This window comes from Rosa chinensis, chromosome 4 (genome assembly GCF_002994745.2).
Source record: "Rosa chinensis cultivar Old Blush chromosome 4, RchiOBHm-V2, whole genome shotgun sequence".
NCBI classification, from domain to species: Eukaryota; Viridiplantae; Streptophyta; class Magnoliopsida; order Rosales; family Rosaceae; genus Rosa; species Rosa chinensis.
The window spans coordinates 19,078,211-19,149,861 of NC_037091.1; the positions used below are offsets into that span (position 1 = coordinate 19,078,211).

General features: G+C 37.4%; 4 protein-coding genes and 5 long non-coding RNA genes across 15 annotated transcripts; 1 reads left to right on the top strand and 8 right to left on the bottom strand.

Moving 5' to 3' along the window:
* Positions 1-1,513: 1,513 nt before the first annotated feature.
* On the bottom strand, positions 1,514-5,448 carry LOC112200342. Of its 2 annotated transcripts, none has more exons than XR_005809401.1 (3): positions 5,434-5,448; positions 2,753-3,660; positions 1,514-1,748 (listed from the first exon to the last, which is right to left on the bottom strand). It is a non-coding gene; the product is annotated as an uncharacterized LOC112200342 (long non-coding RNA). The 2 variants fall into 2 exon arrangements; XR_002936284.2 differs by lacking the exon at positions 5,434-5,448 and adding an exon at positions 3,793-4,010.
* LOC121052544 lies at positions 4,179-6,509 on the top strand. Its single transcript, XR_005809402.1, has 4 exons — positions 4,179-4,433; positions 5,664-5,744; positions 5,956-6,152; positions 6,239-6,509. It is a non-coding gene; the product is annotated as an uncharacterized LOC121052544 (long non-coding RNA).
* A 444-nt stretch (positions 6,510-6,953) lies between these two features.
* On the bottom strand, positions 6,954-10,711 carry LOC112200450. The gene is made up of 4 exons (XR_002936314.2): positions 9,779-10,711; positions 9,037-9,106; positions 7,687-8,005; positions 6,954-7,160 (listed from the first exon to the last, which is right to left on the bottom strand). It is a non-coding gene; the product is annotated as an uncharacterized LOC112200450 (long non-coding RNA).
* A 13,073-nt stretch (positions 10,712-23,784) lies between these two features.
* Positions 23,785-24,798, bottom strand: LOC121052542. Its single transcript, XR_005809399.1, has 2 exons — positions 24,345-24,798; positions 23,785-24,154 (listed from the first exon to the last, which is right to left on the bottom strand). It is a non-coding gene; the product is annotated as an uncharacterized LOC121052542 (long non-coding RNA).
* A 94-nt stretch (positions 24,799-24,892) lies between these two features.
* LOC112198456 lies at positions 24,893-29,187 on the bottom strand. 2 transcript variants are annotated; one of them, XR_005810162.1, is made up of 8 exons: positions 28,899-29,187; positions 28,595-28,725; positions 27,708-28,479; positions 27,230-27,535; positions 26,434-27,088; positions 25,420-25,653; positions 25,248-25,332; positions 24,893-24,923 (listed from the first exon to the last, which is right to left on the bottom strand). It is a non-coding gene; the product is annotated as an uncharacterized LOC112198456 (long non-coding RNA). The 2 variants fall into 2 exon arrangements; XR_005810161.1 differs by lacking the exon at positions 24,893-24,923 and having other exon boundaries at positions 25,125-25,332.
* A 3,460-nt stretch (positions 29,188-32,647) lies between these two features.
* LOC112196058 (probable pre-mRNA-splicing factor ATP-dependent RNA helicase DEAH5) lies at positions 32,648-35,541 on the bottom strand. Of its 4 annotated transcripts, none has more exons than XM_024336342.2 (3): positions 35,395-35,472; positions 35,344-35,363; positions 32,648-35,076 (listed from the first exon to the last, which is right to left on the bottom strand). In XM_024336342.2, exon 3 carries the CDS (start codon positions 35,004-35,006, stop codon positions 32,817-32,819), a length of 2,190 nt encoding a protein of 729 aa, XP_024192110.1. In that variant the 5' UTR covers positions 35,007-35,076; positions 35,344-35,363; positions 35,395-35,472; the 3' UTR covers positions 32,648-32,816. The 4 variants fall into 4 exon arrangements, with proteins under 4 accessions (XP_024192110.1, XP_024192109.1, XP_024192108.1 ...); XM_024336341.2 differs by having other exon boundaries at positions 32,648-35,139; positions 35,395-35,471; XM_024336340.2 differs by having other exon boundaries at positions 32,648-35,139; positions 35,344-35,541.
* Positions 35,542-35,819: 278 nt separating this feature from the next.
* On the bottom strand, positions 35,820-40,506 carry LOC112196060 (lysine--tRNA ligase, cytoplasmic). The gene is made up of 14 exons (XM_024336344.2): positions 40,346-40,506; positions 40,167-40,242; positions 39,708-39,773; positions 39,448-39,601; positions 39,260-39,359; positions 38,443-38,528; positions 38,190-38,308; positions 37,945-38,007; positions 37,661-37,786; positions 37,261-37,543; positions 36,899-37,155; positions 36,559-36,702; positions 36,392-36,460; positions 35,820-36,307 (listed from the first exon to the last, which is right to left on the bottom strand). Exons 1-14 carry the CDS (start codon positions 40,420-40,422, stop codon positions 36,089-36,091), a joined length of 1,839 nt encoding a protein of 612 aa, XP_024192112.1. The 5' UTR covers positions 40,423-40,506; the 3' UTR covers positions 35,820-36,088.
* Positions 40,507-48,658: 8,152 nt separating this feature from the next.
* LOC112198934 lies at positions 48,659-53,018 on the bottom strand. The gene is made up of 5 exons (XM_040518670.1): positions 52,992-53,018; positions 49,519-49,741; positions 49,192-49,309; positions 49,019-49,097; positions 48,659-48,762 (listed from the first exon to the last, which is right to left on the bottom strand). Exons 1-5 carry the CDS (start codon positions 53,016-53,018, stop codon positions 48,709-48,711), a joined length of 501 nt encoding a protein of 166 aa, XP_040374604.1. The 3' UTR covers positions 48,659-48,708.
* A 104-nt stretch (positions 53,019-53,122) lies between these two features.
* Positions 53,123-59,415, bottom strand: LOC112198516 (homogentisate phytyltransferase 1, chloroplastic). 2 transcript variants are annotated; one of them, XM_024339659.2, is made up of 13 exons: positions 59,261-59,415; positions 58,741-58,788; positions 57,667-57,953; positions 57,402-57,485; positions 57,234-57,308; positions 56,936-57,019; positions 56,147-56,236; positions 55,572-55,673; positions 55,000-55,095; positions 54,768-54,839; positions 54,579-54,674; positions 53,992-54,096; positions 53,123-53,419 (listed from the first exon to the last, which is right to left on the bottom strand). In XM_024339659.2, exons 1-13 carry the CDS (start codon positions 59,301-59,303, stop codon positions 53,378-53,380), a joined length of 1,224 nt encoding a protein of 407 aa, XP_024195427.1. In that variant the 5' UTR covers positions 59,304-59,415; the 3' UTR covers positions 53,123-53,377. The 2 variants fall into 2 exon arrangements, with proteins under 2 accessions (XP_024195427.1, XP_024195426.1); XM_024339658.2 differs by having other exon boundaries at positions 58,741-58,806; positions 59,261-59,411.
* Between the last annotated feature and the right edge of the window lie 12,236 nt (positions 59,416-71,651).

Consider the following 71,651-nt stretch of genomic DNA (forward strand, 5'->3'; position numbering starts at 1 on the left):
GTGTATCTTGGTTCAAATTTGATCTCTTGGTGCTCCAAGAAGCAGTCCACGATTGCTCGCTCGAGTGCCGAGTTAGAATACCGTTCTCTTGCTCATGCCTGCGCTGAAACTACTTGGTTGGGTTATCTGCTCTATGAACTTGGTGCTCGCATTCAGTTCCCCATCTTATTGCATTGTGATAATCTTAGTGCTACCTACATGGCGTCCAATCCTGTGTTTCATGCTCGAACTAAGCATATTGAGCTTGATTATCATTATGTTCACGAAAAAGTTGCTCTTGGTAATCATCGAGTCTGCTTCATTCCCTCTGTTGATCAGCCAGCAGCTGATTACTTACCAAACTGCTTCACAAGTCACGTCATCTTCTCCTTTCAGGCAAACTTGTTCGTCCGGAGCCGCCAAGTTTGAGGGGGTGTGTTAGAGAGACTAAATCTTCTCCTGAAATCAAGTCATCTAATTCTTCTCCATTGATCTGTTCATAGGCTGTTTTGATACTGAACTATAATTGCTTATCAGTTATATTCTAGCTGTAAATATAGTTTAATGCCTGTATTGTAACAGCAGTTTATTACTGCTATGTATGTGTACAATTGTAAACATCAACACAATGAAAATCACTTTCTACAGAAACATGAAAAGATAAATGTAGTTTCGTGCACGGACACTCCTTGATCTGCTTGAGGCTAATAGACTTTGTCTTCCCTACCTTTCAGCGGGTAAAGTAAACGTACTCTGCAGCAAATAACAAATTAAGACACTTACAAAGAAAGAGCTAACAAATGAACTACTTTTATATGACTTGTGTTTGCTGTTACAGATTTTTTATAATCCTCAACTTCAGATCACGTTTATCTCACTCTCTTCTAGACATTGTTATTACATAATTATGGAACTTGATTATTACAAATTCGATCATCTGAAACTATAAAAAATAAAAAAATGAAAAGGATGATGAGTGTCATGCACGTCACCGATTGCAAAACTGCAAACATATAAAACTCATATACATGCCTTTTGAAGGATCAGAATGCACGTGCCTGGGGATACATTCTTTTTTTTTTTTGGCAAGAAAGTCGAGATCAAAACTAAACTAACAAATATACAATACTCGTGGAGAAAAAACAAGTTGTTTCAGATCTTATCTGTAAAATATCTGTATAGAGAAAATTACATAGCACAATTTGTTAAATAGTTAAATCATAGCTACGGCATCCATACCTGAATACAAAGTTCTGACAACAAGATCTACATGCTTTAGAGTACCATTTACAACTTTAGATCTACACATATGAAGCACACTGTCTACTAAGTGGTTCAATTTCTAGAAACTGATGGCTCGAGTCTATGCCCTCTGAAGCGAAACTTTTTCATGCTGGGAGCAATGTTCTTATACACAGTAATAAATCCTGCCTGTAGGTAGGCAAAAACGGGAGCATTTCTCTTCACAAGAAAGAACAAAATCCCACAATACACGGATTTTGAAATTGGCAATGCCATCATTATTGCTGCTTACTTGGTTAACGAACGATGTTTACTAATCATAATCACTAATTATCATTAATATAACAATGTCAGGAAAAGAGAATCAAGCCTCATACTTTTGAGTTTATACAATAATAATAAATAAAAACATAGTTTTGAGTTTCGAGAACCAAAAGACATCCACGACACACACACCCAACACTCATGCTAACTAATCATAACTCTGCACATGAGACTTCTCGACTCCTTGTTATGGAGCATCATTCCTGTCAGCATGAAAGGTTATAAATGTTAAAATTATAATGCTCTATCATTGGATAACGGAAGAAGAAGAAGATGAATAGCATACCGCAGCTAGCTAATTAGAAATTCACTAGCTTCTTATCCATTCGAATCAGATTTCAAAATTGAACCAGGGAAGAAAAAAAAAACATGAATAGTAATAAACAAGCAGCAGAATTTCATTGTGATAATGTTAACATAGACAACAGTTTTGGTCTTGCTGTGTCCAAGGATAAAAGTGAAAGACATTGTGATAAATTCAAGACCAAGAATTTCGAAATAGAGATGAGAGCTTGAGTTGATGCAAACAACGGTAAAAAGAGTGAAAAAGAAAAGGAGGGAACCAAAACAAGGACTGCAACAGCTAACAAGCAGCCTACAAACAGATGAGCTAAGATGCAGCTAATACCTAATTTACAATTCTAAGGACAACCAAAACAGAACATAATAGCCATCCATTCAATCATACAACAGGTAAATTCAGAGAGTATTAAGTACAACATCGGTGAGATCGAATAGTTTGAAATAGGGAGTTTTTTTGTTTTTTTTGGAATTAATATATGAATACTTCAGGAATTTTTATCTAAAGATAACCAACAAACTTGTGTTTGTAGATCTAAAATTAAAAACATGTATCTGTAAATCTTTAACAAGGAAACGAAAAAGAGAGAATTCTTACATGGATTAAAATTCATATCAAGGAATCTAGCAAATATATGAATACTGAAGGATTATAACACCAAACTAAAAGATAAAGCAAACTAATTTGTAGAAATAAAATTAACAACATGTATCTGTAATTCTTTAACAACGATACGAAAAGAGAGAATTCTTACATGGATTAAAATTCATATCAAGGAATATGAATACTGAAGGATTATAACACCGAACTAAAAGAGAAAGCAAATAAATTTGTATTTGTACATCTAAAATTAACAACATGTATCTGTAAATCTTTAACAAGGATACGAAAAGAGAGAATTCTTACATGGCTTCACAGCAGACGGTGACTGTAGGTTGACAAAGGGGGATGGTGCTGTTGCCCTTCTTTTCTCTGCTCTTTTCTCTGCTCTCGTCTTCACGATACGACAGATTTCTTCACACGTCAAATACAGAGTCATTCCGGCGCCTGCAGCGCCGATCATCGCCATAACACCATTCACCGAAACCATTGCGTCTCTGCAGAAAAAGCTTAGGGATTTTAGGGTTCGCCGCTATCTCTATCTCTAGCTTCCATCGGTGGCTCTTCTTTTATACTTGCCCTACGGGGCCTCGCTTCTGAGCAGAAGCTGAAGCCCAGACCAATTACTTTTTCAATTAACACCTGATTTTTCTGATTGTTTTTTGGTTAAGAGATTTTTTTACATGGCCATTATAAGACAAGGATTGACTTGATATTGCCGTGCTTCCAGCAGATGGTTCTTGATTATCCATGATCTATGACATCATGTTGTCTAGAATAATCAATAAACTTCTAAAAAACTTCAGTAATTTGCCGGAAAAGATCTCCCAAAAAGCTTCTTGAAAAGCTGACCGTTTCTGCCTTCTTAGGAAACCTGTTTTGAGCTTGATTTCCTGCTGCCTCATTAACGCTTCTGACTAGTTCTTTCATTCATGTTGAAAACATCATATATTTAGGATTATGGCTCTATTTGCAAAGATGTAGTTGGAAGAATGCAAGAAACGCTCCCCAAAACTGTTCCCGAAAAGCTGATTTTGAAACTGCAGTTTTCTGCTTTGCAGCAACTGTCTTGCACAGCGATTTCCATGAACTTCTCTTGTAATTTCTTGCCAAAGGGTGATCAAAGTTAGTCCTTTGTATCAGTACGTCATGGTTCATGGCTTCTTTGCTCCCTTTAGGTTCCTATTAATCTTGAATCACTTCACGAACTATATCTAAAAAGAAAACAGAGTTAAAATAGACTTTTTAAAGGAAATAGCTAAGAAAAATGTATAGGATTTCACATTATAGTTGTCTCATTTTATGCTCCTATCAGGCACATCCAGGTGACCACCAGAGGTACTTACCGGTCGCTTAATGAGACAAACTCCCCACTTAAGAGAATTCTTGACCGGGGACTTGAGGGACGTGTTTACACCAGACATTAGACATGCCCAGCTACTGGTAAGTACTCACTATCGACCACCAGATGGCTTTCCGGAACCATTGTCAGAGGCAATAATTGCCGACCATGCCCAACGCTGCCATCAAGCAGTGGTCGGGCTAAGCAGTCACTCCTAATATGGGATGGTTTACAAACCGTTCCACATCGGACTCAAGGTGAACTGAACTACCACTTCTTACTATAAAAGGGTCAAATACTTTCAAATCAAGTAAGTCCAAATCTCTATTCTTTCCGTAAAAACTGTTTGTATATGTACCGGTATCTAACTTAGGCATCGGAGGGTTTGAAACCGGCACCCCCGATCACCCTCCTAACCTTTGGTTTCCTGTGGACAGGATTGTAGAGCGGGACATCAGTGATTCTATTAGTCTCCCACAATCATGCAATTTCCAATGCCATCATTATTGCTGCCTACTTGGGCAATGATCCCAGATTTCTTAGCTATTACAACGCTTTACCAATTGTAGAGAGGTTGCCATTCAAAATACAAAGTCACGACCAAGTTAAAGGCTACCAAACATTGGAAAGTCAATGCAAGACCATGTAAGTGAGCATACATGCCTTAGTTTTGATTTGTGTGTTTGGTGGATTCTGTTCTGATACGGGCTTGTAATGGATACAAAGGATGTATTAACTTAGAGCATCTCCAACAGTAAAAGCTATTTTTTTAGCTAAATCATCTAAAAGTTAAATTTAGGTAGTAAATTTCTAGCTTTTCCTCCAGCAGTGTTAGCTAAACTAAAAAAATTGAACGTGGAGTGTTTAGCTTTTCGTTATTTTCTCTCTCCTCCCTAGCTAAATTTAGCTAGAGATTTTAGCAAAAGCTAAATTTGACTTTCATATAGCTATTCTGCTGGAGTGCTAAACTATCTCAAATTAGCTAAATTTATAACTTTTTATTGAAATAACTAGTCTCTTGGAGATGCCCTTAGCTTAATCTTTTAATCTGTTTTATGTGTGTTTTACCAAATGTACATTGTCAAGCACAAGTGTTATGTTAGTAATCATACTATTGATCACGTAGTTTCAAGATTCATGCTTCCATCGTCAAAGGATAATCAAAGTGGGAAACTTCCTTAGTTACTTTAAGCTGTAATCAGAAATCAGTCTAAGATTATATCTTCATATTGGGCTTTCTGTTCTGAGAAATGCATGATTCTTTGTTAATGGTAATTCCTTAGTGGTCCAACTTGGTTTGGCTGCAACTTCACTGCTCGCAGTTATTAGCCATTTGTCCTTGTCATTGTATTCGATCTCAAGTTTGATACCATTTCTGTTATTTTCTGTTGGACAGACGAGTTCCTGGTTTTAATTTTGAAAGACTGACTTGCTTTGGTCTGTGTTTCAGTCATAAAGGTTTCTTACCGAAGTATGTAAATCTAAAGATTATGAAGTTCCTAAGGGAGGGTTTGGTTTTCGACTTTTTGTTACACATTGAGGAGAAAACATGGTTTATTCTAACCTCTTCTTTTGATAATTTTTGTACTTTACATCTGCCAGTGTATATGAGTGGTATCAGGAATTGAATTGACATTAGACTTACTGGTCAGTGCCTCGGTGGTGATAGTCTTAAGTAGCATTTGATTTGTGTCGAGTCAGAAGGCTGCAAAAGTAGATATATGAATGTATTTGTTTGAGCACCGACTCGTTCGACTTCTGCAAATGAATTATTTGATTATTCGTGTTCCGCATCTATTCATTGGTATTCTATTGTACATTTGTCATGACGTACATTCCTTTTGCATTACCTTCTTTACACGAACATGTGAACAGGGTACTGATTATGTATCGACGCCAGATTTCGGGCTTTATACATATCCTGGACGAGAGCTGCGACACCACATAGATTTTAAGGTTTTTCATATCTCTTACCATTTTCTTTTAATATCGCCAAATTTTAACATCTTTTATTATCAAAAATTTTCATTCCATACCAGAATTATTGTAGTCTTATAGGAACTTATATAGTTGTAAAATTGTACATCTTTTCTCAAATTGGTTTGATGGTCTGTGCTTTTATGCAATTTTTTAGTGTCTATATATGCTTTGTTTTCCTTTTTGGTAGGTCTACCCGCCGGAAATATATGCATTCGGACTAAAGTTGGACAGGGAATGATGTGCTGAATAGGAGGTTCATTTGGTGAGAAATTGACTATAAAACTTGCTAGGCTTCTGATATCCAAATTGCAGGTCGAGGTTACTGGCAGAATCTAAACGATTCTAGGTTGACAATACGGGGCTGTTTCCAGCCACGGTAAACGGGTAACAAACCTGATCGTTTTGGGGCATTTTCTTTAGACTTGTATATGTTTCGGAGTTGACTTAATGTTAGGATCTTTCGGTTGCAGGGGACAAAAGCTGGCGCAAGCTTGAAATTTGACACAGAAAAGGAGTTCTTTGACTTTTTCTCCATGGCTTGAACCACATGAGAGAAATCTGTGAGATTCCTGAATGATTTTATGAGCAAGCTGTAAATTTGTTAGCTAACGAACTTGGTCGGTTGACACTGAAGCTCTACCTAGAGATGGAGATAAGAGAGCAACCTGATGATACAGAAACCTTGGAACTGATGTAAACTATGTTTTCCAAATTAAGGTATTTGATAGAGAAATGGAGTATGCAATTATAATATGATAGAAATAAGTTATAGACAAATTGCTACATTTGGACAAAGTTCATGGTTACTCCTTTTAGAAAACAAGCATTGCTAATGGTTTGCCTCGGAGTCCTGAGCTCGTAAGTTCATGAACCAACATTACACTCTGTCCGATGGTTCCGAAACAATTTATACTTGATGAACCATTGATTTTTCAGATGAGCTGGTATGGAAGGGTGACCTGGTTCTAGAAACTGATGGCTCGAGTCTATGCCCTCTGAAGCGAAACTTTTTCATGCTGGGAGCAATGTTCTTATACACAGTAATAAATCCTGCCTGTAGGTAGGCAAAAAAGGGAGCATTTATCTTCACAAGAAAGAACAAAATCCCACAATACACGGATTTTGAAATTGCCAATGCCATCATTATTGCTGCTTACTTGGTTAACGAACGATGTTTACTAATAATAATCACTAATTATCATTAATATAACAATGTCAGGAAAAGAGAATCAAGCCTCATATTTTTGAGTTTATACAATAATAATAAATAAAAACATTGTTTTGAGTTTCGAGAACCAAAAGACATCCACGACACACACACCCAACACTCATGCTAACTAATCATAACTCTGCACATGAGACTTCTCGACTCCTTGTTATGGAGCATCATTCCTGTCAGCATGAAAGGTTACAAATGTTAAAATTATAATGCTATATCATTGGTTAACGAGGAAGAAGAAGAAGATGAATAGCATACCGCAGCTAGCTAATTAGAAATTCACTAGCTTCTTATCCACTAGAATCAGATTTCAAAAATGAACCAGGAAAAAAAAACATGAATAGTAATAAACAAGCAGCAGAATTTCGTTGTGATCATGTTAACATAGACAACAATTTGGTTTTTTTTTTTTTTGGAATTAATATATGAATACTTCAGGAATTGGTATCTAAAGATAACAAACAAATTTGTATTTGTAGATCTAAAATTAAAAACATGTATCTGTAAATCCTTAACAAGGAAACGAAAAAGAGAGAATTCTTACATGGATTAAAATTCATATCAAGGAATCTAGCAAATACGGAAGGATTATAACACCAAACTAAAAGATAAAGCAAACGAATTTGTATTTGTGGAAATAAAATTAACAACATGTATCTGTAAATCTTTAACAAGTATACGAAAATAGCGAATTCTTACACGGCTTCACAGCAGACGGTGACTGTTGGTTGACTGTCACGCCCCGAATTTTGAATAACCAATTCAAATCCGAAACGTGAATAATAGCTATTACAAATAAACTTTCTGACTTTTTTTCTCTGAGTAATCACACCACAAGCCACTCAAAATTCAAATCTCGAAAACCTCGAGTTAATTATTACAACTCACTCATACAAGTAAGATTGTAAAGCTCTAAATGAGCATAACAAACCTCTCAATAGAAATTCAGAGTATCACATGCAGCTACTCTACACAGCTCGATCGCCTTCCTGTTTCTTCAGTCCTGTAGGATTACCCGCTACACCGTTTGAATAGTGTACCGGGAATTGCAACAACACAAAACCCGGTAAGCTTTTTGCAAAGCTCGTGAGTAAACAAGAAGGAACTGTTGATTTATTAAATTACAATTCTTACAGTTCAAGTAAAAACTCAACAGTATTACGTCTGCAAAGAGACATCAAACCACTCATGAAAAAACCACAAGGAATACATTCTCACAGTCCCCTAACCTCAATATCACCTAAGTGGTCTTTCTCACAACCTACAATTATTCCCATTGCATGTGGTCATTCCCACATATCACCACACAGGTACTCCCATATATCACCACACGGTACTCCTACATATCACCACACGGGGAGCATTTCACCACACAGGTACTCCTACATATCACCACACGGGGAGCATTTCACCACACAGGTACTCCCACATGTCAGTCACTAAAATCACCAACTCTAAATCACCGATGATTAATACGGAATCTAAACTCACATCTTTCTTCTCAAAACCCGAAAGCGTATTTATACATACACGGTGACTGACAGACTAGAGCTCTAACCGTATCGTAGCCCATCATCCACTGATTAGAGCATCCTATACCCTCATACTGGTCACTACATCGACCCTAAATCTAAAATCGAGTACCCTATATTCTTTCACACAATATGATCAATAATTCCATGATACGTACTATTATTGTGTAAATATGTACTAAAAATATAATTCCAAAATCACCAATCCATTCTCAATCATATCACCACACCAATCACACGTCAACCAATATATGTATTCCACGTAAATATATATATATACGTAATCATCCGCTCAGGGATGACCGCTAATACCAACTATAAACCACACATAGTGAAAACCGAGAAATTCACTTTTATAGTTTAAATACATTTTACTTACCTATGGACCGTAGTTGATCAAGTCCATATGCTTTTAAAATAAATATTTATTCCATAAATATTTTCACACAATTACCACAGAAAATAAATTAATTAAAAGTACTCGGTTCGTAATATGAACCACGTGAGGTTTACTCACCTCTAATCCCGCTGCGTCTTCAATTTCACAATACACACCAAACCGCCCACCAAGGAAGACCGTCAATCACCTAATCAACATGATCTTTACTTAGTCAACAACTCATAAACAAAATTAAACGACGATCCAACGATCAGATCGAAAATATATGATGATCCAACGGTCGGATCCTCACGGATCGCCCTTAGGATCATCCTCCTAATTTATCACGAAGATCCAACGGTCGGATCTTCCTGAATCGTCCTTATAAACATCTCCACAAAATTTTATGAAAATCCGACGGTCAGATTCTCACGAATCGCACTCCGAATCACTAATTAGCAATTATACGAAGATCCAACGGTCGGATCTTCGACCATGACCACACATGGTCACTGGGACAGTCGTACGATCAACATATCAAAACTACAAGTCCATCGGATGGTCCGATCTTCACAGATCATTAATCGAACCATCGAAATTAATTAAAAACCGTAAAATTCATAACTAAATCATACGATATCCAAAAAATGCATATAATATATGCAAACAATTGTATTGAAACGTAGAATCTAAAACTGTAAAGAAATCACATTTTTGACCCCCGGAGGTGGCCGGAAAATGGCCGCCGGAGTTTGGACAGAGCCGCCGCCGACCACCGCCAATGGTGTCGGGGCTGGGCTGCTCCTCTTCATCTCATCAAGCTTAATAACTTTCATAACTAGCACAAAGTCTGAAAATGAACGGAAGTAGGAGAAATTACCTAAAACAGTCGTGATGGCCGGAAAAATTTTCAGAAACCGGCGAAATTTGCAGAAACCGTCCAACCGATTTTTCCACGTAAAAACTTCATCTTTTGGCCTCGATTCCTTCTGGAGAGTTTTTAAGAACATCAAGGCCAACTCACTGGTTCAAGAATCACTCAAAACGAAGCTCTACAGCTCGAGATATCTTGATCGAAAGCTTCGGTAGCCGGAAAATTTCCAGAATCCGGCGAGCTTGAATTCCGACGTAAAAACTTCAATTTTAGGCCTCGATCCCTTCTATAAACTTGTTCAGATCCTCATTATGAGTTCACCAGTCCAAGAAACACTCAAAACGACGTCCTGTAGCTCGAGATATCAGGACTCTTTGCTCCGTTGTTCGCTCCGATCGGGGTTGTGAGCCCCAGCCGCCTCCAGCGACAGCGCCGCCATTCAATGGTGCTTCTGGGAGTTTCAGATGGTTGATACGAACCTGTGGATGGAGTTTGAGAAGGTCTCGTGATCGGTAGCTCGAGCTACCATGTTTGGAATCCAAATCGGGGCTGGACGAACCCGGCCTCTTCGCCGCCGCTTCCGGCTGTGCCGTGACCCAAGACCGCCGCAGGTAGCTTCGCAAGGCTGAGACGAAGCCACAGAAGGTTGTTTGGCGTCGATTGATGACCGTTGGAGGAAGGAAAAGATCGGAGAGCTTTTGCTCTTGGTTTCGTGCTTTCGGACGAGAGAGAGAAAGCTGATTGTCAGAGAGAGAACCCCCACCATCACTACCTACACACGACAAAAGTACTACTCCCCCTAATTCAATGCTCAAAACCCGGAACCACTACAATTTGTTTCACATAAAAAAGAAGAATAAAATAAAAAGGGGGTATCACATTGACAGAGGGGGATGGTGCTTTTGCCCTTATTTTCTCTACTCTCCTCTTCACGATACGACAAAGTTCTTCACACGACAAATACATAGTTATTCCGAAACCTCCAGCGCCGATCATCACCATAACAGTATTCGCCGAAACCATTGCGTCTCTGCAGAAAAAGCTTTAGGAATTTTAGGGTTCGCCGCTATCTCTATCTCCCCATCGGTAGCTCTTATTTTATACTTGCCCAACGGGGCCTCGCTTCTGAGCAGAAGCTGCAGCCCAGCCGAATTACTTTTTTAATTAACAAAGAGATTTTTCTAATTTTTTTGGTTACTATAGGCGATTTTTTTACCTTGTGTTCTAATATTAGATATTGTTGAGAAATTTTAAATACACACCCCTAACTACTTAATATACATCCCTATTATTTTATATTTCAAATTAGATTTTATAAGTAAGTTAAATGACCAAAATAGACATCTATGTATTAGAACAAAAAAATTGAATCGCGCACTTTTATATCTCTTTTTCTAAATCCTATACATTGCAATACATCTTTCTTCTCCGCGCGCACTTCATCACTTGAATTTCGACAATGGACATGAATTTGAAGTCGACCTTGTTCAACAATCTTCAGTTGAGATATGTATTCTTCATCTTGTATTGAATACAATTCAACGTGATCTCGAGAGCTATCTCATTGAGATTCACCGTCATTTTGGAGGTGGTAGCCAGTAAGTTGTGAGAGTGAGTACAGTAAGAAAGCAAAGCATTTGGTTTTTTTTTTTTTAAAAGTGTAAATTTTGCAGACAATATTGAAAGTTTAAATTTTGAAGGACTTGCAAATGTTCGAAATTTTATATTTTCAAATTCCAATTTATTGATGTCGTAATGGAGTTGGGATAGGCCAAAATTTCCAGCAAAAAATATAAGAAAATATGTAAAAGAAAATTATGAAATCTCAATATACTAATATATAATACTCATATTAAATAATAATCTTAATATAGTCGAATAATAGGATATTTCATGGTTTTAGAGATTAAGGGTATTTTAGGTCATTTGGGTTGTGTATTTAGTCTAATATTAGAATGAAAAATTAAATAAGTGATGTATTGAGTATGGGGTGTGTATTAAGAAAATAGGGGTGTGTATTTAAAACTCCTCGATATTATTTCAGTCCTTGTAGGTTTATTTTTAAAATAAATTTCTGCCATTCTGTGGTAGATTTAGGTGGGCTTTATCCCGGCTTGCACGTTAGGTGCGCCTTGTCTGGCTTAGTGAGGCGACGTGTTGTTGTTGACTGGACGCAGAGTTCTTCACAATACGACAGAGTTCTTCACACGACAAATACATAGTCATTCCGACACCTCCAGCGCCGATCATCACCATAACAGTATTCACCGAAACCATTGCGTCTCTGCAGTAAAAGCTTAGGGATTTTAGGGTTGGGAGCAGGCCAAATTTATCTCACTTTACCCCAGCAACAGATTTTTATTCTCACTAACTCAATTTAGAAGAAAATGACAAATTTACCCTAAACCTAATTAAACAACTACATCTAAAGCCACACAATCTCATCTCTCTCTCCATCGTGCTGCAGCCTGCAGACTCTCTCTCCTCTCTCTCTTCACTCCAACATGATTCCGGCAGACCCAGGCCGTCTCCCTTTCTCCTCCAGCTCCAGCGATCGACTTAGGCTCTCTCTCTCTCTCTCTCTCTCTCTCTCTCTCTCCTCCAGCTCCCGTGATCCCGTGATCGACCCAGGTCGTTTCTCTCTCTCTCTCCCTTCTCCAGCTCCGGCGATCGACCCAGGCGATCTCTCTCTCTCCTCCAGCTCCAGAGCTCGACCCAAGCTGTCTCGCTCACTATTCTTCCCAGCCACGTCTCCTTGCTCATGCTCTGAAGCTTCGCCGCCACGCGAAGAAGATCTCTGATTCTAGGCTCTGTCACCACGTCGCCTTGTTTCGATGGGAACGGTCTCTCTGACAATGACAAAGACAGGGATCCCTCAGTTGCACCCAAGATCCGACTTTATTTTTGGTGGATTTGCTCCAATTTGGTGCCCAGAGCATTTCTGGGTGCCCAAATCAGATTTTTTTTTTGTGGGGCAATAGACGTCTATTGGGGGCAATAAACCTTTTCGGCGACCTATGACGTTTTGAATGTCTATTGGGGGGCAATAGACGTCTATTTGAGGGCAATTAACGTTTTGAATTGATATAATCTCTTCTTTTTTTTCTTTAATCAAAGTTTTATTTGTCTGATTTTAGGAAGATTAGTTCTCATTCCAACTACCGAAAGTTCTATATATTGGGGGGCAATAGAGGTTTATTGCCCCTCTATTGAGGGGCAATACACGTTTACTGGGGGCAATAAACCTTTCCGGCAACCTATGAAATCTCCGACAACCTCTTTGGGAACCTTCGGCGAGGTTTCCAGAAAAGTTCGGTGGGCAGCGGCTGGTGACCAGATTCAGGCCAAAGTTGGCTGCAACCGGTGACCAGAATCCGGCTGCTGGTGACGGGGCTCCGGCGAAGTCTCCTATGGTTTCTCTCTCTTCCATTCTCTCTCTCTCTCTCTAAGTAACAAAAGAGTGAGGGTAAAATAGCCTTAAAAAACAAAAAAACTTAATGGGGTATTAGGGATGACTTCCTTAGAGTGTTTTGGATAAGGAGAAATTAAAAAAAATTAATGGAGTAAGTGGGAAAAAAATCCCTAGAAATTGGGTAAATGGACAAAAACCCTTTAGTGTTCGCCACTATCTCTATCTCTATCTACCATCGGTGGCACTTCTTTTATACTTGCCCTACGGGGCCTCGCTTCTGAGCAAAAGTTGAAGCCCAGCCTAATTACTTTTTCAATTAACACCCAATTTTTCTGATTTTTTTTTGTTAAGAGATTTTTTTACATGGCCATTATACTAGTCTTTATTGACACATGAGATCTCTTGTGGAAAATTGTTTTATGTTTTAGAGGAAAAAAAGTATGAAGTTATACTAAACCTCCGATGGTGGTACTGTCCATTTCCCTAAAAGACAAATGAAATGAATAGTGACCTGACGGTTTTGCTCTGCATTTTTCCTGGTATTTTGCGCAGTTGCCCCCAAGACAGATGTTTGCAACCTGTTACGCCAGGTGGTTCTGGGTTCTTTTGTTTTGTGTTTCTGTTTTCAAAGTCCAGAGCTTTTTTGAATTATGCGATAGTTAGTACTATAAGGAATGTAGGTAAAGGTTGCTATGTTCTCACAATTTTGATTTGGACACTATGTGGGTGTGCTGTTTGATGTTTCGTATAGGGGATGTTGGTGATTGTTTTGTATATGCATGTCGAAGATGGAAAGCAAAGATTAGTGATTTGATTTAAAGCCTAGGAACTGAACTTGAAGCTGTCTTTGTGGTGTTAGGTTTTACGGTTCATGACTTAGTAGTGGCTAAGTGGGACGTGATAAGGGAAAATTCAAGTATATGTTAATGTATGACATACACTAACTTTTTAAAATATTTTAGGTCGTCGGATATAATTAAAATGTGGAATAAATCTAACGATCTGGAATATTCGACTTTGGTAACCTGCTTACCCGTTAGCAGGTATAATCTTTAATCTTTTGTCGTCTTTCTCTAGTCCTAGTAAACTTTTAGAAGAGGAGAAACGGAAGGGAAGAGGGAGGAGGAAATGCATTGAGAAAGGTTGCCTTCTCGATTGAAGCATCACAATATATATATATATATATATATATATATATAGAGAGAGAGAGAGAGAGAGAGGATACACTTAAGCCAACCTGCTCGATTATCGTATCGGCTCAGCTTCGACCTAGAAGCTACTGCTTGCGCCTCTCTAGGCTTGATCATCACATCAGGAATGATTTGTTTCGAGAACTAGTGCAATAAAAAAATAAATACAATTCGCTTGCCAAGGGTTGGTTTTAACAGAATCAATGGCCATATGAAGCTGTTGCCGTAGCATTTGAGGACATATCACGATGACAGCGCTGCAAGGACTGTGGGGTTAATGTCATTAGAACGATGATAGCACTGCAAGGAAAGGTTTGATTCTCTGGATTATGGTTTTGTTATGTTTTAGTATCATAATATCCTTCCGATCTGTCATGAAAAGGTTTGTTTTTCTTTAGAGAAAAAAGTAGCAAACTCAATGATACTCTTCTTTGAATTTGATGAATAGTAATTGGACTTAAACTTCACAGAAAGAAAATAGCTGGTAGTTTTCCCTTGTCTCTATTCATTCACTCAGCATTTGGTCTATTTCAGTAAAAGAATCATTGAAATTTTTATTACAGGTTTAGTTTCAGGGTTGGAGTTCGAATTGTCGAGATAGTGCTGATTGAAATTTCAACTAGCTCTATACCACTTCAAAAACATATTTTTGGTTAAGACAGAACAAGATAGGGAGGAATCAATGGATCCTGGTTCCTTGGCCTTTACTACAAATGAACCTAGAATACAGTTATATCTGTTGCTGGGGCTTGTATATTATGTTGTCACACCTTTACTTCTTCCATTTATTCTTTTCTTCTTTGCTTTTGCCTGCATGGTTTATAGTCACCAGGTGGGTTATACTACATCTCAGTCAGGCTCAAAATTTTGGTCTATCATCCTCTGCTTATCTCATTGTTTACAAGTAACTCATTGTTTTTGTCCCCTTGTTGCCAGATTATTAATGTCTATGATCAGAAATGAGAGTGGTGCAGCCTTCTGGCCACGTGTGCATATGCGTGTAATTATTGGCCTAATCGTATCCCAATTCCTTGTAATTGGACTATTTAGCACATTAGATGTGCTGTTTTCAACATATATTCTCATTCCACAACCTATTTTGACATTCTGGTTCCATAGAGTCTGCAAGGGTCATTTCGAACCAGCATTCGTGAAATTTCCTTTACAGGCCAGAATGAATTTTCTAGTACGAGTTACTTTGGTTATACATTTACTTCTGGTTTAAAGGTATACATTTACTTTTTGTGTAAACTCTGCTGTGATGTGAGTGATATATTTTTGCATGCTTTCCACTTTCCAGTGTGGTGACATCTATAGAACATTACAAAGTCAGTTCCTCTCCTAAGGTTTCTGGAATGATAATAAAGTTACTCAGAGTTTAGCTAATGTTCTTAAACAAATCTGCATACATACTAATTAAATTTATTGCATGCTTCTTTCTAATAGCAACAATTGTAAGACATTTTTGCTTTGCGTTGATCATTGTGTCATATTCTCAAAGTGTTTGACAATGCGCAGGATGCAATGGAGACGAGAGAAATCCTCTTGTTCCTACAAAGAGGACATGCATCTGAAATGGCATCTCAAACGCGTAGTAAAGAACTAAAGATGAGTCTGAAGGCTCTGAAGGACCTTTATTGAGATCTTAGGAAACCCCTTCTTTTAGTCTATACCTTTAAATGTTAGTGTTCAGTTTTCTACATGTTCCCCCTCTTGTCTATAATAGGAAATATAATGTACTTGAAAATCATTGATCACATACACTATCAAGTGAGAAAGTAATTTTGCATGTTTACTAACTTCTTAAGAGAGCAGTGGAGATCAGTAATTCTCTCCAGTTACCAAAGCCAACTTTTGTTGAGAAGAAGATAAGACCAATATTTGTTTTTACTTTATTAAATATAATATCATAATCAAGAGAATATCTTGGATGAAGCGGTCTTGTCACGTGATAGGTTCAAACAATCAAATAACTCAATCAAACTCCTCAATTCCAAAATCTCATATATTGTCCATGCTTTTGCTCCCGTGTAGTGCTGATATTATCTATAATACTTAACAACTTGCAAACACGGTGAGTTATGATGTGGCGATCATCAAAACTATGTACTGAAAATCTTCTCCATAATCATAGTCAAAAATCTAAAATTGCACATACACACTTTGCAATTAGACAACAACTAGTTAGTCATTTGTTTTGTTGAACTCAAAATCATTACCAATTAATGAGAAAGAGAGATTTATGTCACTAAATCAAATATTTGAGAATAATATTTTTTCTTATAATATCCATTTTTTCTAATAGCTCACTACTATACCCATCAAACCTGGCTCTTGATACCATGATAGGAATCAACAAATTTAAGAGAAAGAAAGTAAGATATCAGAGAATTGGGAGAAGAAGAAACAAAGTTGTTTTACCCAGAACCTGCAGACGACGATTGGAGAGGCGATTGGTGATTCCTCCTCAACAACCCAAGAAATAGCGAGAGGTTTTTTGGGTTCATGGTCGAACTGGAGCCCGAGGTCGGCAGCGCAGCAGAGTCGGTGGCACGGTCAGCAGAGCCCAGGCAGAGGATGACTTGGGAGCTTCGGCGTTCAATTCGATCCAATTGAAAGGTAGAGTTAGACTCACCAACTCAATTTTTTTTTTTTTTTTAGTCATGGCTTCTTTTTCTTCAGTTTTTGTTACGGATTTTTTTTAAAATTGTCCAAACAATTGAAAGGTATTCTAAAAATTGGGGGTGAGTTCTTAACTGTGTTATTAGGTTCTCTGCCAAACCCATCTGTTCAAAGTCAATCATCGACATCACCTGCCTCAGACTTGGTTGCGCCTCCTCCACCAATTCCTCCGTCATCTCCACCGATTATCACATACCATTGCCGACCGCAGCCTACCTCCAATGTTCCTGCTCCGTCGCTGCACTTTGCCTCTCCTCACGGCAGCGACGGTCTTCCCATCCACACCACCACAACATCGTCAGCCTCTGACGCTCCAGATCAAGATTAGCATCCCACCGACGACCCTTCTCTGCTGTCCAATTCTCCACCTCCTCCGGCGCCGGTTGACTCCAATCCTCCTCCAAAACACCCAATGGTCACGCGCCTCCAGGATGGTACTCAAAAACCCAAAAACCCAGAATCCCAAGTGATGGCACAGTCAGGTATCCCATTCCTCAAGCTCTCCTCACCATGGTGGACTTGGTTGAACCTACATGTTACTCTCAAGCTTCAAAGAAGGCTGAATGGCGTGCTGCTATGGTTGAAGAAATCAATGCTCTGATGAAGAACAACACTTGGTCTTTTGTTCCCTCTTCTCCCACACAGAACACTGTTGGCTGCAAATGGGTTTTTATAGTGAACTGGAATCCGGATGGCTCCGTCGAACGCTTTAAAGCACGACTTGTGGCCAAAGTTTTTCACCAACAACAAGGTATTGATTTCCATGAAACATTCGGTCCTGTTATCAAACCTGTTACAATACATACTGTTATTAGTCTTGTTGTGTCTCGTGGTTGATCTCTTCATCAATTAGATGTCAAGAATGCTTCTCTCCATGGTTTTCTTACGGAGGATGTCTACATGACTCAACCTCCTGGTTTCATTGATCAATCTCGGCCCACTCATGTCTGCAAACTCAACAAAGCACTTTATGGCCTTAAACAGGCTCCTCGAGCGTGGTTTCAGAGGATGATATCCTTTCTGTTGTCTGTTGGGTTTACCCAAAGTTTGGCCGACTCTTCCTTATTTATTTTTGCTCATGGTCAACACACTATTTATTTTTTGTTTTATGTTAATGACATTGTGGTCACGGGTAGCAATGATCGTCTTCTTCAAAGCTTCATTGATGCTCTTGCCCGTGGTTTTCACATCAAAGATTTAGGGCCACTGCACTACTTTCTTGGTCTGCAGGTTCACACCTTCTCTCATGGGCTTTACCTTAATCATGTCAAATATGCTCATGATCTCCTTTTTAAACATGATATGTTGCTTACCAAGCTGATGAGTACCCCTATGTCTGCCATAGATACGCTCACTGCCACTGATGGTGCGTTACTTGAAAATCCCACAGAATTCCGAACACTCGTCGGTGCTTTACAATACCTCACAATTACATGTCTAGATATAGCTTTTGCAGTCAACTTGGTTTCTCAGTTTATGAGTCAACCTCGTCTTCCTCATCTTATTGCTGTGAAGCGCATTCTTCGCTATGTCAAAGGAACAGTTGGTCATAGTTTATCCTTTGCTCATCAGCATCAGCCAGTATACCTTTCCGCCTACTCTGATGCAGATGGGGCAAACTATCCTCACTCCCGCCGGTGCACGTCAGGTTATCTTGTGTTATCTTTTGTAGCTATTGTGGTCATGAGTTCATTATTGATTTAACGACATTTTATCTTGATTTTACGATAATTTTGGTCAAAAGTAGTAACAAAGGTTTTATTTGTGGTAATGTTTCAATATTCCAAGTCTAAGAGCATCTTTAGTAATACTAGCCATTTTTTACTTAAATTTTAGCTAAAATAGCTAGAAAGTCATTTTGGCTAACCACTTTAGAAATACGTCTGTATCAATGCCCTCTATTTTAGCTAATTTTGAATTTATATTATTTTTTAAATGATGACTAAAGAGTTTAAATGTATTTATAAATTACATAAAATAACTTAAAATGAATGTTTTAAATTATAGAGAGCCTCACCTCACTCTCTATATTTAGGAGCGAGATAGCTAAAAGTTATAATGGAGAGCCACTTAGGAGTCTGGTGCAGCTGTTAAAATAGATAAAAAGCTAAACATGCTCTCCAAAATAGCTAAGGAGCTAAAATAGAGAGTCTGCTAAAGATGCTCTAAGCCAAAAGACCGCAAATTGTCGTAAAATATGGTAATCAAGTTGTTATTAGTGTTAACACTTCACTATTACATGTTTGAGAAACCATTTTACAAATGAAACAAGGAATTGTGCTAAAAGGTGGTAATTTAGTTGTTATAAGTGTTAATACTTCACTATTACAAGTTTTCAGAACCACTATACCAATAAAACAACGAATGTGTTGTAATATTGGTAAAACCTCATATATATTAGTAGATTGGCGATGAGTCTTTTATGATGTAATGAGGTTGTCTATGTTGTAACTACTATCCTTTAGGAGTTATTTACTTATTTGACGATGTTCTTCTCTGATTTTATGACAATTGAGGTCCAAAGCAGTAACCAAGATTGTATTTGTGGTCATTCTTCAATATTACAAGTTTGAGAACCATTTGACCGATGAGACAAAGAATTATTGTAAAAGTAGTATTCAAGCTTTTATTTGCGGTAATTTTTTATATTACAAGTCTAAGAACTATTTTACTGCTATGACAACGAATTGCTGTAAAAGTGGTAAAACTTTATGTATATACAGTAAATGAGGCTCGAGTCCTTAGTTGTGTAATAAAGTTCTCTATTTTGTAACTAATACTTTTCTTGTGTAAATCTCATCATCCATGAGATAATTACTCTTCTGGCTATGCATTTTACTATAAATTATAACAATTGAGGTGTAAAGTGGTAATTATGGTCGTATTTATGATACTTACTTGAAATATAATTTAATTTACCAAAAAAGCAATCACTTTACCTATGTGACAACAAATGTATTGTCGATCTGGTAAATATATAATCATATTAGACCTAAAATTTCTCAAGTCCTTATTCTTGTAATTAGGTTCTTCTTTGTGGAATTAGAGACCTTTCTTTTGCAAATTTCATCATTGATGAGATACTCTACAACAAACTGCCACATTTGACATATTTAGTGATAATTATAGTTGTAATCAAAGTAATTACTATATTTACGATCTTTATTATAGGTTTTTGAACAATTTACATATAAAACGATTAATGAGTACTTAATATGGTTAAAAAAAAAAAAGTTAAAGTACACATGTCAAATTATAAGTTAATAACCTGTTGACCTGTACAACAGGTTTCACCAACTAATTTAATTTAATTTATATTTAACATCAACACACCTTATACTTACCCGCTCAATATTATAGCCAACTAATTACAAATCCTATAAAGATATGAAAAAGAAGGACATGTTTGGGAGCACATTCACAAAGCGCTAAAAGCACTTTCAGAGAATGAAAACCTTATAGAAGAACTTCTAAACGCATACAGGCCCAAGATCACAACTGAACTTTCTTTATTTTGGGAAGGTGATTTTGTATTCAAATAGATCAAAGTTCGTTGACCTCTTTAGATTTATTTTTTATATGCGATTCCAAAGACGAGTCCTCTTCACCAGGACATATTACTATATAAGGGGTTAGCTACTAACTGCTTATATCCATCAAGTGCTTCTAAAAATTACAATGAACTAATATATTTAGCAAACTAAGTAGAATTCATATAGGGTAAACTAAGCAGAACCTGGTAAGTAGAGTTCTTGGCATAGCCATTGAGGCCATCTCCACCTTTCATTGGATATGCTTCTCTGATTTTCTCTGCTGCCATCTGATGTAGGATGAGATTTTAGCGAATTTCAACCAAAAATCTCGAAAAGAAAGAAGCGTCTTCACATTAACAAGAATAATCTGAATATTGAAAATTGGTATTCAAATAGGCTTCTTAATGATAGAATTAATCATAAATTACTCTTTTGGATATATCAGGATTCTCGAGCAAAATCTTGATTGGGATTCCAAGCGTAATATTCTTTAGTATCTAGGATTTTATTTCTAATTTTTATTTAATGAGGTTTAATTAGGTTTTCTAGTTTTAGTCTATAATAAATTATTCTTTTTGTTTTCTAGTTGTATTAGGTTTATGTTATGTGACCTATATAAGGCACCTCTTAGATTGTAATTTTCATTCAAGTTATCAATAAAAAACAAAATATTAGAGAAGTTTCTCTATGTTTCTTACGGCTATGCCATAATTGCTAGTGGATTCTAGCTCATCTTATATGGCTTTCAACTCTTGACGGAGCCTCTTACTATTGTGTTCACGCTTCCCGCATCATTTGGTATCAGAGCGGGTATCGCCCGCTCCTTAGCAGACGACGATCCAAGGGAGAATTTCACTACCACTAACCTCAACGACGCTGGTCGTAGAGCATCTATCAAAGAAAGTTTCGTTGAAGAGGAACATGCCAACGGATTTGCCCTAGGACAACCTCATCAATCCAAAAAAAAACATGGAACGTTGGATATTCACACCGCCGGATTACAACGACTTCCGAACTACATGTGTCATCAAAGACAAGGTATGCTCTGTAATAATTGACAATGGACTATGAGAGAACTTTATAGCAAACAAAGTTGTGGATTATTTTCAATTACCAACAGTGAAGCTGAGTGATCCATACTGGATTCCATTTGGAGAGGATGAATATGCACCAGTAACAGAGGTTTGTAAAGTTCTTGTCTCTATGGGAAAATTTTATAAACAAGAGATTACTTGTCATGTGATTGATATGGACGACACTAATGTGCTTTTTGGAAGACCATGGCATGATAGCGTCAATGGTGGTTATTGCAAAGACAACACATATTTATTTAGGTGGGAGTCGCGCAAAATTAAAATCAAGCCTGGAAGGAAGAACATCAAGAATGACCATCCTGAGGTGTGTGAAAAGGAACACGAAGAAGCCACTTTAAAGATTGAAGAGAAACTCATTAAGGACAAGGAAGCTGATTCATTCATCACATCGATATCCATGTCCTGCACACCAAATTGTGTTCAAGATCAACCCAAGGAGAAGTCAATGACCATTCCTTTTCAAGTGGAGGAGTTCAAGTTTCAAGATGCTTATTCTAAACTTGTCTACGGTATTGGATTCATGGTGATACCTTTTAATTTCGAGAATATTGAAGTTGATGGCTTATCATGTTTTATTCCTACTAATGATCGAGCTGCATACAAGAGGAACTCGAGGTCGAGTTCTTATCAAGTGGAGGAGACTAATGTAGGACGAGATTTTAGCGAATTTCAACCAAAAATCTCGAAAAGAAAGAAGCATCTTCACATTAAAAAGAATAATTTGAATATTGAAAATTGGTATTCAAATAGGCTTCTTAATGATAGAATTAATCATAAATTATTCTTTTGGATATATCAGGATTCTCGAGCAAACCTAATTAGACTAATGATGCGGGAAGCGTGAACACGATAGTAAAAGGCTTTGTCAAGCGTCGAAAGCCATATGAGATGAGCTAGAATCCACTAGCAATTACGGACACAGCCGTAAGAAAGATAGAGAAACTTCTCTAATATTTGGATTTTTATTGATAACTTGAATTAAAATTACAATATAAGATTTGCCTTATATGTAGGGCACATAGCATAAACCTAATACAACTAGAAAACAAAAAGAATAATTTATTATAGACTAAAACTAAAAAACCTAATTAAACCTCATTAAATAAAAATCAGAAATAAAATCCTAGATACTAAAGAATATTACGCTTGGAATCCCAATCAAGATTTTGCTCGAGAATCCCGATATATCCAAAAGAGTAATTTATGATTAATTCCATCATTAAGAAGCCTATTTGAATACCAATTTCCAATATTCAAATTATTCTTCTTAATGTGAAGACGCTTCTTTCTTTTCGAGATTTTTGGTTGAAATTGCACTACTACAATTTTGTTCATAGACATCGGTTCTGGACCGATGTTAAACTAATTTTCGACCGATGTCTTAGTGGGTGTAGTGAAAAGTATAGACATCAATATAAGCGCGTTTTCAACCGATGTCCCAGACAACAACCAACATCGATTCTAAAAAACAAATCGATGTATAATCGTTATAATCATCATATTTTTGTATGTTAGGTATGTCTAATTCTTCATATTTTCACATTTTATGCTTAATAAAGTATATGTCGAACAATACATACGTGAACATTTGCATCGATTTCTATTCCAGAAGCGATGTCCAGTACACTTGTAGACATCAGTTGTCATGAGTATTGTTTGTTCGTGGGCATTTTTACATGTAGCTTGACACATTATTTTCTTAAGAACGATGTCTGTATCTTTAGGCGTCATCGGTTTTTTTTTAAGGACTGATGTTTCATTTAACACAGCACATCGTTTTCATTTAAGCAAAACGATGTTCAATGGTTTTATGTACATCGCTTGCTTTTTCTAGAACCGATGTGTTGTTTCATTGTAGACATCGCTTTTGTTTTGTAAAATCGATGTGCACTAGTTTTGAGTACATCGATTCTGCGGACACAACTCGATATATTAATAATCATAAGACATCGATTTTCATTTTGATACTGATTTCTAATCTCTCAAGTGACTTCGTTTTCCTTGGCATTACTGTTTTATTATGCTTTTATATCCTTCACTTCATTTTGACAAGCGTGATGAGCTAAGTTTGCATCTAGCTGCTGCTAGGAAAAGAAATGCATTTCATAATCATCCAAAAATTGGGGCTTTCCATTAATTTTCTTTCCAAATTCATGATTGAACATATGTCACAAAAGAAAACCCCAAAACCTACAAAGGATAGCCTAGAAACATATGAGCAACAATCTTCAAAATTTCTACACCAAAGTTTGCTTCAAAGCAAAAAGTAGCCTTGCTCAAAATTCATCTTAGTAGTCAAGTGCAAGAGAAATATGTATTAAGCTAAAGGTTCACATGAAGTGAAGTTAACAGCGGTAACCAGACCAATGTGACTAGATCACCTTATCAGGCTTGCCCATCCATTTCACTTCACACCCTAGCTCTTCATATTTGGCAACCAAATATTTCATAACTTACTGTAATCCAAGGCCCTGCAAGAGAATGACAAAGTCAGTTTCACAGTGCAACATAAACCTAATGACAGTGATTTCTGGTATTTACTAAACTCAACAAAAAGAAAGACCGACATGACTAAGCTTAAAAGGTACTAAAAAGGCAGTGAATCTCAATACACATAATTCACATCGGAATACCAAGTGAGAATAAGCATGACCACTTTACCTTATCACTATCATCTCTCATCACATTAGTGGTCAAAGCCATCAACTTTTTCTTGCTACGCTTTGGCATTTCTACCAAGCTAATCTGTACAAAACCCAAGAGAACCAAATGCAAATGCAAATGCACATCAATATTCAAATCAGTATTATGCAAAGATAGTCTCGATAATACTAAAACAGTTCTAAATCTGCACAGAAAATACTAAAAATTTCCACTCCAATTAAGATGCATGATGCCTCACCCCTCGCTCATCACGATAAGTAATCTAATTGGGAAGATACGAGAGAAAACAAAGAAGGATTTTATACATAAGTTACAACCATGTAAACATTATAAACGAGAAACAATATGCACCAACACCCACCTCCTTGTCTATATAGTCATTGTTTTGCAATGCATAGAGCATAGAAGTTAGGCACCCCTTTCTCTGCCAAAATACGTAACAAGATAATAAATAGTGATGATATAAATAACAAACACTAGATAGTGAAACTTCACATAAAATTATACACAAAGAGCAAGATCAGATCGTGTATAAAACTTCACATAATAGAGATTTAGCATTCTTTCACATTCCCCCTAAACTTAGCAGAAAATTTAGCTAAGTGGACCTAGCCGTTATATAAAATTAAGTGAAGCAAACTCATTCAAGCACATAGCAACTACTCAGACCACTCGTTGTAGACAGAATACCACTAAAGTACTTAGCATGCATATATATATATATATATATATATATATATATATATATAACTCCAAAAGGAGGACTAAATAAATGTCAAATATACCTCTCCAGAAGCTAGAGTATTACGAACAATAGAAGTGATTGACGAATTGAGTCGAAGTTTCTTAATTAAGGATGTCAAATCCTAAACATAATGAACTGAGTGACAAGAAAGAGACCTCAATTTGGCCTACAGCAAAGAGGTCACATCCAATGAGATTCCAGGCTTCCACCTTTCCAATATTCCTTGAAAATCTGGAGCCGCTGAGATAAGAAAATCAGATATCAAATCTAACATAGAAAAAGATTTAGTTCAACTGCAAAATTACATGTTGAAACAAACTAATTTACCTTTTAAGGAGCTGCGGTATAAAAAAGAAGAGGAGTGATGATATCCTGGAGGGTGATATGACTGGGTGAGAATATGAAATTCCCAAACACATTAAACGGAGTTGCACAAAGTCTTCAATCTGCCATACTATACTGAGGTCAGCATGACACGAAAGTCTTGAACGAGAACTCAAATGAGACTTTTGGATCATTTCTGCAGTTCCACTGTTTCATTGCAATCAATTTCTTCTGTGCCTAATATAATAAGTTTAGCAAGAATATGTATTAGTCATTCATAATTGATTGAAGTGTAGTGAGAAGATTAGCCGTTTTGCAATTCAATCCATGTAACTAAATTTCATATACTAAGTGATGATAACTTACTCAGCTATCAATTTTAGTCCTGGCCTTGATATACAGTTTGTTTGATCATTGGCCTTACCCAATGCAAAATGAGTTCTAAGGCTAAATTTTGAAGGTGCCTTCCTAACTTAGTAATGAGTAGAAACTGAGACTAGGAGATATAGATTGGGTGAGAGCATCAATTTAAGATCTATCAATCCATTGAGTTTTGAATAGAGAAAACAGAACATAAAAACAAACACAAATAAATATTAATTAGCATTTGAAAGTAGAGGCTGAGACTACAAGAGCAGCAAAGATCAGAAATGTCAGGCTTTGTTAAAATAAAATACATTGTTTACTAAATTTAAATTAGAGCAGAGCAAGGGCAAATTTACATTATGGACTAAATTGGTGAATCTTTTTACTACTGCAAAACTAAAGCTGTAAGCTTCTTCAGGTTTTGTTATTTTCCTTTTCATTTAGGCCTTCCTAAAGCTAGAGACTCAACGCAGTTGCCTTGGTTGGCTTGGCCAAGGGACTGCTCTGGTTTGATCTCAAGCTAGAGTTAGATCATCATCATCTTTGGACAGTCAAAAGAGAGACTTAATAATCAAATTCTGCATGCAGTGGATCAATTTTGATAATTGGAAATTAACAGATAAAAGAAGAAAGAAAATGATTGGTACGTACCCAAGAAATCAGATGGGCGATCAAATCCAGACTCCATCTTTTTGTACAATTTTGCGATCAATTTTGATGTTTGGGATGTGAGAAATCTTGGACCAGTCTGGGCCTTGCCTGTCTTTGCAACTTTGAGACAGAATTGGTTTCACCTCCAACCAAACCCAAATGTACGAGAAATGAGAGCAACATCTGAAACCTCACATTTGAGAAATGTCAACCTTCTATATATGTCCCAGAGTGCCCGCCAAGCTTTCAGTGGCTACAGTTGGTGGAAATTGGGCATGTCAGCAAGATCAAGTGCTCGCATTGCTGATTCAGCACCTGGACTAGCAGCCCTGAGCTCTATATGCAAGCATCTTGCACCATGTAGATACATACTGTGCTGCAAGCATGCTTGGTAGCATTTGCAAGTCCATCACAAAAATGAAGGGATCACTCAAAGAGTGGATGCATAAATATGAGTATCAACTCCAAAAAAGTTCTCTCCACCTCAGGTCCAAGAGTTACATTTTCCTCCTTATTGGGCTCCCCAACCTTCCTCTTCGACAAGCTAGGCAACTAACAGATGATGATTCAGGTCTGTCTACGCACATCTCTTAGTGCACACCCCTTGAGAAACCTTACTTGATCTTCACAATATATCATTAATCCTTCTGGAGTACTGCAAGAATATGAACACATACCAAATACAATAAGATATTGTTACCTATGGCCTGAATTAAATAAGACAATCAATCTTGGACTCTCGAATTAAAGATTAAAATTCATGATAACTGTATCTTGAAACTCAACGCCTATATACCTCTTTGGTTTTCATGACAAAACATAACTGCAGTGATTCAACGGACACCATGTTCCCCAAAAGAGGCACAAATTCACATAAACTGCACTCATCATCCCTCAGCCTTCTGAAATTATTTGAAGATATCTGTCGTCTACTGCACAGTATGCATAGTGCAACTGTAGTTACTGATGTTTGGATTTGAATGCAAGGGGTTCAGTATTTGCTGATCTTCTCTTGTTGAGTACCACAAACTTGGTCCCAAATCAAGTTTCTTCTCATTTACCAATCTTGCTTGCTCGAAGACTTCCAGCTTATAATTATTTTCTGAAAATGTTTTAAACATATAAGTTGCATCAGACAAGGTTTTGTCTGGCTAACAAAGAAACAGAAGAATTTAATATGCTTTCAAATGTCCCCATATTTGTAACGTACACGTATATTATCAGACCAAACCATTCTATAGAACTAAGTGAATCAAACTCATTTAAGCATATACCTGTTCAGCTAGTTAGAGAACACTGTATGTTTAAAATGCAAGAAATCTGATTCCATGCCTCTATTCTTGCAACCTCAGTGAAGGTCTGTTCCTCCCAAGATGACCAAATTCTTCACCATTGTCTTCCATAAGAACCGTAGCAGTTCCAAAAGTAGTCAGAAATGATTGTAGTCCATCTCCTCCACATATTTTTGGACATAATAAAAAGGAGGATAGAACAAATGTCGAATATACCTCTTCAGGAGTTGGAGTATTATGAACAATAGAAGTTGAACTAAATTCACATTAGACATAGCATAGCAAGTTCAAATTTACATTGTACGTGAATCTTTTTTTATACACAAAGAGCAAGGTCAGATCGTGTATAAAACTTCACATAATTAGTACCAAGTACTCAATCAGCCTTCCAATTGTGCAACTTATAGTGTTCACAGACAAGACACAAGACCACCACAATCACTATTCCAAGATACAAGTAATCTCCACTTCTAGTTCGCAAACTGAGCTGATAAATTAAACAACAAAAAAGCTAACTCAAGCATACAAAAAATGCTGAACATGATTATGACAGTTTCAGCAGAACTTAAAGCATCAAAAACCATGTAGATATAACAATGAACTCCTAATATATCAAACCTCCCATAGTTAGCAGTAGTGAAGAAGCTTACAAATCATTTTCAGATCCCTCCTCATAAACAGAAGTGCTGAAAACCGGTCCCATTGATCTTTTTGAATCATTACCAATCGAGCTACCATCTCCACCTTTGCTCTTCTAGCAATACAAAACAAATAATCCGACAAGAAAACCAAACAGAAAGTAAGTAACTACACCACTGTACTAATACAGAGAAACATCGAAAACAACAAGGACTAGCGAGACCACTCACCACAATCAAACCATCAGTCCAAGTAGGATCGATATAGCTCACTAACAATATCAATGTACTTCTGCCATGCTTGCCAAATCCTCAATCACCAAATCGCCAAGAAAAACATTTCAACCTCCAGACCGTCCAATCTCAAAAGCATAACAAAATCAACAGTACGTTCAAACTCAAGGTAACCATTCAATTTCAATTTCAAATGGGTGATTTATGATTCAATCAGATTAAGAAGAAGAAGATAAGAAGAGAAGAAGAAGAGGAAGAGGAGTAGAAGAAGACGGAGAGGGAGACTGGGAGAGAGAGATACCTGGAGCTCGGAGACGGAGACTCGGAGATGGGAGACCGGAGAGGCGGAGACGGAGAGTCAGAAACGGCGGAGACGAAGACACGGAGTCATGGAGAGAGTCAGAAACGGTGCAGTTGAGTGCAGCTGGGTTGCTGTGTTCGGGTTTAGGGCTCCAACCCCGACTTCGGTGGGGCTTGAGAGGAAAGAACCATTCTTCTTTAATTTCTTCAACTCTGCCAATCTCAGATCGAGGCCGAGCTCAGGATTCAGAGCTGTTACTTCAATTTTAGATCGAGGTCGGGATCTCGACGCTTCAATTCCGCCTGAGAATGGAGGAGGGTCAATTGTGATGGGGAAGAGGAGCTCGATTTTAGGAGGAGCTCGAGTTTGGGTTGAGGACGGAGCTTAGGGTTTGTGTTTCAGTTTTGGGGTCGGGTGCAATTTTTTTTCTTAGTGTGAAAATTTTGAGTTTTAGTCCCCGCTTCCTCATTTCACTTAAAGACTTAGCGCTTTTTGCAAAAATAGGTTCCCGCAAATTTTCAAACAAAACTTTTAACACCGGTCATTTTAAGAACCGATGTTAATGATATACATTTAAATCGGTATTTTCGTAAAACGATGTTAGATTACTTTTTTACATCGTGGGCAAGTCTGACCGATTTAAAACATGCGATGTCTATGAACAGATTTCTAGTAGTGTTGGCTAAAATCTAGTCCTACATCAGTCTCCTCCACTTGATAAGAACTCGACCTCGAGTTCCTCTTGTATGCAACTCGATCATTAGTAGGAATAAAACATGATAAGCCATCAACTTCAATATTCTCAAAATTAAAAGGTATCACCATGAATTCAATACCGTAGACAAGTTTAGAATAAGCATCTTGAAACTTGAACTCCTCCACTTGAAAAGGAATGGGCATTGACTTCTCCTTGGGTTGATCTTGAACACAATTAGGCATGCATGACATGGATATCGATGTGATGAATGAATCAGCTTCCTTGTCCTTAATGAGTTTCTCTTCAATCTTCAAAGTGCCTTCTTCATGTTCCTTTTCACACACCTCATGATGGTCATTCTTGATGTTCTTCCTTCCAGGCTTGATTTTAATTTTGCGCGACTCCCATCTAAATAAATATGTGTTGTCATTGCAATAACCACCTTTGACGCTATCATCTCCCTTGGATCGTCGTCTGCTAAGAAGCGGGCGATACCTACTCTGATACCAAATGATGCTGGAAGCGTAAACACGATAGTAAGAGGCTCCATCAAGCATCGAAAGCCATATGAGATAAGCTAGAATCCACTAGCAATTACGGACACAGCCGTAAGAAAGATAGAGAAACTTCTCTAATATTTGGATTTTTATTGATAACTTGAATTAAAATTACAATATAAGATGTGCCTTATATGTAGGGCACATAGCATAAACCTAATACAACTAGAAAATGAAAAGAATAATTTATTATAGACTAAAACTAGAAAACCTAATTAAACCTCATTAAATAAAAATCAGAAATAAAATCCTAGATACTAAAGAATATTACGCTTGGAATCCCAATCAAGATTTTGCTCGAGAATCCCGATATATCCAAAAGAGTAATTTATGATTAATTCCATCATTAAGAAGCCTATTTGAATACCAATTTCCAATAGTCAAATTATTCTTCTTAATGTGAAGACGCTTCTTTCTTTTCGAGATTTTTGGTTGAAATTGGCTAAAATCTAGTCCTACATCAGTCTCCTCCACTTGATAAGAACTCGAACTCAAGTTCCTCTTGTATGCAACTCAATCATTAGTAGGAATAAAACATGATAAGCCATCAACTTCAATATTCTCAAAATTAAAAGGTATCACCATGAATCCAATACCGTAGACAAGTTTAGAATAAGCATCTTGAAACTTGAACTCCTCCACTTGAAAAGGAATGGGCATTGACTTCTCCTTGGGTTGATCTTGAACACAATTAGGCATGCATGACATGGATATCGATGTGATGAATGAATTAGCTTCCTTGTCCTTAATGAGTTTCTCTTCAATCTTCAAAGTGGCTTCTTCATGTTCCTTTTCACACACCTCATGATAGTCATTCTTGATGTTCTTCCTTCCAGGCTGGATTTTAATTTTGCGCGACTCCCATCTAAATAAATATGTGTTGTCATTGCAATAACCACCTTTGACGCTATCATGCCATGGTCTTCCAAAAAGCATATTAGTGTCGTCCATATCAATCACATGACAAGTAATCTCTTCTTTGTAAAATTTTCCCATAGAGACAAGAACTTTACAAACCTCTGTTACTTGTGCATATTCATCCTCTCCAAATGGAATCCAGTATGGATCACTCAGCTTCACTGTCGGTAATTGAAAATAATCCACAACTTTGTTTGCTACAAAGTTCTCTCGTAGACCATTATCAATTATTACCGAGCATACCTTGTCGTTGATGATACATGTAGTTCGAAAGTCGTCGTAATCCGGCGTTGTGAATATCCAACGTTCCATTTTTTTTTTTGGATTGATGAGGTTGTCCTAGGGCAAATCCCTTGGCATGTTCCTCTTCAACGAAACTTTCTTTGATAGATACTCTACGACCAGCATCGTTGAGGTTAGTGGTAGTGAACTGGTTGTCTTTTTAAAGGCAATGAAATATACTTCAGGCCAACAAGAAGACTGATTTGGTAAATCCCACAGTAGCCGAGTGGTATCAAAACTTGGATGAGTGTGAGAATTGTCAAAATTGAGAACCGTGTATATGAATCCTTTTAAGAAAATGATTTCTTATGCAGAACTAAGCTGAAAGTATACCGGAGTATGCATGCAAATTAAGAAGAAGGCACAAAAAAATAAAGGGTACTAATTATATAACATTCTCTTGTCAAACATGGATTACATTCTCTTGTCAAACATGGATTATGTTAAGTTGCTAGAATTTTGTAGAAACATGAAATCTTACAGTTCCGTGCACACTCCTTGATCTCCTTGATGCTAATAGCCTAGTCTTCCCTACCTTTCAGAGGGTAAAGTAAACGTACTCTGCAGCAAATTAAGACACTTACAAAGAAAGAGCTAACGATGAACTACTTTTATATGACTTGTGTTTGCTGTTATAGATTTTTTATAATCCTCAACTTCAGATCACGTTTATTTCACTCTCTTTCAGATATTGTTATTACATAATTATGGAACTTGATTATTACAAATTCGATCATCTGAAACTATAAAAAATAAAAAAATGAAAAGGATGATGAGTGTCATGCACGTCACCGAGTGCAAAACTGCAAACATATAAAACTCATATACATGCCTCTTGAAGGATCAGAATGCATGTGCCTGGGGATACATTCTATTTATTTTTTTGACAAGAAAGTCGAGATCAAAACTAAACTAACAAATATACAATACTCTTAGACCAAAAACAAGTTGTTTCAGATCTTATCTGTATAATATTCACTGGAGAAATTATTGCTGACTAACCAGCTGCCTTAAACTATCTGGAAGCTTTACTAAACAATGCTAGCCAGCTGAACAAGCAGTTGGTCTAAACTCTTAATAAGGCCATTATCTCAACAATGATGCATGAAGACTTCATTACGTATTGCTGACAGAAATTAACTATGGCTCTTTCTCTCCCCATGCATCAAAATGGTCATTGCAAACATTTTCATGCATAACATTGAACTCCTAAGCCACCTAAATTCATAGTCATTTGACAATTGGATAAAAAAAAAAAAAAAAAGAACAGCATCGCCAGTATAAGACAGTAAACATGATTAAACTGACAAATGATTCGCATTCGAAAATTAAACATGGAACAAATAGTGTCTGTACTTGGCGGAAATAGTTAAATCATAGCTACGGCATCCATACCTGAATACAAAGTTTTGACAACAATATCTACATGCTTTGCCAACAAGAGTACTATTTACAACTTCAGATCTACACATACGAAGCACACTGTCTACTAAATGGTTCAATTTCTTGACGTTTCCGCTTGCTCATCCTTGAAGGAATTGTTACCTTAAAAAATCCCGGCACCAGTTCCATGAGCCATTTAGATTCTATTACACTGATCTCGCGCATGTACTCCTTTGTGGTCATCACCAGCTCATTGTAGATGACCCAATCTGGTTGTCTCCGGAAAAGAACACTGCTCGGGTGGATAAAAACTAGCTGATTATCAACAAAGGTTCTATAACCCTCGTGTGGATCCCTTTTAGCTACTTGGAAGAAGAATCCAGCTACAATCGCCTTTCTGATCATTGTGCGATCTCTTCCTGCACTTACAACCTCTAATTCATGCTTGTCCATGACAGTAAGAAGCTGTCTCCTGATATCCCGAGCCTTGCTCAGTGACCGAAACTGGACAAAGTTCTCAGAACACCAGGGTACAGAGAAATTCTTAGCTTTCCATGCCTCATAAACAGCAAGTAAAGTCAGATGGTCTCCCTCAGGTTGTAAGAACCTGGCCCTTTTCTGATCAGCTTCAGCTTGTTTTCCTCTAGGCCTGTAGAAGATATTGCCAGCCTCAACCATTGCAATGATGGTCAAAATCTCCTCACTGCATCCAAGGTTCACACTGGCAAGCAGCATCTTCGACAAAGGTGGATCTAGAGGCAACACTGCCATTCTACTACCCAATTTTGTCACCGACCCCTCTGCATCCAATGCTCCTAGATTTTGCAGTTGTTTAGAAGCAGAAATAAGCGCTTGGGAAGGCGGTGGATCCATGAAGTCAAAAGATAGAACCTCGTTTATCCCCATTGCTTTCATCATAAGCGTGGTATATACAAGATTTGTTCTCTGGATTTCTGGAACTGTAGTAGGCGACATCTCATTCTTAAATGCAGCCTCAGTGTAAAGGCGGTAACAGTTGCCTGGTCCTGTCCGCCCAGCACGTCCAGCTCGTTGCTTGGCTGATGCTTGTGAAATTGGAGTTACAGTCAGCATATCAATCCCTTTCTTCGGATTATACACATTTTGCTTTGCATACCCTGAATCAATGACATAAAATATCCCATCAATGGTTAAAGAAGCTTCAGCAATGTTGGTAGCCACCACCACTTTTCTCTTCCCTGGAGGAGTAGGCTTAAATATCTTTGCCTGTTCTTCACTAGGTTGGGCACCATAAGCCGGTAGAATGATCAATTCTGGAACGCCTTTGCCATATTCTTTCATCTTCTCATTCAGAGACTGACAGGCAGATTCAATCTCCTCCTCACCAGTCAAGAAGAGAAGTATGTCACCCTCAGGTTCAGTCAAGTGAATCTGCACAACAGTTAATAGAGCTGAATCCAAGTAATCCCTTTCGGGCTGATTCAAGTAGAACAATTCTACAGGATAAGTTCTACCAGGAACAGTAAATATCTTACAGTCAAAGAAATAAGCCGAAAACTTCTCAGCATCCAATGTGGCAGAGGTGACAATCAAGCGAAGATCAGGACGTCGTTTAACTAGTTGCTTCAGCAATCCAAAGAGGACATCAGTGTAGATTGTTCTTTCATGAGCTTCATCAAGCATGATCACAGAGTACTGAGAAAGATCATTATCAACCAAAATTTCCCTAAAGAGCATCCCATCAGTTATGTACTTGATCACAGTTTCTGGTCCAGTACAATCTTCAAAACGAATAGCATACCCCACTTCCTCCCCTAATCCACAACCAAATTCTTCAGCAACCCTCTTGGCCACAGACGTCACCGCAACTCTACGGGGTTGAGTACATCCAATCTTGCCCTTTGTGGTGTAACCTGCTTCAGCAAGATACTGTGTTACCTGAGTTGTCTTGCCCGAACCAGTCTCACCGATGACAACAAGAACCTGATTTTCATGCACAGCTTGAATAAGCTCATTCTTCAACTTGTATATTGGCAAGTTCCTATTCTGCTGTGAATTTCTATGCCTCCTTCTACGCCTAAGCTCACTTTGACCTCTTTTATCATCTCGATGCCTTTGCATGCTATTGTTAATTGCCATGTCTGGGATTTTGTTCTTCTCAGAAACCTTTGTAGGAGGAAGAACAGAGTGAATAATTGCTAACAAAATAGACATGACATTTTCAGGCAGGTCAATACCGTTTTGCTTCAACTCTTTATGGAACTCGTCCACTGCCTCACAGTTTCGTCCCATGTCGGCTATCAACTTTGCCAAGACTTTGTCTCCAAGACCCCCATCATGATTTTCAAGCTCTATGCAAATCCTGGAGACCAGAGAAAGGTATGCAAGCTTGTCGAAAACACTGTCTTGCTCAGACACGGCCATTCTTAAAGGAAAAAAGAAAGCGTAATTCTTACAACTAATGAAAATTAATAAGGAACAAGTATATATGTAAGTATCTGAAGCTATTCCTTGCAGAAACAGGATTTCAGTTTTTATGTAAAGGGTGGAATTCCTACAACCAATTGAATTCTGATTGAACCTATATGTATAAAAATAAGAAACCTTTACATGAAGACAAGAGACAAACCTTTTCTATGAGACTGCTGGGCATTTCGGATCTTTTTATGATTCAGCATCGTCTTCCTGGACGAACTCGCCCTTCAAATCAAGTTGAAAATCAAGAGGGAAGAATGTTAAAAATCCACAGCACACAAGATCACCCAGTTTGCTGGGAAAGCCGAGTTTTGTTTCCTAATATTTTTTGGAATGAAGTAGAACTAGTTTGACATTATCATTCCAAGTCTAAAAAGGCTGCTGCGAGAAAACAGTATTATTAGGGTGACTCCAAATTCCCATTGACCAATATCTTGGGGAACACACATTGGATTATGGTCCCAAATTCAACCTGTCGCTCTCACTCTCCTCTTATTTTCTAGTTTAACCTGAGTCGGTTCCTAGTTATTTATTCGTGGTCTGTGTTTTTGTGACATTATCTCGGAGTCCAGAAAACAAAAACAAAAAACAGTTCAACATCGTTTCTTTTACTTCAATATGCAATCAGCATTTAACAGAATAGAATTGAAAGCAATTCCAAGATTCCAAACTTTAGGTAATTACTTTGTCATTCACAAATGATCGAGATTGTAGTATCTACTGCAATAATACATTTTTAGGTGTTCATCAAAAAATAAGTTAAATATCGGGCATTCTAGCAATAACTTGGAAATGGTAGTAAGAAAAGTACGCCCAGGCATCAACATGCCCACAACTTCCAAGTCTAATCAAAAGCACAAAAAGAAGACTGACTGTAGCAAAACCAGTACTCCCAACACCTAAGCACCTGCAGTTGTTGGTTTTGCAGGAGGTTGATCATCTTGTGGTTTCATGGCTGGGAAGAGAAGCACTTCTTTAATATTCTGTGAGTCAGTTAACAACATACATAGGCGGTCAACACCCAAACCCCAGCCACCAGTAGGAGGTAACCCATACTCAAGAGCGGTACAAAATGTTTCATCCAAAGCCATTGCTTCATCATCACCGGACTGTCGATCCTGAAACTCAGAAGACATAACTTCAGGAAAAAGATCATCAAATAATTTCTTACAAGATACCACATTTTAACAGTTTAAGTCTACCTTGAGTTGACCAGCAAACCGTTGGCGTTGTACCACAGGATCATTCAATTCAGTGTATGCATTGCAAACCTGAGCAGTAACATTAATTTTTAAGACGTGTAATGAAAGGGAAAAAAATGCCAAATGAATAAATAGTTAACTGAAGTCTTCAAGTTAGTAAAGCATACTTCATGTTTATTGATAAACAACTCGAACCGTTCAGTCAAGCCAGGCTTTGATCTATGCCACTTGGCTAACGGACTCATTATCTCTGGATGGTTGATAATGAAAGCTGGATTTACACACGTCTCCTCTAAAAAGTGGCCCACAAGCTGCAAGAATATACATAAATTTTGATGCACAAGTCAATTTTCAAAACCATAATCACCAAACCCGAACTAGCTTCTTTTTTCTAACCATTATAAATTCTCTTGTTCTTTTTGGATGGAAAAAAAGCCATCTATATATCACAAAACTACATAACAAATGTACAAATGAAAATTCAGGAGGATAAAAAAAATCATTTACCTTGTCCAACAAACGAGCTGTTGTTTCAGGAGGAGAACATTTGACATCAAACTTCTTGCACGCCTCTTTAAGATAACTGTTAACTTCCTCACTGGAAAGATCCTTGGGATTAATGTTGAGACCTGCAATCTTGTTTAGTTCTTCAACCATGTCGATCCTTCGAAAAGGGGGAGTGAAGTCAATCTCAATAGGATCCTTATCAAGCCCATTTGAATGGTACTTAACTTTGTACCCTCCGGTAATTTCCTTGACCATCCCTGTTTTCAATTCAATATATCAGAAAAAGAAATAACCAAGCGGCTTCAAGGACATGGGAAAATGCAGGGAAGCACAACTTCAGACATGGATCAATCAAAACTCACCACTCAACATTTCCTCGGTCATCGTCATCACGTCATTGTAATCAGCATAGGCCATGTAAAATTCACATGTGGTGAACTCAGGATTATGTGTCAAATCAATACCCTCATTTCTGAATTGCTTTCCAATCTCATATACACGGTCCAGTCCACCAACAACTAGCTGCTTGAGATAGAGTTCGGGTGCAATCCGCATGAAAAGCTTCATGTTAAGATCATTATGATAAGTGACAAACGGACGGGCAGCCGCACCACCAGCAATCATGTTCATCATTGGAGTCTCAACCTGGGGGTGGGAGTAAGAACAACATGACATTCAAATAAGACAACCCCAAGGTGAGGTGCTATCAAGAATTTGCCATGCGAACACAGGGAACTCAAGAAGCAGGCTGATGAAACTTACCTCCAAGAAATCGCGTTCATCAAAATACCTCCTGATGTACTTGATGATCTTGGATCTGGTCTTGAATATTTGTCGAACCTCGCTAGCCAACATTAAATCCAGGTAACGTTGTCGATAACGAGTTTCCTAGAAGAGAAAAAAAGAAAAGAAAAAAAAAAAGACAAGTTAACAAGTAACAATAATAAAAATAATAACCGACTAAAATTTGAACTTGCAGAACTGTAATCTTACTGTTAACACTACTGCAGAAAAACAAAAGGTTCAAGATTTTTGTCAATCAATACCTGATCTTTCAGAATGTATGTTTCAGGATTTCTGGGACTTCCTGGGACCCATACATCAGTTTTCTGCAGAATTGTACAGTGTCATCTTTCAGAGTACCAACAAAAGTATCTAACCTCATCACCGCATTACTCTCATTTCACCTTTATTTTTATTTTTTTAAAGTGTAATCTACCCTATATTTTCACTATATTCAAAACTAACTTTTCACAGCTTCCTAAATCATCACAAAATAAACAGTCCTCACCTTCAAATTGGCATTATCAGAGACAGGCCCAGCTTTCTGCCTTGGCATCATATGCAAGCAATGTGATAGCACTGTGAATGATCTTGGGAAAATACTAAGCTCCCCCCTCTTAGTTTTCCCTATAAGTGAAAAAAAAAATGAAGATGTGACTAATCCTTTCTGTCCAGGTCCCAAAGAAATCTGCATAGCAATTCTAAACTCAAAACTTAAATAAAATTATACATTCTTCAGCAAATTAACAGTTATCACAAACCTGGAAACCCACTAACACCAACAAGATCACCACGCTTAACACTGGAGTGGAACCTAGAAAATTCAGATTCATCCAACTCCGATTTCCTGCATAAAAAATAAATAAATACATGTTTAGTAACTATGATATTGAAAGGGAAAAAAAAAAAACTGAACACAGGACACAGGACACAAGGAGTACTGATGTACAGAAAAGATTATGCCAAAGAACAAAATAGATGCATCCAATCACAGGTGAATCCATGGGAGTGGCAGCCAACAACACTTTAAAACAATGAGGTCTATACTTCTGTTAGACAAGATCTAGACTTCACTTGATTAGATCAAGATATTTCTTTTCACAGCATAGTTGAAAGATTAATTCTGATATGAGAAAATTTGATAAGAATCGTTCCTGTTATGTACAGAGAGAATTGTATTTATAATAAACAACTTGGGTGAAATATCAGCCAACAACACATTAAAACAATGAGGTCTATACTTCTGATAGACAAGACATAAACTTTACTCGTATAGATCAAGATATTTCTTTTCACGGCATAGTTGGAAATGAGAAAATTTGATAAGAACCGGTTCCTGTCATGTACTGAGAGAATTGTATTTATGATAAACAACTTGGGTGAAAAATCAAATATAACCAATTTTAACAGTGTTAAAAAATAAAGTAGAAACAAATATGAGTATCACTCAAGCCACAAGTCCTTTATCGACCAACCTACTAAATGTTATTTACTAATTGCCAATATACATACAGCCATTACAAAGTCATAATCCTATTCCCAGCCCAAGGGAGATTTTCATATAGAACACATAAATACCTGGCATCCGCCATAACTTGGACCTTCCAACCACCAGGAGTGGCATGCAAATCATAAAAGAAAAGCTTTGAGCTGGACGATCTTTTGCTCATGATTCGCCCTTGTATAAGAAAAAAATTCAGATTAACAAACAGAATGAAAGTGACAAATGACACCCATAAAAAATAAAAGTTACTATCTTTTAATACCTGCCAATGAAACAGTGATATCCTCCTTATGCTCCCCATTTTCTAGGCCTTCAAACTTCTCCAGAAATATTCGATCAGACATTGTAACATTGAATTTGTGAGGATATGCGTTTTCTATTGAAGCAAGATACTTGAGCCTGTTTTCAAAATATTGCTGCAAGAAGAACAATGAAAGAACAAAACCAAAATATAAGGTCCGGATTATAGCAGAGTAAGATCAAAATACCAACAGTAACCATTAGATGAAAAACTGTGCATACCGTCGGGTCCATTTCTTCATCTTCAGTAGCTGCATTTTTCTTTGGCTGTGATGCGGTGGCAGCAGCCTGGAAATTCAAATAGTTAATTAACATATCATCACACAACCGCATTACGCATCATCATTCACTTGCATCCAGATTCAAAACCCACAATGAATAACATATCATGATTATTTAGCACCGATTCACTTTCATGGTTATCACACAGCACACCTAAACGAAAACGCCTCTCATCCCAACTTTTTTCCGATGACCACACGCAACAAACAAGCAAGTTGTGCTGCCTAGCATTGTATTCAGCACACCAAAAACTAAACTATTCACATCATTTATCCTATCCATATTCCCAAAAACAGTCCATGTGAGCATAGAGAACTCTACATTCAGAACAAACTCGATCAATCTAGTAACACTCTCCCTCATTCTACACCGAAACCGGAATTCCAAAAATCGGGTTACCTGTTTAGCTTTCTCCTCCTCCTTGCGGCGCCTCTCCTCTTCCTTCTGCTTGTTCTTCAGCTCCTTCTTCAGCGCACTGCAAAAGCGTCCACGGCACAAATCCCAAAGCAAATCCGTCTCTCAGTTCTAAAAACCCAAAATTGATTGAATTACAAAAAAAGGGAAACAAAGGAACCTACTTTTTGCTCTTGCTGCCTTCCCCCTCCATTGCCAAATCCGAGACGGCCTTCGTTGCTTCGTCAACGGCTTTTTCCATAACAACGGCGACAACTCTCCTGACAGGAAAGAGAGAGAGAGGAGGCTTTTGAGGGTTTTGTTCTGTGTGAGAGTGAGAGAGAGGGGCTAGGGTTTTTAGTTTAGCCGGGTCGGGTTGGGTCTTCCGGTTTAGAAACGAATAAACCCGGTTCGGTCTGGTTTTTCTTCTACAATTTTTAGTACGGTTCGAATAAAGTAGTTTGGTTTGGGGTCTCGATTTCGAATAATTGATTTATTGATTAGGCTGAACTAAATAAATGCGAAATTCGGTATAACTATAAGTTTCATGAATCTCGGGCAGTTCATATGACCTTTCTTTACCGTGGGAGTAAAACGCTTGACCTAAAAGAATAAGTAAATTTATTGGAAAATGAAAATTTTTCATTTGTATGAAAAAGATAAAAATTATGAGAAATAAACTACAAGAAAAAATAATTATTATATGAGAGCCGATAAAAATTAAGATAGAAGCTAATGATTAATGATTTTTTTAAGTCTTACATATCACATAATCTCTTGCAAGGACGGAGGTTCTGAGGTTATTAGCAGAAGAGACAAGTGATCTGAAATCTCTATGTTTATTGGTCAAGAAAGAAATCAATTTAGGGTTACGGTTGTGCTCCAATCAAATTGGGTAACGGTAATTCAAACAAAAATGGAGGTGGGAAGAAAGCGGGGAAGCATAATGTTGGCTTTCTTGGTCTCTTTGAACCTCTTCTACAAGTCATTTTGTCGTCACAAACACTCAAATAGAGCCGGTGATTGAACAAATCTCCATATTCTTTTTCGTCGGACAGTCCTATAATTCTCTCAATTCCAGTTGTAATAATATGGTCTTAAAGTTAGGTATAAACAACCTATATCACTAAGAAGGTCAAATGAGAGTTTTTAGAGTGAGTGATGCTTAATTGGGTATTCCAAAGAATTTGGCAAGGTTGATCGTGCAATGTGTTCATTCCATAACACAAGCTAACTAGTTAGAGTGATCGGAGATTTACTTTCACCATATTTGTTTCTCTTATTCACTGAAAGTTATCTGAAGCAAAGTTGCAATTACTAATTTAGAAGCTGCTTGCAAATTTAATGAGCTAAGTAACATTGCTCGTCATTGAAAGCCTCTGGGGTAGGTTGTGATGCAACAATCGATATGGAGAATAAAATTCATGATTGTAGCGTTGTTACGTAATTGGGAGGGATAGTTCATAAGAGTGGAACGCCCACCTTTTGAAAGATTCTCGAGCCTTCGTGCTAGTTAAATCATGGCTTTATTGTATATCTCTTATATACTATGCTATGAAATTGTGTACAAAAGTACTGAGATTGAAGCAGATGCACATATAACATTGCTTTTGCAAACTCTTAATGCACCCAAAGATGAGTTTCGTGGGTGAAGTTGGGTTCTTTTGGAAAATTAATCTGTCATTCTAAATGACTAGGCAAGGTGATCCTCATTCACTTTACCTCTTCTTTATTTGTGCAAAAACTTTGTACACCTTTTTGAGGAAAAATGAACATGATGGTTTTATTCACGGAGTAAAAAGTCGTAAAAAATAAAAATCAATGACAATTTTCTCATTTTGCTCTGTATTTCTTTTTCTCATTTCTACACAATAGTATTAGACTATCACTGGCGATGGAAATGCAATCACCACGTACTCTCAACTTCTCCGGCGTCTTCCTCAGGATATGGCCAATCACGAGATTTCTTTAATGTAATTAAGTTCATCATGCCCCAAAAACAATAATTTTTTTAATGCTCTTGATAAACGCTAGGGAAAGGATGACTACACATGAATTGGCCGCGGTAAACTACGAACAAACTCGACTACGATGGAATTACTGATCTCCAAAATCATCTCAGACCTCGACAACAATAACATATTCATCACTTGGGTCGCATGAACTATCGTGATACCCGTATTCAGTATATTGATGCAGAGTTGGCCGAGTTGGATGGTACATTAGAAAACCTTGTGGCTCTTAGCAGGGCCGGTCCTGAAGTTGTGGAGGCCTGGAGCAAAAATCTAAATGAGGCCTTACTAATTCCAACATAAAAAAATATATTATAAAAACTTGGTCAAATTAATATAACAAGGCAAATAAAAATAATATATAAGAATGAAAAACATAATAGATAGGAAAATTAGTTGAAAAAGAAATGAAAAGACATGAGAATATAAAAAGGAAAAGCAAAAAAAAATGAAAAAAAATGAAAAAAAATAAATAAAAGAGAGATTACTACAGATCGAACACAGGTCATTGGTGGAAAATGGACAATGACTTGGCCAACTGGACTACTTCGCATTTCATAAAATTGTTTGACATTTTTTGTTAATATATGTTATATACACATATTCTGAGATCTGAGGCCTCCTGAGATTGGAGGCCTAGTGCAGCCACACCACTTGCACTACCTCAGGGCCGCCCCTGGCTCTTAGTAACGAAGTCACTGAACTAATTAATGTAGATGTATCACCATGGTTAAGCAGGTTTTCCATTTATTAATGTGGCAACATTAAGACTAATGCAAATCATTATGGACAAAATACAACCAATAGGTTTTAATGGTAAGATTAAGATCCATTACATGGCCTCTAAGTTGGAAAAAGAAGATATCCGTGATTTATGTGCCAAATCTGATGTTATAGCTCAAAACTATGTTTTCTCGTTATGAGAAATTTTTCAGTGCTCCCGTAACACCATGTCACCGTGTTGACATGGTCTGACGACCCAATAAGATTTTGACACGTAAGTTTTATTTTCTAAAATAAAATATTTTCGTTTCAGTTGATATTTGGAAAGACGATATTGGGTCTTTGTCTCTCCGTTTCTATCTCCTCGTCTTCATATTCCCATTCAATTATACTTATTTGTACTTACATAAGCATTTGCCAAGCATAATTAGCTATAATGAGCCACGCTCATGCTACCACCAGCGGTACCGATTACCCCCAACGATGTGACCTACGGACACACCACCAAACAGGCTATTGCCTGAGCCACGACTCACCCTCAGATCACCTCGGACGCGCCGCGCCAAGATGGCACCAGAAGCTGGGAACTGAAGCATATCAGTCCCACATCGAAAACATGAGAGAAGTCAGCTTCCTCCCCACATATAAAAGGTCAACCCCTCTCTCCTCATTGATTACGCAATAACTGCTTTACCTACTGTTATTATGCCAATATGCATCGACTAACTTAGGCATCGGAGAAGAGAAGACCGCCTAACGCGGTCTCCCCTCTTACGCTCTTTGTGTGTCACTTGGCAGACAGCCGAAGTCATCTATACCTTCAAGCAGCGGTCCGCCCACCGGACCAGCGTTAAAAGACTTGGGCTACCACCCAAATCTGAAGCATTAACAATACCATAATACATAAAATACAAATAATTATTTTACTATGGTTTTTACTTACTATTTTTTCAGTACTATGGAAACACACCTACAGCAGCTTGCCAATTTAAAGAATGGCTAATAAGTACCATAGTTATTTAATGATTTCCCATACGTACTAATAAGTTGGACTAAATAATCTCGATGTTATATAATGATTGTCAACTTGGTTATTTAGTCCATCATGGTATATAATGATTTTCCATACTTGTTTTTTCAGTACGTATTATATGGACTAAATAATCATGATCCAGCAAAAGCCAAATGAAAGAAAAAAGTACTGCCCTTTTCAATGAGTACTGATTTTCCTTAGCTGCAATCTTCAACTCTTTCATCTGCTATCTACAAATGACTCAACAAAGAAGGAAGCTATGAAATGTAGTTTTACACCTAATCAAGTGTCATCTACTGTAATAAATTGAAAATTAAATGACACTAACCTTAAATAATTTAGTGAAATACATCATTGTTTCGTCCAAAAGCAACAAAGAAAGTTCTTTACTATACATAAACAGATGAAAAAATTAGACTGAGCCTTATGTTAATATGTCATTAGCAAACAAAACAAGAATGTGCATTGAAATGGGATGATCTTGTGAAAATAATAAAAATTAGACTGAGCTATGCTTAAGACAAAGTTAAATGGGGAAATAATCATTTACTCAATTTTAGCTTGAAAATTGCCCACTTATCCAAACACTTTAAGAGATTGCCCACTTACCCAAACACTCTGAGAGATTATTTCCCTAATGTCTAATTAAATTTTTTTTTTTTTTTTATTTTTTTTTTAGATAATTTTACCCTCTCCTTCTTTGTCACTTAGTGAGAGAAGTCATCGGAGACTTTGCCGGACTCCGATGACTAGTGGCCGATCGGAGACTCCGGTAGCGGACTCCGGCTTCCGGTCACAGGAATCCGACTACCGGACTGGTGACCGGATTCCGGCGTCTGAATTTATTGCCCCCTAATAATACCCACTTACTCAAACACTCTGAGAGATTATTTCCCTAATGTCTAATTAAATATTTTTTTTTCTTTTTTTTTTTAGTTTTTAGACAATTTTGCCCTCTCCTTCTTTGTCACTTAGTGAGAGAAGTCATCGGAGACTTTGCCGGACTCCGATGACTAGTGGCCGATCGGAGACTCCGGCTTCCGGTCACAGGAATCCGACTACCGGACTGGTGACCGGATTCCGGCGTCTGAATTTATTGCCCCCTAATAATACCCACTTACCCAAACACTCTGAGAGATTATTTCCCTAATGTCTAATTAAATATTTGTTTTTTCTTTTTTATTTATTTTTTAGACAATTTTGCCCTCTCCTTCTTTGTCACTTAGTGAGAGAAGTCATCGGAGACTTTGCCGGACTCCGATGACTAGTGGCCGATCGGAGACTCCGGCTTCCGGTCACAGGAATCCGACTACCTGACTGGTGACCGGATTCCGGCGTTTGAATTTATTGCCCCTAATAATACCCAGTATTATATTATTGCCCCCAAATAATCATATTATTGGCCCCAAATAATCATATTATTGTCTCCCAATAATCATATTATTGCCCCTAATAATTATATTAGTGCTCCCCAATAATCATATTATTACCCTTCAATAATCGTATTATTAACCCCAATAATTGTTTTATTTCTACATATCTTCTTATACTTTTCAATGCAAACCAGTAATCACATATTCGGATTATGATCCCTTGGCAGAACCCTAATTTGGGTCTCTGTCTCCTCTCATTTGCTCTACTATCTTCCCTCCTTTCCCCAGCAAACTCCCAACAGGCATTCTCGACACCACAAGCCTTGTATAGACACGTGTCCCACCACTCCACTGTTGCCGTACTCATCTTCCTCATCGGCGCCGCCGACCTCACTCTCCAGAATCCATTCATGGATCAGAAACAAAGCCTCCTATGCCGGAGTGAACGCTTGGATCCTTCCCTTCGGGTCTCCTCCGGAAATCTCGGTAATATGCTCCTGCTCGTGCACGTTGATCCACACGCTGATGTGCTGCTGGATCTACTTGATAATGTTGCCGGACTTCCCAATCACCTCCCAATCGGATCAGATTCCCTCTCCTCCCGAACCCCTTAAACCGCAGCCTTCTCCGATCGAACCCGTCTCCTACTCTCCCAAACCCAAACAACACTCCTCCTCACCCGACCCGGACCCGGCTCCGCGATCATCAGCACAAACACAACCGCCGCCATCGTCGCACGCGCCTCCTCACGACTTTCCGGACTCGCCGTAGACCAGAGAACACGCCCGGTTCGTGAAGGATGGGCCTTCCATAAGCCCGGTGTCGTACCCAGCCCGGGTGGCTCCGTTGCCAGAAGATAAGGTCTCTGAGGAAGGCAGAGAGGCGAGGCAAGATGATCTAGAGAAGGAGAAAGAGAACTAGCGCTGGTGGCGAGTATGCAGGCCTCCGACGACGGCCTTGGGAAGAAGAGGAGAGAGAGAGAGAGAGAGAGAGAGAGAGAGAGAGAGAGAGAGAGAGAGAGAGTGTGTGTGTGTGGCATGCTTTTAATTTTATAATGAAAATTTGTCTAAAATAGTCTTTTTATTTTTAAATGGGTAAGTGGGCACAATAATCTCTTACTGGAGTAAGTGGGCAATTTTGAAGCTGAAATTGGGTAAGTGGTCAGGGCCCAAGTTAAATCCTTATCAAAATTGGATGCCTATTTAGCTATAACCTAATTCAAATGTAGGACGTCCAAGGCAGCATCTACCATATGCATATGTCTATAGATGAGATGAAAACAGAGGAAGCAAATTACAATGAAGCTATAAAAAGCATGCCTACCATGCTTGAGAGTTGTTCTCAGATGTAGGTCAATGACCTCGACATTGCTTCTAGAGTTGTCCCTAGTCAGTTGGAACTTCACCTCGATTTCATCTTGACTTGATTTGGTATAGTCTTGCAGCTGCAAAAACAAAATAAATCAAATAATACAAAACCATGTATTTAAACAAAAACCGTAGAACAATCCAATGACACCCTACTAACTATAGTCAATCAGAAACACACCTACAGCAGCTTGCTAATTTAAAGAATGGCTTTTGCTGTCTTTTCTTTACTGAACTATCAAATCATGGATTTTGTGCCCTAAATTAGCATGTATTCACAAGAAAGAAACCAGATATATTCAAGACATAAGCAAACTCAGTACAATCAGGTAATTAGAAAACTATAGTATTAAGTAATGGGGAAACATATAAATGTCCCATGGTCTCCTTGTCCAGGAATGTGGTCTTCTTCCGGTGACTTAAAACGACGCCGTCGCTCCTCAACATCACAGTTGATTTAAAATCCTAAATCTTCTCCCAAATGCTCATGGGACCCTCTATATCAATTAAGACGGATACTACTGCCTCTACCATTATTTGAGACGTTCTTAATAATTCCGTCGCTATTATATATTATTAGAGACGGCTTTCTTATTCCGTCACAGAGAAGCCTACTTTTGGTATAGTTCATTTAGGGGAAGAGGGCTTGTGGAGCAAGGAACCATTACTCAAATAGGGGACAGGGCATCAAGTAGCAATTATTCGGATAAGGGGATTCCTAGACCACCTGACTTTAAAGTTTGGAGCCCTCGTCGTCTTCTGGTAGCCAAGCCTTGGTGGACGATTTAATCCTACCCACCGGAGAGCCGAACATGCCATTATTAATCTCGAGTTTATTTGACTTATATGAAGTTATTGTAATTTCTAGCATTCCTCTACGTGACACAAGACATCAAAATAGACTAAGATAGTTTGTCAATAATAATGGCAAGCGCATCTTAGCGAATGTGATCAGAAATGAAGCAGGTGATCTTATAGCTGGTTTTTCGTTCCCTCATGGTATCCGCAGATTAAACACTAATGCGGTTGTGAATGAAAATAGTAGCAACCGGGCTTAAGAACCGTGATCAGAAATGAAGGTGGTAATCTTATGGCTACTTTAGCATCCCCCATGTGGAGATCATTCAACACTTACTGTTAAACTTTTAGTTATTAAAGATGGTTTTAAATTTGCTGCTGATAGTTGTAATGTTGTAGGGGGAATGCTTAGAAGCTGCAAAATAGGGAATTCTTCAGACATTGCTAAGAGTCTAAAAAAAAGAACTGTCGTGGAGGACATTAAACTTTGGCGGCCACCTACAATGTATTGAGCTTTCCTTCCAACCCCATGAATGCAACAATGTTGCTCATGATTAGCAAATTGATTGTCAATGGATTGGACATGACCTGGGGTGGTTGGTGGAATCGCTATCATTTGATTTCAAAGGTTGTAATCTTTCTTCTTCTTCTTTTTCAATGAATGATTACCTTCTGATAAAAAGAAGAAGAGAACTTCACTTAGGCCTCATCAACGGGCCGGGCCGGGCCGGGCCCGGCCCATTCATTGCGGGCCCGGGCCGGCCCGGGCCGGGCCTAATTACATTTTTAAATAGTCACGGGCCGGGCCGGGCCGGGCTTCATTGTAAATCAACGGATCCAAGCCCGTCCATATAAGGCGGGCCTTGCGGGCTTTTTCGGGCCGGGCCGGGTAGCCCACCTTTTTTCGGGCCGGGCCGGGCTTTTCTATAATGCATTTTATTGTGCAATATTTAGCCTCATCCACATCAACTAATTTTACTCAACCTCATTCAACTAATCTTGCTTCTAGATCATCTCAGGTCATATTAAGGATGCTATTTTTTTCCTTTTAAAATTTTAAGGGGTTTGGAACCTAGCCGAACTAGGAGGCTCATCCCCACGCCCGTTTTAATGTACTAAAATAAAAAGACAGAATACAAAGTGTCCCAATTTACAAATTACAACTTAGAACGAAAGCAAATTATTAATACAATTCTATGAATTTATCTAATTAAGCATATTGTCTTCCATTCAGACTTGGTATCATTGAGGTTCACACTTAGAATCTGCCTGCAGCCCTGCATAATTGGTACATCCCTGCAAAAAATTCTTGAAATGAGCCACTTATTTGTAATGCACGGACTACACAGAATACCTAAAACTCCAGCTTTATTTCTACTTGGGCATAAAATTGAACATGCTTATTACTGTTACATATATCTAATCTGCAAATTTTAGTAATAGCAAGCAACTCACAGTTTCAAATGAACCAATTCACACATATAACTCCTTATAATCTTAACAACACATGTGAAACAAAACCACTGACCAAAAACATCAACAAAACCAGTACCTGCTCGATTAACACCTCAGAAAACAAAGTTTTGATTTTTCTCAAACCAAGGCTGATCCTTTGTTTGCTCTTACTCATCCTGCAATGTAAGAGATCACAATCAAAACAAGCAAATAATTAATCGTACAACAACTACATAAAAATTAATAAGTGGCAGATCAAAACTCCATTACAATCGAAAAAGACTTGGTCGAGACTGAGACAGAGTCGAAGGGCTGGACTGAGGCCGTGGTGGTCGGAGACTGAGGCCGTGGTCGAGACTGAGACGGAGGCCGTGTGAGAGTGAGTCGAGACTGAGAGAATGGACTGAGGCCGTGGTCGATCGGAGACTGAGGCCGTGGTCGAGACTGAGACGGAGGCCGTGTGAGAGTGAGTCGATCTGAGAGAATGAGACAGAGCCCGTGGTTGATCTGAGAGAATGGACTGAGGCCGTGGTCGATCGGAGACTGAGGCCGTGGTCGATCGGAGACTGAGACGGAGGCCGTGTGAGAGTGAGTCGATCTGAGAGAATGAGACAGAGCCCGTGGTCGATCTGAGTGAATGGACTGAGGCCGTGGTCGATCGGAGACTGAGGCCGTGGTCGAGACTGAGACGGAGGCCTGGAGGCAATGGATGGAGGGTTGGAGACAGCGGCTGAGTGACCCGAGTCGAGAGAGAAAAGTCGTGAAATAGCGATAGGGAGATAGGGTTTGATTTTAGGTCAAATACGGCAATACGTATACGCTGGTGTGAGACTCAGAGACTGTGAGAGTGAGACAGGTGGTCTCCATTTTCCAAATCCAACGGTAGAAAATTAGGATTGGAATCATTGGATTCCCTTTCCAAATCCAACGGTTATTTTTATATCATTCTAATTTCTAAAAACATATATATCATTTTTGTATTTTACATAATATCACACACTCCAAAGAGCAACCCATATCAATTCAAATAAAATGGAAAAACCGACCGTTAGATGAGTTTATTACAATAAATTGTGTGTGTGGTTAAAAATTTAGTCAATTTCACCATAGTTTTGAACCCGATCTAATTGGTCAACCGTAGTCACTTATATGTTTTCTTGGTTGACCAATGGCGTGACAACCTCGAAACGTGCTTATTTTTTCACATCACGTTTGTATATATCCCATCTATGGATGTACTTGGACATAAGATACAAAAATATAATTTTAATTACAAACACATTGACATATACCAATTTTACTCCTAAAGTTGTATGACATATACATTGCATTTAAATTGTTTAGGTTCATTCTAAAGCAACCATGAAGTGGAAAATGAATTCAGAAAAACCAACCGCTCGATTGAGAGATTGTAATGTTTTATGGTGGTTGTAGAAAATTCAGCTAATTTGGTTATCGTTTAGAATTCGATCAACTAGGTCAAACTTAGTTACTCTTATAAACCTATATTTATATATCATACACTCCAAAGAGCAACCCATATCAATTCAAATAAAATGGAAAAACCGACCGTTGGATGAGTTTATTACAATAAATTATGCGTGTGGTTAAAAATTTAGTCAATTTCACCATAGTTTTGAACCCGATCTAATTGGTCAACCGTAGTCACTTATATGTTTTCTTGGTTGACCAATGGCGTGACAACCTTGAAACGTGCTTATTTTTTCACATCACGTTTGTATATATCCCATCTATGGATGTACTTGGACATAAGATACAAAAAAATAATTTTAATTACAAACACATTGACATATACCAATTTTACTCCTAAAGTTGTATGACATATACATTGCATTTAAATTGTTTAGGTTCATTCTAAAGCAACCATGAAGTGGAAAATGAATTCAGAAAAACCAACCGCTCGATTGAGAGATTGTAATGTTTTATGGTGGTTGTAGAAAATTCAGCTAATTTGGTTATCGTTTAGAATTCGATCAACTAGGTCAAACTTAGTTACTCTTATAAACCTATATTTATATATCATAAACTCCAAAGAGCAACCCATATCAATTCAAATAAAATGGAAAAACCGACCGTTGGATGAGTTTATTACAATAAATTATGCGTGTGGTTAAAAATTTAGTCAATTTCACCATAGTTTTGAACCCGATCTAATTGGTCAACTGATTACCGATATGTAGAATATATATATATATATGCACATATTCTATATAGAATAATAGAAGTATAAGAACTTCCACACACACACACACACACACATATACATATATATATCTCTATATATATTATTATATTATATATATAAACACACACATATATAAATATATATACATATATATAAACACACACACACACATATATATATATCTCTATATATATATTATATATATAAACACACACACACATATATAAATATATATATACATATATATAAACACACACACACACATATATATATATCTCTATATATATTATATATATAAACACACACACACATATATAAATATATATATACATATATATAAACACACACACACACACACATATATATCTCTATATATATATTATATATATAAACACACACACATATATAAATATATATATATACATATATATAAACACACACACACACACATATATATATATATATATCTCTATATATATATATTATATATATAAACACACACACACATATATAAATATATATATACATATATATAAACACACACACACACACACACATATATATCTCTATATATATATTATATATATAAACACACACACATATATAAATATATATATATACATATATATAAACACACACACACACACACACACACATATATATCTCTATATATATATTATATATATAAACACACACACATATATAAATATATATATATATATATATAAACACACACACATATATAAATATATATACATATATATAAACACACACACACACACACATATATATATATATATATATATATATAAACACACACAAATATATACATCTATGTGTGTGTGTGTATATATATTTATAAACACACACACATAACTACAAATATATATATATATATATATATAATATTTTACGGGCTTTTACGGGCCGGGCCTAGCGGGCCTTTGGCGGGCCAGGTTTTTGCGGGCTTTAGGCGGGCCGGCCCTCGGCCCACCAAGGCGGGCTTTTGCTGGTTTTTTGACGGGCCGGGCAGGGCTAAAAGCCCTCCGGGCCGACGGGCCTCCATCGGCCCACTTGATCCGCGGGCTTTTTGATGAGGCCTAACTTCACTAGTTCATGGAGACTCTGGGGGATCTTTTGGAGGACAGGTCTCATGACAAGTCTCAAATGGAGGATCCTTTGGAGGACAGTATCATTTTGAGACCAAAAAAACAAAAAACAATTTGGTGGTTTTTAGGGAGCTATGCTTGTTAGTTCCTTAATGAGTGCTAACGGGTGTAGTTAGGTGGTTTTTTAGCCTACAGATTATGCTGTTTCTTGTATATCTTGATAACGGAAGCTTCTGACGCACCACAATTGAGCGCATTGACAAGGGAAGTTTTCACACAAAATTATCTCCTTGTAGGGTAATGTTGTAGTTTGTTAGGCTCCTTGTTTAAGTGAACTTCGATGTTTTGATTCTCAGGACGAGAAATTTGTAAGTGCCGTTTTAGCCTACGATTATCAATAAAATCTTCATTTACTCAAAGAAAACAATCCTTAAACCAAATAATACCCAAAAAAAAATTTATATTATATTAACTGTTGGTATTAACGAAATACTTTCCGAAAATAATAAATCAAAGGAAATTTTATTTTTGTTTTCAATTAATGACTAGATATTAATTAAATAAATTATTTTATTAAATATCAATTAATATTATAGTTAAATTAATGTCCCGGAAATAAAATATGACCTCCATATATGAGTAGTATTGTTTGGTGGTCTCAAAATAAGACTTGAGATCTCCATAGTTTCCCTAATAGAGCTACTCTTTCAGTCTCAAATGTTGTATTGGTCAGAAGTTGAGCCTCCGAGGCTCACCTTCATACTCGAGGAGGATGTAACCATTCATAGTTGAATGGGGTGTGGGTACTCTTTTTTAACCTTGTTATTGAACAAGGTTTTGAATGAGGTCACCATATGCTCCTAAGCTATTTACAAGTCATTCAAAGTCGATGAAATTATGAAATCTCAAATTCTAGAAAAAGCCCATGAACCCGCTGTACGGATTGGGGGTTAAGGTCTCTATTAGTAGCCACTCAGTTTGCAGTGCATCACTGAATAAATATTTGCTTTCTCAGATTCTACGTTACAATGTATGGTGAACAAATTCAGCCTAACCATAGCAGTTGAATTACCCTCTACGATTTTGAAGGCAATTCCTTGGGCTACTTAACACATAATCTCGAACAACTTGTATCCTCCTCTCATCGAACAAGTGGGATAAGTAGATACTCAGCATAAAAGAGCTGCAGGAAGAATAAATAAATTAATGAAAAGTTTACCCCATGGAAATTTGAGACAAATAAGGTATACACGATCTATAAAATCCACTACCATTTTACAACCAGCACACTCCTAAAATCAAGGCCGGAAATGCTCAAGTTATTCTGGCAGGGACCAAATTATAGATGACACTACCTGAGGCTATCTACTTGAGAAAGTATACGGCCAAAAAGATCTGAATCACAGTTGGCTTAACATGGTTGAAATTTTTAGGTCTTAGTGCGAACTATTTTAACCACACTTGGCTAATTTAAAAATCATCAATGAGGGAATTTCCATTTCTTTGACCAGCCTATGTCATTCCCAGAACATGGAGATCTTAAGTGTTTGAAAACATTTGGATGTCTTGACAAAGACAAAACAACTACAAACAATACTAGAAACAGTAATGTGAGCATCTGAAGTGGTGTGTGGATACACATTTGTAAAAGCGTAACAGAAACCATGTACATTATTAATAAATGTTATTCATGGGTCAACTTATGATTTTTAATAAATAAAAAAGAAGAAAAGAATAGCTGAGATTGGCATTTACCTTCCATATAAACATGTAGAAGGTTGTTATTGCAGCTTTGCTGGTGAGATCGACAGATTTTGCTCGGCTCCAGAGTATCGAAGCCAAAATTGCATGTCCCAAAACCTAATATGCATATACAGAATAAATCAAGATCCCTATTCTTTGTTGAGTTGTTACATTGTTCAGTTCTTAAGTATACTAGTAATTGAACAAATATAAAAAGAACTGAACAATAAAACAATTCAACAGAAAAACCAGAGCTTAAAGATGGGTCAGTAATATTTTAGAACCCTTGATGTGAGACACTTAAACTTCATAATAACCTATTATTGCATGATAAAAATAAAAAATAAAAATAAAGTGGCTGTAAGGGAAGATACAATTTAACCTTAAAGGAGAAACCGAGCCACTTAACGGAAAACTGAGCCATCTTTGACAGAGTAAACCCAGTGTGATTTAAGTTATAAAAAATAAACTGAGCCATATAAACCCAGAAGTTATCAAGTCGGGTAATAATTGCTACTGTGATCTTTAGAATAATATAAACCCAAAAGTTATCAAGTTGGGTACTGTGATCTTTAGAATTAGATAACTGTAAGCCCTACCGTGATGCATTTGCTCAACATGAAGGTGGATGTTGCTCCCACTAAAATGGCCACACCATAAGCCATTTGAAGTAGCCATATACATGTCCAAAATACCTGCCCAGAGATAGGCATCAAAAATATAGTGTACCACTGAAAAGCATATACTAGAATTTCTATTTGTGAAACATAAGTATAGTAAAAGGTTACCCGCTTTTGTCCCAGACGCACTGTAAAAGACCGGATGCCAAATATTTTATCTCCATCAATATCAGGTATGTCCTACATAATTCAACATGTGATTAAAATTGATCACGGTCCTTTATATAGGAACTGACTGTATTAAACTAAGGCAAACCCCTAAAGGACAAAACAAGCATAAGCTTTGATGTAAAATAACTACTGTTCCTCTTAAAATGAAAGAAAAAGAAAAGGCATTTACCTTAAATAATGCTATAACAACAGAGAAGAAACTCATAAATGCTGTTGCAAAGATTAGTGGCCTCGAGAACGCAGCCGGTCTTTTGTACACATGGGTCTGAAATTGTTACGTAAATTAGTACTCAAATACTGAGAATTTGCTCCAATTTTACTAGTATCTGTATGACAAACTCTATTTTTCACCCCGATGCCTCTGCCAGAGTCAAACTGTGTTACTTTTCTCATGTTGCAGATTTGAGCAATCAATTTACGAGTATTAACTAACTACTAAACCAAACATAGCCTGTTGCTATTTATTTATTTATTTATTTTTCTCTTTTTCTACCAATCAATTGCCGTCCCAGTTGTATGCATGCACACGCATGCAGACTTGTATGTTCCCAGGCACTGCATCAGGAACTCACAACTATTGCTCAGAGACATCAGAATTGATATCTTTCAATGATGTTACATAGGCCATGTCTTATAACAACAAATAACCTCCCACACAAGAAAAAATATTGTTTAGATCAACTACTTTGTGAGAGAATGAAATAGCGGAAGTAAACTAGATCACAATCGGAAGTAACAAACCTGCATGTGCAGGAAAAAAGCAAGTTGAACTATCACTGCTCGAACAGCTAGGATGCACATTGCTGCAACCACAGCAGACCTCTTCCATCTCAGTAGTGGCACCTGAAATTTAAAAAGTGAAAAATCATGTTACTCAGGTTCATTTTAATCTCAAAAAGAAGGCAGAAACTACATTCATGTGTTAAATTGGGGGACGCATATATACACATTCCTGAAACTACATGGGTCTGCTATATGGTTATGCAGTGGCAAGTGCATGTCAACATGTCACTACGGAAAGAGTTTATTAGAGATGGGTGGTACAATATTCCCAAAAAAGGGTTATGCACATGCATCTGTATGTGAACAGTAGCATGGAGATCTTGCATATGTCGGATTCATTTTGCCCTTCCTTTTATTGTTCTTTTCTAGGGGCAAAGACCCCTTGGGTCAGACTCACTTAACAGTCCCAGTTTACCCTCTTGTCCAATTTTACTGAACTGAGGCCATCTGTATCACTGTATGCTGTGGGATGATAATACTCTTTGATTCAAACTTCAGTCATCTGATTGTTAATCATCGACAAGGCAACTTACATTGATTGAATAAGCAGTTCCCAGTACAAAACTGATGAAAAGGGCCCAAAACAATGGCCATGAACCAACAATCCATCCCAGCCAAAAACTCTGTAAAACAAATGGTTATGATTAGAGGGCATTGCCTAAAATGTTGACATGGTTATGATTTAAATAATAACCAAAGAAATTAACTTCGAAAAAAAATGATTGTGAGAGTAGTACAGATACTCAATAAGTATTCAACATGTAGCACCACTTCTTCAAATTATAATTATCCAGTTATCCACCTACATTGTTTGGTGTTGGTCAGAATTATGTTTCCTTCAACATGTCTCACATCTGAATAATTTGAATGCTACCCAAAAAGTTTGAATAACTAGAGAAAGAAACTTAAAGAAAAAATAAATCCTCAAGTTATACCTATCTTCACCCGGATAACTTTGGAATTGCCATCCTAGCAAATTTCTAGTGAAGAGCATGCAAAAATCAGGGATTTACATCTCAAATCTAAGGGCATCTTTAGTAATGTTGTAATTAGAGAGAGAGAGAGGGAGAGAAAGAGAGAGACCAGGGGAAGAAGAAGAGGGATGTGACAAATAAAGAAAAACAGTTTTTAAACGGCTTTTAGTTTTTATTTCTAATTTAATCTATTATCACTCTTTTGTTCCACACTTGCTGATCTTTGTCTCACCTCACTCTTTCTCTCTACAATAAAATAAGACAAAAACAAAGTCAAATGTTATCAAGTGGTCCTAAACAAGTACAAAGTTTAGGTGAGTATATGCTTTCCACAATGCTTGCTCATACCATAACAACAAAAGAAGTGACAATCATGATGCCAGTCCCAACTGAATATTCCCCTGATGCCAATGGAAGATAAGGCTTGTTAACCTGCAACGAAACATGCAGCAGAGTTTTCAATTAGAGAACCCACATATTTTACATATATGATTTTTTCGGTTATGCTTTCCGAGAATAATATACGCCATAAAAAAAAATTAAAAAAAAAATCTGTCTCGATAACTCTAGATAAAATACTGCCAAGTTGAATTTGCAATCTTCAAAACAATGCACTGCAATGTCACTAGTAAAATTGCAAACCTACCTTGTCTATATCAATATCAGACAACTGATTTAAACCGACAATGTAAATATTCATTAAAAGAGCAGCAACTACAGCCTGAAAATAAAACACTCAATCTGTAAGAATAGCAGCCATAGCTTATGAATATAGCAACGTAATGATTTAAACTTAGCAAGATATGGGTATCACCTCCAGCACCCCAGTGAAAAATAAGGGAGAGAAATCTGACAGATTCTGGACTGCAAGGAGAGAAACCGAAACTATGCTCAATGCCTGTTTAAAGAAAAGCATAAGTGAGCTCTCTATAAATTGATAAGAAAATGGAAAAGAATAAGATGGTTAACAAAAATATTCCCAACTGATTGTCATTCACCACTAAATCTCATGCATCAATTTTAAGTTACTGGGACAGCAGAAAAGATGGTGATGACAAAAATACTGTCAAAAACTTAACTGTGCCTATAACTGTGTGCGGCCTTGAAAACCGGTAAAAAGCATCCGTTGCATTTTTCATAGTGTTCCAAACGTTTTTCGCATTATAAGCTCCGGGTTCAGAATCAAGGGGGTGACCAGCAGTTGCATTCACCAGGAACTTTTTATGCCTCCTGTAGGATGTAGAATTTTCCTTGGTGCCTGTGTTATGATGCTTACGCTGTTGAGGAGGCAGAGACCCAACAGCACAGTATCTTTGCAGGATGTCCCATTCTCTGCACCTTGAAACTCTGACTGCAGTATATGAACCTATAAACACAAAAGTTGGGGTGATGAACAAATGCCTAACTGACAAATTATGATTAGCCATGATCTTAATTTACCCGGCCTACCATTTCTTAAGTTTGCTAAGCTAAATTTCTCTGAAATTTTTACACAAGGAGAATGTTGGTACAAAAAAATTTCAATAAGAGATGTATCCATAACATATTACCTACCCCTGGGCTGATGTTTAAACAAGCAACAAATTAGAATCCTAAAATTATGGGGTTATCAGAAATTTGAGATGTATAGAAGCCCATCAGCTTCACAGTTTTTGTTGAAAGCCAATCAAAGCATTCATCACCTTCTTGCCTTCTGAAATTTCCACTTTATTTAACCCTAACAAATATATAAAGCCTAGAAAGCTCCTGCCGATTATGAACAAAATAATCTTTGTATAACTCTTGCATAAAATGCAATTCATTTTATTAGTGTTCCTCTGGATCATGACAATTGCTACTGTCACCATGTCCACACACACAATGTGCAGCTTCAAGTTTATTGGTACAGTGAACGGAGCTCTCTCACTATTTTTCAATATGCAGATTCGGCAACAATCATGCACAGTAAGCTACAAGACCAGACCACTAAAATGCATTCACATAGTAGTGCAAGTATTTAGACTACAATTCATTCAATCACACCAAACTTATATTCTATATTGAACAGTGCTTGTGTGTATTCTTGCATATGTCTGTATGGAATCACAATAGGAACTTTCCATTGCTCAAAAATTAGAAAAGGCAGCATTAGATACTGTGATGGGATATCATACCCGAAAAGCAAATCTTCTTGAGATTCTCCCTTCTCCAACTGTTCCCACCTACGAGTTTTGACGATGCATCAGAAAGCACACCAATCAGTTCAGTTATCAGAAACTAAATGTTGCAGCAACTGAACAGTAAAATACCCAAATTCTAGAAATTGTATTGGCCAAAGTAGAGTCTGACTCAACCAGTCACATTACACAACACCAACAAAACATAAAGTAAAAAGAGGAAAATAGCCTGGTACATGAAAAAACAGAGAGACCCAGATGAAGAAATGTAATTTGGGTCAGTCAGCTCACCATGAACACTAAAAGAATGAACTTTAAAGAAAATGAAAGTTTTCCCAGATAGCAATATTTCTGTACCAGCACAAACAAATGAACCAACCAACTATCAATGCACGGTTCACTTCCAGCATTGGAAGTATCTAAAACCACCAGACACCACATATTCAAGGGGAAAGAGCTTAATCAAGAACCAAGGACTTAAATATATATTCAGGAAAGTGAAATGAAAATCAAGTACCTAAAGAAGCTTTTGGGAAGGACCCAAGAAGCAGAGAATCCATAGCTTCAACCAAGAAAAAGATGCTTGCTTCAGTTCATGTATGACTTATGAGCTGAGAGAGCACTATGAAACAAGAGCAAAAGACACCCACTTTGATATACCAAAGCTGAAAGAGAGACTAATTTATTAGAGAAACACCATGGAATGATTGGCCAAATTACATGTCATTTAGTTGAGTTGGCTTTGTGCGTTATTGACCAAAAACAGGTCCATCTATTGACGATGTGGCAAAAGAGTCACAGTACGAAAAGACGTTTGGAATTCAGAAACACTGACACCTCAGATCCGTGTGTTGTGGTTTCTGACACGATACGTTGGGACCGAATATAAACACAACTCCCACCTAACCTAACGCAGATATCTGGGAAACGAACAAAAGTTAATAAACGAAAAATAAATAAATAAATAAAAGATACAATGCCTCACTCTGACTTTTCTTTCAATTGTTCCCTTTTCTGTTTTTTTTTTTCTTTAAAGAAGTGAGTTTCAATCAAGGTTCTAAGTTTTTCCGAAACTGCCGAAATTTCAGTTGAAATTTCTGTAAATTTGAAGTACCGAAACGAAATTCATATGCTATATCATTTCCGTCAGGAGTTTCCTGAAATTTTCCCTACATTTCAGCGAAATTCTTAATTTCCAAAATATCTACACACAAAAAATATATTAAAAAATTCACACCGAAATTTTATTCGAAATTTCTCTAAAATTTCTGTGAAATTCGTTTGTCACTAACACGAAATTTTGAATTTTTTTTTTTCCAATCAAGTTGAAATTGGATACAACAAAACCCTCTTTGCTTTATCTGCTACCAAAGTACTCATGCTCCAAGTCTCCAACCACATCATGATTCTATTTGCAATGAGGCAAATTATGGAAATGACAGGGGGAGTGGCAAATCATGGCACTATAACCAATATAGTAGTGATGATCATACTACTTATCCTGGTGCAAACTGTGAATACAATTCTAGAGCTAGGGATGCCCAAGGAAGACGCCATAGTCATTTGTCTCTAAATGAGTTTGAATCACTTTCTTCAAGTCTTGACTCAATGGATATAGGAACACAATATAGTGATAACCCTAACCATTCCATTCTCACTATCCTAATCATGAAATGAGTTCTACCTCAGAAAGTACTTACGGAATTAGATCAAGCTCACAAGGTGGAAGCACATATGGCCTTTTTGATCATTCTTTGTCCCAAATGACATATGCTTCATACATTGAAACACCATATTGGGTAATTCCACAATATCCGATATATGGATTGCATGTGGGAAGAGATCAACACACATACATTACCCATGTGATGAAGTACCAAAATCATTTCCAAAATTTCCAAGAGCGGTATGCCAGTATTGTATGATAATAAATGGGACCAGTTCAACCACATGGATCGAACTACATCGTAGTAGCTCTTATTACTAATACTTTATATTGCTTTTGTTGTACTTGTTCATTTTCATTCACAGGGTTTTGGTATTGCATCCCCCGCTGTATTTTTCTAATTATTAGTGAAAAAAGCGTGATGGCCAAGCCTCCCACTGGGTTCCAGCCATAAAAAAAATTAAAAAAATCACATTCACATTGTCAATATATAGAACATTTATAATTACATATAGACAAAAACACTAGTTTAGCAACTTACTACGGTTTTAGTTAAGAGTCTTTCTAAATGTACCCAGCAAATATCTAAGTAGACCCAACAAATTTTTTACACCTAGAAAATGTATAAAATTTATAAAATCTATAACTACACCCAGCAAATTTTCCTATAATACCCTTTTTTTTAATTAAACTCAACAAAACTCATACACCTAGCAAAACGCATACATCCTAATGAAGAATATCGAATACCCAGCAGGCTCTCTGACGCTGTCAATTAGTCAATTAATGAATTGAAGAAAGGGACGCTTAACTGCAAGTGTCTTTGTAGGCCTTCATAGTTCCCTGCCCCAATTTTCTCTTAACATAATTGACAGAAATGCTTTAGATTAGGCACAAGGCATTTTCCTTTAGATTTGTTTTTTGTTTTGGTTTCATTTTTTAGTGATCTAACAGAGTAAAGGATCACGATTATAACATCAATACATGGTAGAATTTTCATTCGTGTTGTTGAGTTCTAATTCTATTATATATATGTTGAATAACGTTGAACATGAGAAGCAAGAACAGTGTATAACATGAGGTGTTCCAACCCCAGATCCAATTTCACGAATATAACTAGAATTTTCATTCGTGTGGGAACATATATATATATATATATATATATATATATATGTTCTTGTTATTCAACATGAGAAACATTTTTGAAAACATGCTTAAATTTGTGAACCCTTGCGATTAACTTCACATTATGTTGGAGAACGAGGGTTTGTTGGGTGGTTGGTATTATTCGTCAAGGTGTATGTGTTTTGCTGGATGTTTGATATTCTTTGTTGGGGTGTATGGGTTTTGCTGGGTTTAATTAAAGAAAAGGGTATTATAGGAAAACTTGCTGGGTGTAATTAGAGATTTTATACATTTTCTAGGTGTAAAAAATTTGTTGAGTCTACTTAGATATTTGCTGGGTACATTTAGAAAGACCCTTTAGTTAATTACTCGTCTATATTAAATATCACAATTCTATTATTTATGTGTTATTTTAGAGAGGTTATAGAGTAGTGCTAGAGACACCAAAATAGTGTACCAAATTCTAATCCCAAATGATGTGGCATTTGCCACCTCATCTGTAGTAATTTCCAACATGTAATTATGTCAATTAATTATCATTTTATAGTTTCCAACAGTGTATGCAAATACATCATCAATGTGAATGGAAGATCTTTCCATCCACTCATATACACTCTCATAATCTATTGAGATTTCTTTGTTCTCTGGAATCATTTCAAACATCGGAGCGTCCTCAAGTATTGATTCATGGACATAACTATAATCAAAGACGATCTCATGAGAGGGATTCTCTACATTGATGATTAATGGATCGGTTTGTGCCTTACTCGCCCTCTTCTTCCTTGGGTGAGTATCAATCGAACCAACTAGCCTCCCCCCTATTCCTTTGGGGAGCCACGGCCTCAACCACACCTCTACTACGTGTGGTTGCAGTGCCTCTATCTGTGACGTCGTGCCCCTTGTTGGGGACTTCTAACCTTGCAGGCACATTTGTAGCTGGTATATGCGATCTCGTCACTTTTGCGATGTCAATAAACGCATCAGGCATCGAATCTGCTACTTTCTGAAGATCAATTATTTTTTTCACTTCACTTTCACATTGTGAAGTGCTGGGATCAAAATGAGACAGAGTGGAGACAAACCACGACAATTCCTATCGTTCCTTGGAAAATTCTTTTTCCTATCTCCCCCTAACAATAGGAAGACTGTCTCATCAAAGTGACAATCCGCAAATCTAGTGGTAAAGAGATCGCCTGTCAAGGGTTCCAAATAGCGGATAATTGTTGGAGATTCTATCCAACATAAATACTTAATCGTCTCTGAGGACCCATTTTGGTACATTGTGGGGGCGCAATAGGCACATATACTGCGCAACCAAATATGCATAAGTGTGAAATGTCAGGTTCATATCCAGTTACCAACTGGTACTCAGAAAATGGTTGGCTAGTAGTGGGTTTGAAACGAATAAGTAAAACTGCGTGCAATATTGCATAACCCTAGGCATATATAGGTAGGTTAGTACGCATAACCAATGCCTTAGCTACCATCTGTAGCCTTTTGATGGTGGCTTCCGCGAGACCATTTTGTGTATGCACATGGGTACATGATGCTCTACATCGATCCCAATAGACATGCAATAATCATCAAATGATTTTGATGTAAACTCTCCAGCGTTATCAAGCCTTATAGACTTGATACGGTGATCAGGGTGGTGAGCCCTTAAACGTATAATCTGTGCTAGGAGTTTTGCAAATGCAGCATTTCTTGTGGACAATAATGGGATATGTGACCAACGTGTCGAAGCATCCACCAGAACCATAAAGTACTTGAATGGTCCGCATTCTAAATGGATAGGTCCACATATATCTCCTTGTATCCTTCGTAAGAATGGAATGTTTTGTTTTGTATCTTTAGCATAGGAAGGTCTCGATCCTATTTTTGCTAAAGAGCAGGCTTTGAAAAACGAATGATGTGAAATAGTCAATGAGGCATAATGCGAGGTAGGTAGTGCTTCTGGTACTTCAGAAGGCACTGGCTGCATTTGAGCAGTACTAGGACTGACACCTTGCAATGTGGCAGATTTTTGTCTCATTTTATTTTTCACTAGAAAGAAGGGATACACGTGTGAGTTCTTTAAAATATGGATCATCATGTCACGACCAGGGTGTCCTAGACAGTCATGTCAAAGCCTGTATGAGTCAGTGTCCCACATTTCAGTGTTGGTGACAGCATAGGATTCAATGATCCGAATAGTAGTGAGGTACAGTTTACTAGATTGACTCATTAGTTTCTCTAAAATGCGTTTCCTTCCACATTCATTAGAGGTAATATAAAGGTATTCGGTTCTATGCATTCTCACAGTGGGTTTCTACATGATAACCGTTGGCACAAATATCTTTGAAACTTAACAAGGTTCAATTAGCTCTTGGTGCATACAGAGCGTCTGTGACTTTAAACATTGTGTCGTTAGGCAATAAAATTTTGGCAGTTCCTCGCCCTTTTATTACTTGTGATGATCCAATCATCGTAGTCATAGAGGAATTATAGGCTAGTAATTCAATGAATAATTGCCTATTCCTTAATATGGTGTGGGTAGTCCCACTATCAACTAAGCACTCAAGTTTTCCCCAATTCATTCCTACAAGTAAATGGGAGGTATTATTAATTAGTTTGAAAATATATCTCATATTCTTTAGAGTATTTCTGTTTAGGTAGAATGATAATCTTTTCATTCTAATTTTTTTTTTCTAGATGTATTGCTTTACATCTTTATAATGCTATTTCGAACCATGTATATATGTGTAAAAATTGAATAAATTCAATGCTTCAGAATAAAATCTGAAATTTATTAATAAACCAACGATAATCAAATCAAGGTTTTTGTTCAGAAATCTAATTCATCAAACCATTATTTAAATAAACTTTAAGACCAAGCAATATTCTAATTTAAAAAATGAGGCATTATGCCTTCACAACTGTCTTTGGAAAATAAATAAAACAAATCAGTCAAAATCTAGAGCATCCATTGACTGAGCAAGTTCCTCGTTGCCATTGAAGTCTGAATTGTGAGGTTGACGTCTGGGTAATGGCTTCCTTCTTCCATATAGTGAGTCTTATGTTCTTTAGACTCCCTATACCTCTTGTAAGTGGCTGCTACTATGTTGCTTGCTTTGCAGTTCTTATACCAATGCCCAATAATTCCACACCTATAGCATGGTTCATTGCCAACTCTTTCCTTTTTGACTGAAGGGTTCTTAGGTGCCTTTTGCACCTTGTTTCCATGACCACTAGGGCCAACACCACCATCTCTGCGCCATACATTGGGAGGGCCACCATGGTCCATACCACGTCCCCACGTCCCTTTCCACATGGTGCATTGTTGCCACTTGGGTAGGGATTAGCATGTTCAACCCTTTTTGCATTAGGATTCTTTCCACCTTTCACTTTGCCATAATTAGCCTCAGGAATTTTCTTTGTCCTAACATGCCTGACATTGTTGCTCAAAAGAACCTCATTATGCCTCTCAGCTACTTATAGTAGGTTGATCAGCTTATTGAAGGTTGTGATTCTTTTGTTGTCATACTCCAGCCTATACTGGTTCGCTAGTATAAGTGCTGAAGTAGGAAAAGTGGAAAGAGTTTTCTCGATCATATCATTTTCTGTGAGTTCTCTTCCACATAAATTGCGACGTGTATTTAGACGCAACATGTCCTTGTTCATTGACCCTTTTGTAGTCAAGCAAGCGGATTTCTTTTCACTGAACGGTCAGTTCTGGGAGCAAAGTGTCATGAATGATCCCAAAATGCCCCTTAAGGGGATCCCATAGTTCTTTAGGTGTCTTCAACTGAAGGTACTCTCAGTGTAGGCTAGGATCAATATGTCGCCTTAGAAACATTAAAGCACTTGTTTTCACCTTGTTAGATGATCCATCATCTTTGGAGTCGGTGGGAGTTACGATGGTGGCAGTGTAGTCTTTCACCGCAAAGGCGGTTTCCACATCAGAAACCCAACGATGGTACTCAAGTCCTTCTGAGTCCAAAATGTCAAATTCAAGTCAAGTTGGATTAGACATCTACATAAACAAGAGAGAAGATATATAAATTTACGCAATCATAAAGACATCCACGTGAATTATTTTTCAAGCACATGAATTAGATTTCAAGACCAAGATTCGTAATTGTCACATTTAAAATGCTATGTGAAAATACTTTATCACGGTAATTATGTATTTAAAATGCGTATGAATTTTCATTATCAGGGCAACACACAATTATAATATAAAGGCATGCATAAGAATAATTATATAAGCGTAAATAAAATTCACGAAACATGCCCGAAAATTTCATAATAAAAACATAAACAATAAAATATAAAGCATGCTTAAAGATAGTAAAAATAAATAAAATTCACATGCTTTATATAAAATAAAATTCAAGGCAGCCAAAAAAAAATAATAATATATATATATATATATAATGAAAAAAAAACATACTTGAAGATAAATTTTTTTCTCAATGAACAAGGCCTTGCTGCTTGCGGGCTTGCAGGGACTCGTGCTGTGGCTGGGCAACGAGCTAGGCGAGGTTTGGCAGTGGCTAGGTGAGGTGCAGCAAAAGAGCAAGCCGGTGTTAGGTAGTGAGGAGCAGGGCATGCAAGCGGATGGGCTGCGCATCGACCAGTGGAGGCGGGATCTCTCGATGCAGCGACGTGTGGAGGAAGGATCTGTCGGTGCTACACGGCGCAGGGCACGCTATGACAGGACCCGCCCCGGATTTCACCCTGAAATCCGAAAAGGCCCTGCGGGGCCCACCTTAGAAGAAATTCTACCAAAAAATTTGACAGAACTTCCTCTAAAAATGGACAACCCAAAACCTGTAAACAAACAATTACACTTCTAAATCATCCATCCTTATTCTCCTGGAGCCACCCTGCTCCCTATATCACAACATCTCTCATATCACAAAACAATTCTGAAACTTAAGAATATTAATCTCAAGAGATATCAGAGCAATCTATTTCTCAGGCGTACAAGAAGGTAGAATACAAGATAAACGACCAATACTTTTATAATGCGGAAGCTATGACAGCTATGCTGAGACCCCAAGTACGCTCGACCTCAAGCTAAACTGGCCTGCAAACTGGGCATTTAAAACCGAAGGGCCCAGGGGAAAACATTTAAAATCCGTTAGAGTGAGTGGACGAAAAATAAGTAATTTCAAATGAATAAGTAAAACTTAATGCTTTCCCAAGTTATTCTCTAAAACCTCGCATGCAGTAACAATCTTGAACACACTCTTAATCATCCTCTTTACTGAAATCTCAATCACGTAATAAGAATATCTTGAAGTCTCTTAAAATCTCATCCTCAATCCTTATAAAAACATCATTTTCATGAGGCTCGTTTGATGACTAGAAAGGACTGCTGTCTAGTCATCTCATGCCATCTAGGAGGGACTGCCACCTAGATGACGTATCGGAAGGGACTGCCAATCGGAATAGGAGGCGGTGGATAGATGGGACTGCCAACTAGCCACATGTAGTAGACGGGACTGCCGACTAACCACAGGTAGTAGACGGGACTGCCGACCAACTACCTCATGTCATCTGGAAGGAACTGCCAACCAGGTGACGCATCGGATGGGACTGCCAACCGAGCTGTAGTCTGGAAGGGACTGCCAACCAGACCATTACCTAGAAGGGACTGCCAACTAGGTAAGATACGCATGCGCCAAAACTGGCCTCCTTAATAAACTGAATAGCCTCCTCAAGAAACTGAAAATAACCTCTTTCAATTACTTGCTTTCGGAAAGAAACTCGGTATTACTTCAATAAATCAATAATAATTCACCGAAAGCATAACTCAGGATTAACTCACTAAATCAAACCTCAATATCTCAATAAATCCTCGAAAGCATAAAATCAAATACTCTGTAAATCAATAAATGCTTTCGGAAGAAAACTCAATCTAACTTCAAAGCTGATAAGTACGGAGCTCAAAGCTCAATAAATCTTGATAAATCAATCATGCTCAAATATTCGATGAAACATTCGTACTCGTGAATCCTCATAAAAACCGATATTCGAAATCCAAAATTCTCATAATATTTTCTGAATCAGTCACTTCCCGAAAATCATTCCTCAATTCAATAACTCATGAATGACCATCTCAAAAATCTACTAAAAGCCCTCGGGAAGGAATTTCAATACTAATCTCGTAATCCATAAATAAATCTCGATAAACTAAATCTTAAATATTCAAAACATAATTAAATCTCAATTGGAAGAAAATAATAATAATACTGCATGCGGAATTAATTTAAAAACAAATGTCCACTCACAGTACTATTTAGGCGATCATGCATACGAGTTCCTTCGTCGAGCAATAGCTCGGTACATCGCCCTGTACACAATTATATTCCGTGAATAATTATTCAACAATTAAATACGATTCTCAAAATCAAATCCTCATAATTACATCTCCACTTCTCCTCGGATGCAACCCAAATTATACCACTAATACCATTTCGTTAATTTAAAGGTTCCAAGGCAGAACCGAGAGATATCCGACGGCCGGATTCTCGTAATTCGATAAACGAAACCCTAAACTTCAAAAATTCATAATTAATTCCAAGCTTCTCCAAAATTCACCAAATTTCATATATAAGCTCTACCATATTTATAGGATTTAATGGGCTAAAAACTGGAATTAAAACACAGCCCAACACGCCTCCACGCGCCACCCACAGTGGCGGCGCGTGGGACCCATGCGCAGGCGGCAACCACCTCCGATGGCCACCATATTTTGACAGCAGCACCTACACAACACACTGATCAATTCTCTCAACTACAACACATCCCAATTTTACCTTTAAACAGTCGAATTCAACCGGTGAAGAAAACCCAGAAAATCAAGAACCCTAGATTTTCAATTCTGCCTCTACACTTCAAATCTTGATTCGAGGCTAGGGGCTAAATGATCTCTGTGGAAAACCAAACCTTCGACGGCAAAATGATGACCAGAGGTGGCCGGAATCGCCGGAAATCGGCAAAAATGGCTAACTGCCACCGTAGCTTCCTCCGCTCCAAATCGAGCTTCTCTGGCCAAATCACCGTAATATACCTCCACAGACGTGATAAGGGGAAGAAACCGAGCTTGGGGGTGGCCGGATTACTTTCTGGGTCGGCCAGAGGAGGAAGAAATCGGAGGGGGAAGAGATCGGGCCGAAAGGGAGGAAGGGTCGGGGAGAGAGAAGAGAAAGTTACCGGGGGCTAGGTAGATTTTCCAAAAATGGAAATCTACCAACAGTAATTTCCATATATATATACAACTTACCATGAACAGTAAATTCTACATTTTTGGCCATAACTCTCACATACTAAGTCCAATTTTTACGCACCACATATGCACGCGCTCGGTTTAACGTCCTCTACAACTTTCGTGAAGGAAATTTTCTCAAATTTTGACCCGAACAAAAAGTCAACTTTTAGGGCCCCCTAAAAGCATTGAAACGACAGTAAAAGTGAAAGTAAAAGTTGTTTACCGTCCAAATGACTAGTAACCCGGTGAATTCGGGTTCGGGACGTCACACGCTAGACTACTCTAGGCGGGTAAGTTGCGTTGCAAGTGAGCTAACTGTTGGGCGGTTGTGCTTGCAAGCGGGGAGTGTGTTGCAGCAGCGCGCTAGGCGAGGGAGCGTGTTGTAAGTGGGTTGAGCTGGAGGTGAGGAGGCTGCGCAGGGGAGGAAGCTGGGCAGGGGAGGAGACGGGGTGAAGCCCTTGTGGGCAGGCGGGGTGAGGTTCGTGTGGACTGGCGGCAGAAAGAAGAAAAAGTTTTTTTTTCTTCTAGGGTTTTGGGTTTGAGTTTTTTTTTTTTTTCCCGAAGCTAGGGCAAGAGACTCATCCTGATAACGTGTAAAAGTAAATGAGAATTGGTCTACTCATTTCATTTGATTGTTCCTTTATATAGGGAGAGAATTACAATGGAAATATCAATTACAATAATGACAGTAAATGCTGATTGAGCTGTAATTGCTAATTCCTTAATTCCCTCTTCATCAGTTACTTTGACGAAGGCACATAATGTGTTTTTCCTTTAACAGTTTTAATCATAATTAGTCATTTTTCATATTATACGAATAAAACACGTTTTTACGTTTGTTTGATAAAATGGAGTAATTCAACGAACTATTTGATAAAATGTTCGAATAATACAAGTATGTATTTTTCGCATACTATAAACGCCCTGTTTATTACTAACTATGGTTTTAATCAACTATATCATGTATCTAATCAAAAAAATCATATCAGTAATGTATTCAAATATCTTAATCTGTAGACTATTCAAAGAAAGTGAGTGTAGCCCATTTTAAAGGAAGTCCATCGAAAGAAAGTTCGCACACAATAGTCCACCATCTTAATTTGGACGTAAATAACTGGGCAATTGTAGAACAAATCCTCCACAAGATATTGATTAATTCTTGATCAGAAAATGCTAACCGAGACACTTGGCAATAATACAATTTTTATTTTTACAATTAAGCTTCTTATCACACTCTCATTCATCCATTTTTTCCGTATACCTTCCTCAGCAAGTGCGGGACCGTTTTGGCTCTTATAAATGTAGCCGAGAGGCTTTATAGTCTTCACAAGCATTTCAAGTTCTTTCATTATTCTCAACTGTGCTGAAAGGTGAGCACTCCAATTTTCTCCAAATTTGGTTGGAAATAAATGATATAGCTAAGTGTTGGTTGGTTCACTTGGTTGGTTGCTGTTACGTCTACATTAAGACGTAATACAAAAACCCCACAAATGAAAATGAACAAGTACAAGAAAAAGAATATAAAAGCTACTACAATTTAGTTGGTTCAATCTAGTTGGTTAAACTGCTTCCATTTAGTATCATACAATACTGCTCCCAAATACATGAATTCTGGAAATGATTTGGTACTTCATCATATGGGTATTGTATGTGTGTTGATCTCTTTCCACATGCAATCCATATATTGAATATTGTGAAATTACTTAATATGGTGTTTCATTTTATGAAGCATACGACACTTGAGATGAAGCAAAAAAGGAATTATGTTGTTGTTGGAGCATTCAACTTTGTAGCAGATAAAAGCAAAAAGGTTTTTTGTTGTATTCAATTTTTTTCTTCTTTTGGACGTGTTGTATTCGACTTGATTGCCAAAAAGAAAAAAGAATAAAGAAAAAAGATCAAAATTTCATATTTCTTCATGAAAGTATGAAGTAAAAAAAAATCATTGTTGGTGACATACAAATTTCACAGAAATTTAAGAGAAATTTTCGACAAAATTTTGGTGTAAATTTTTAAAGGATTAATTTCAGTTTAGTATCCTGTGGTTTGGGGGTAACTTGGGGGTAACATCATGTCAGTCCCTGCTCTTTCAATTTGATCAGCAACACCCTTGTGCTTTCAATTTCAATCAGCCGTGCCCAAATTTTACTGTTCCGTCCAATTTGAACGTTAACTTTGACTAGATTGACAAAGTAAAATTTGGACGGAACAGTAAAATTTGGGCACAGCTTATTGAAATTGAAAGCACAGGGATGTTGCTGATCAAATTGAAAGAGCAGGGACTGACATGATGTTACCCCCAAACCACAAGGTACTAAACTGAAATTTATCCATTTTTAAATATATTTTTTATGTGTAGATATTTCAGAAATTAAGAATTTCGTGGAAATGTACGGAAAATTTCGGGAAACTCCTGACGGAAATGATATAACATATGTCAAGGATTTAAATTTCGGTTTCGATTTCAATTTCGGTACTTCAAATTTAAGGAAATTTCAGGTGGAAATTTTGGTTAAAAATAAAGAAATCACATTAATTGCATTTATAAAATAATATTTTTGAATTAAACTTTTACATAGACTAAACTAACCTATAATAAATCTATTTACATTGTAGCCTTTTTAAATCCCATCGCTCCTTTTTCACCAATAATTACAAAATTACACGTAATACCAAAATCCCGTGAATGAAAATGAACAAGTGCAACAAAAGGAATATAAAAGCTACTACGATGTGGTTCGATCTAGCTGGTTGAACTGCTTCCATTTAGTATCATACAATATTGCTCCCAAGTACATGATGACAAGACCAGCCCCGGATTTCACCCTGAAATCCGGAGTAGTCCTATGGGGCGCACCT

What these genes read in the sequence shown, in the direction of transcription:
- LOC112196058 (XM_024336340.2), bottom strand. Translation starts at nt 35,138, where the DNA reads ATGGCCGTGTCTGAGCAAGACAGTGTTTTCGACAAGCTTGCATACCTT.
- LOC112196060 (XM_024336344.2), bottom strand. Translation starts at nt 40,422, where the DNA reads ATGGAAAAAGCCGTTGACGAAGCAACGAAGGCCGTCTCGGATTTGGCA. An exon ending in CTGATAATGCCAATTTGAAG is followed by an intron (nt 38,008 to 38,189) that starts GTGAGGACTGTT and finishes ACAATTCTGCAG; the next exon opens with AAAACTGATGTATGGGTCCC. An exon ending in CAGCTCGTTTGTTGGACAAG is followed by an intron (nt 36,703 to 36,898) that starts GTAAATGATTTT and finishes ATATTCTTGCAG; the next exon opens with CTTGTGGGCCACTTTTTAGA.
- LOC112198934 (XM_040518670.1), bottom strand. Translation starts at nt 53,018, where the DNA reads ATGGTTACATCCTCCTCGAGTATGAAG. An exon ending in CATCCTCCTCGAGTATGAAG is followed by an intron (nt 49,742 to 52,991) that starts GTGAGCCTCGGA and finishes GTCTCACACCAG; the next exon opens with CGTATACGTATTGCCGTATT. An exon ending in CTGAGGTGTTAATCGAGCAG is followed by an intron (nt 48,763 to 49,018) that starts GTACTGGTTTTG and finishes AATTTTTTGCAG; the next exon opens with GGATGTACCAATTATGCAGG.
- LOC112198516 (XM_024339658.2), bottom strand. Translation starts at nt 59,303, where the DNA reads ATGGATTCTCTGCTTCTTGGGTCCTTCCCAAAAGCTTCTTTAG. An exon ending in CGCACACAGTTATAGGCACA is followed by an intron (nt 57,486 to 57,666) that starts GTTAAGTTTTTG and finishes TTCTTTAAACAG; the next exon opens with GCATTGAGCATAGTTTCGGT. An exon ending in GAACTGCTTATTCAATCAAT is followed by an intron (nt 55,674 to 56,146) that starts GTAAGTTGCCTT and finishes TTTAAATTTCAG; the next exon opens with GTGCCACTACTGAGATGGAA.